General features: G+C 45.4%; 3 protein-coding genes and 1 pseudogene across 10 annotated transcripts; 3 read left to right on the top strand and 1 right to left on the bottom strand.

The window, feature by feature from the left end:
* The first annotated feature begins 18,044 nt into the window (after window positions 1-18,044).
* Window positions 18,045-32,261, top strand: Fus (FUS RNA binding protein). Of its 2 annotated transcripts, XM_048455063.3 has the most exons (15): window positions 18,045-18,072; window positions 19,814-19,838; window positions 19,965-20,119; window positions 22,053-22,194; window positions 22,331-22,518; window positions 22,756-22,969; window positions 24,563-24,597; window positions 26,075-26,107; window positions 27,396-27,499; window positions 28,357-28,486; window positions 30,274-30,375; window positions 30,505-30,628; window positions 31,435-31,535; window positions 31,661-31,805; window positions 32,046-32,261. In XM_048455063.3, exons 1-15 carry the CDS (start codon window positions 18,060-18,062, stop codon window positions 32,083-32,085), a joined length of 1,551 nt encoding a protein of 516 aa, XP_048311020.1. In that variant the 5' UTR covers window positions 18,045-18,059; the 3' UTR covers window positions 32,086-32,261. The 2 variants fall into 2 exon arrangements, with proteins under 2 accessions (XP_048311020.1, XP_087764526.1); XM_087908400.1 differs by lacking the exons at window positions 22,756-22,969; window positions 24,563-24,597.
* Window positions 32,262-42,469: 10,208 nt separating this feature from the next.
* On the bottom strand, window positions 42,470-43,642 carry Pycard (PYD and CARD domain containing). The gene is made up of 3 exons (XM_048455341.3): window positions 43,293-43,642; window positions 43,034-43,090; window positions 42,470-42,811 (listed from the first exon to the last, which is right to left on the bottom strand). Exons 1-3 carry the CDS (start codon window positions 43,564-43,566, stop codon window positions 42,558-42,560), a joined length of 585 nt encoding a protein of 194 aa, XP_048311298.1. The 5' UTR covers window positions 43,567-43,642; the 3' UTR covers window positions 42,470-42,557.
* A 9,130-nt stretch (window positions 43,643-52,772) lies between these two features.
* LOC125413710 (G2/mitotic-specific cyclin-B1 pseudogene) lies at window positions 52,773-55,607 on the top strand (annotated as a pseudogene).
* Window positions 55,608-57,058: 1,451 nt separating this feature from the next.
* Trim72 (tripartite motif containing 72) lies at window positions 57,059-64,819 on the top strand. Of its 7 annotated transcripts, none has more exons than XM_048455065.3 (8): window positions 57,061-57,275; window positions 57,762-58,158; window positions 60,781-60,876; window positions 60,965-61,195; window positions 61,650-61,672; window positions 62,279-62,397; window positions 63,154-63,714; window positions 64,387-64,819. In XM_048455065.3, exons 1-8 carry the CDS (start codon window positions 57,160-57,162, stop codon window positions 64,434-64,436), a joined length of 1,593 nt encoding a protein of 530 aa, XP_048311022.1. In that variant the 5' UTR covers window positions 57,061-57,159; the 3' UTR covers window positions 64,437-64,819. The 7 variants fall into 7 exon arrangements, with proteins under 7 accessions (XP_048311023.1, XP_048311022.1, XP_048311025.1 ...); XM_048455068.3 differs by having other exon boundaries at window positions 57,134-57,338; XM_085693155.2 differs by having other exon boundaries at window positions 57,134-57,338; window positions 57,748-58,158.
* Window positions 64,820-70,106: the final 5,287 nt, after the last annotated feature.

Raw genomic sequence — 70,106 nt, 5'->3', positions numbered from 1 at the left:
TCTATCAGCATATCAAGATTCACGCTGGCCTCCAGGCTCCCTCAGTGCCACAAGTGCCTGTGACCCATTTCAAGGTCCGTGCTGGCATCCTAGCTCCTCCTCCTCCACCCTAAGCTCTGCCCAGCTTCCTCTGCCTAGCTGCTCATCCTCCTTATAACTCTGCTATTCTCGCTATGTTCCCCCCCCCCTCTGAGTTACTCCTTTTCTCTCACTGTGTTTTCTCTGTCCTCTATCCCTTGCTAGTCTCCCCTTTCTGCTGGTCATGTTCAGTCTACTTTTTTCTCTCTCTGCTCTGGATTCTTCTAGATGCCTCTGACTCTGTTCTCTCTCTCTCTCTCTCTCTCTCTCTCTCTCTCTCTCTCTCACACACACACACACACACACACACACACACACACATATCTACAATAAAACCTTCCCCTTGTCAGGGTGTGGTGGCTCACACATTTAAGCCCAGCACTCTGGAGGCAGAGGCAGGTGGATCTCTGTGAATTTGAAGTCAACCTGGTCTATAGGGTGAGTTCCAAGACAGCCAGGAATACACAGAGAAACCCTGTCTCAAAAAAAAAAAAAAAAAGGGGGCTGGAGAGATGGCTCAGTGGTTAAGATCATTGCCTGCTCTCCCAAAGGTCCTGAGTTCAATTCCCAGCAACCACATGGTGGTTCATTACCATCTGTAATGGGGTCTGGTGCCCTCTTCTGGCCTGCAGACATACACACAGACAGAATATTGTATACATAATAAATAAATAAATAAATAAATATTTAAAAAAACAAACAAACAAAAAAACAAAAAAAACAAGCAGGAAAATGGATGGAACTAGAAAACATTATTTTGAGTGAGGTAACCCAGACACAGAAAGACAATTATCACATGTACTCACTCATAGGTGGTTTTTAAACATAAAGCAAAGAAAGCCAGCCTACAAACCACAATCCCAGGAAATTTAGACAACAATGTGGACACTAAGAGAGACTTACATAGATCTAATCTACAAATCTACATGGAAAGTAGAAAGTAGAAAAAAAACAGGATCTCCTGAGTAAATTGGGAGCAAGGGGACCTTGTGGGAGGATTGAAGGAGGGAGGGAAGAGGCAGGGAGGGGAGCAGAGAAAAATGTAGAGCTCAATAAATATCAATAAAAAAAGGAAAAAAAAACCAAGTAGCAACAATAAAACCCAAAAAACCCTTTACCTTTAACCAAACCACGGAGCACTCATGCCATTAGTTTATATAGTAGATAAAATATATCAAAAAATTCATCCATTTCTTTCAGATTTTTCAAGTTTGGTGGAGTATACCTTTTTTGGTTTTGTTCTCTTTCTCAAGGCAGGGTTTCCCTGCATAGCCCTGGAACTCTTTCTGTAGACCAGGCTGGCCCAGAACTCAGAGATGTGACTGCCTCAGTCACAGTGCTAGGATTAAAGGTGTGTGCCACCACCACCCAGCCTGGAGTCCAGATTCTTAAAGTATGTTCTGATGATTCCCTATTTCTTTCTTGTCTGCTGTGATGTTCCCTTTCGTATCTAATTTTATTTAGAGCTGCGCTGTCTTTTAATTGATTTGACTAAAATTTTGTCAATCTTACTGATTTTCTCAAAGAACCAACTCATTTTTTTCATTGATTCTTTGGGTTTTTGTTCTTTCTATTTCACTGATTTCAGATCTGAGTTTGAATATTTCTTGTTAATGTTTTTGCTCATTTGTGTGTTTATTTTGAGACAGGGTTCCTCTGTGTAGTCAGACCAGGCGGACCTTGAGCTCATAGAGATCTGCCTGCCTTTACCTCTCAAGCTGTGGGATTATAGACCTGGGCGACCAGTTCTGGCTCTACTCTTGACTGGCATCCATTCCTTTGGAAATCCTCTTGTGGCAAGAAGAATGACTATTCCTCTTTCCATTTCGCTGGACCAGAACCGTCCATCTCCTAATCTAGTCACTTGTTAGTAATCAGGCAACTGCACTGGCCTGCCCCTGGGGTCCTGACAGAAGATGTCCTCAGTTGCAGCCACTAAGAGCACGTCTGTGCACTTTCACTATGTTCCCTTTAAAAAGGTGGACCTTAGTCACCTCCCGTCTCTCTCTGTGTGTCTCTGCTTCTCTGCCTTCCTCTCTGTCTCTCCCTCTCTCTCTCCCTTCCTCTTTTGACTCTTCAGTCCCCAGAGGCTGGTCTCCTCCCTCCCCTCACCCCTTTTCCCCCATTCCCTTCCCTGTTGCATGGTGTGACTTTGCACCATGTTTTAAAATGATAACAACACCAGGTTGCCAGCTCTACCTTTCATCTTTTACCCCAATACATCCTGGAAGCATCTGTCACCTACAGATCCAAAAGTGACCCTAGCACTTTGGTCTTAAATGAACTGCCTTACTGCAAGTGCATCTCCCTTTAAGTAAATGCATAGGACGGCGTTTGGAGGACAGTTTCTGGTAGATAAAGAATAACTGGGCTGGAGTTTGAGGAGCTGTTAGCTCACTGGGAGAAAGACCCTTTGCCTTTGCAGGGTGCTTCCTGGCAAATAAGATGGGTCTTGTTGCAGCTCTTAGAGTCGATAGGATGCCAGAAGAGGGTGAGGTTGTTGGCAACACTGTGGCCTGAGACAACAAATCTGTATAACTCTGTGGCCCAAGGCAGAAAGGTTTCTAAACTCTTATGGCGAATGGGGGCTGGAAAGATGGCTCAGTGGTTAAGAGCACTGGCTGTTCTTCCAGAGGACCTGGGTTCAATTCCCAGCATCCATATGATGATTCACAACCATCTGCAATGAGATCTGGTGCCCTCTTCTTGCCTGTACTCATACATGCATATTACATATGTAATAAATAAATAAATCCTAGAAAAATAATGTGGTGAATGGGGTATTGTGGGTCCTTAAGTAGCGGATATTTCTCCTGTAGATTGTTTGTGTGAATTCAAGCCACCTAGACTCCTGGTTCACATATGGAAAAAATAAAATAAAATTAGTCACCTTAGGAATCAAGTTTAAAAAGGTTTGCCTCTGGTCTCTGGAGAGATGGCTCAGTAGTTAAGGCTCTTGTTGCTAGTCCAGAGGCTCAGGTTTGGTTCTGAGCACTCATAGTTACCAAAACTCCAGTTCCAGGGAATCTGAGCCGGCCCCCTTTCACCTTTGGCTTCCACAGACACTACATACAAACAGCGCACTTACATACAAGCAGGCAAAATACTCACATATACAAACTAAAGCCAAAACTTAAATATATAGAAGAACGTGGCTGAGTCAAGTAGTTCAGTGATGTGGTGGTCACCTGGCATACATCAGGCCCTGGGCTCAGTCCTTAGCACTGTGGGTTGATGTGGGATTCCTCTCTGTATGTTGTGAATACCATTGGTTAATAAGGACAGAATACAGGTAGGCGGGAAAAACTAAACTGAATGCTGGAAGAAAGAAGACCGAGTCAGGAGAAGTCACGTAGCCCCACCAGAGACAGACACTGAAACTTTATCTGGTAAGCCACAGCCTTGTGACAATACACAGGTTAATGCAGATGAGTTAATTTAAGATATGAGTTAGCCAGAAATACACTTAAGCTATTGGCCAAACAATACTGCAAATAATACAGTTTCTGCGTGATTATTTCGGGAGTCTGGGCGGCCAGGAAACAAACAAGCGGCCTCCTACAACAGTGGGTAGCATATGCATATACGAAGACAGAAAAATGAGAGATTCTTATATGTATTCACGATTCTGTGAGTAACCCCAAAGAAGCTTTTCCAGCTTGACACCTTCCAGGCATGTAGGGTTGGACAGGACTGGATTTGTCGCCCCCCGGTGGTGGTAAAGAGGTATGAATTTGTATTTTAAGCCATAAGGGAATTAGAATGTTTTTCTACAATATTTGTTTTATAACAAGTATTTTCTTTTTTGAGACAGAGCTTCTCTATGTAGTCTTTGCAGTCCTGGTACTTATTCTGTAGACCAGGACTACATCAAACTCAGAGATCTGCCTCCTAAATGCTGAGATTGAAAGACTGTGCCACCATGCTGGGCATAACAAGTATTATATAAAAGTTTATGTGTAATCTGGCAATAGTGGTTCGTGTGTGTAATTTTAGCACTCAAGAGGCAGAGGCAGGATGACTGCCTTAAGAACCAGGCCAGACTCAGCAACATAGGAAGACCTTGCTTTCGAGACAGGGTTTCTCTGTAGCTTTGGAGCCTATCCTGGAACTAGCTCTTGTAGACCAGGCTGGCAGAGTCAGGCGGAGCTCTGTGAGTTCGAGGCCAGCCTGGTCTACAGAGCGAGTTCCAGGACAGCGAGGGCTACCCAGAGAAACCCTGTCTCACATCTGGGGTTACAGAACCTATAACTGAGAAAATGCCCCCATGAGATTGGCCTGTCGAGAGAGCATTTTCTTAGTGATTCATGTGAGAAGCCTCAGCCCACTTTTGGTGGTGAGACCTCTGGGCATATGGTTAGGGATTTTATATGAAAGCAGGCTGAACAAGCCATGGAGCTCTAGTCAGTGAGCAGTGTGCCTCCACAGCCTTCAGCTCTGGCTTCCCTACTCCTGCCTCGGCTTGCGTCGGGAATGCTCTGTAATGTGGAAGTGTAAGCCCAGTGAACTTTTCCCTTCCCACGCTGCATTTGGTCTTGGTGTTGATTCACAGCCTTAGAAAGCAAACTAAAATCTTAGGCAAAGCAGGTTTGATACGTCCTTTTGCTTTTGAAAATATTTAACTAGCTTAGGGCAAAGCCAAAGCAAAGTTCCCTAGACCTTGAAGCTCTCCAGCGTATTTGTGGGGTTTTGTGTGTGTATAGCTAAGGGTTCAGTGTGCCCCTAAATGATCCTTCTGAAAAGCACTACAGCAGTGACCTTATGAGCACACAGACGGGCTGGCAACGCAGCTCACTGAACAAAGCGGCCTGCAGCTAAGTTTGACGACCTGCGTCCCAACGATGGGACCCAAATGGTGGAAAAGAGAACTGACAGCTGCAAGCTGGCTTCTGACTAAGTACACACATGGACACATACATAAACAGATACATACACACACCACCCCCATATGCCACTCACAACACGTATACTATGCACACCACACACCAAACACACCATCAACACCCCACACATACACACTACCCACAGCACATATACCATACACACCACACACCAAACACACCATCAACACCCCACACATACACACTACCCACAGCACATATACCATACACACCACACACCAAACACACCATTGACACAACACACATATACAACACCCACAACACATATGCCATACACACCACACACCAAACACACCATAAACACCCTACACATACACACTACCCACAGCACATATACCATACGTACAACACATAAACCATACACACCATAGACACTACACACACTCACAAACACCATCCACAACACTTATACCATACATACAACACATATCCCATATATACCACACACTGAACATACCATAGACACCATACACACATATACATACACACATTCCACATTCCCCCACCACCACATACTCATAAAACACGTCCCCACACTAAATGAACAAATGTAAAATAACAAGAATTATATGTATGTGTAAAAGGGCTGCACAGGGAAGGGCTGAAGGGCCCTCGGTGATAGGACGCCTGCCTGAAATTCATGCCCAGTATTGAGAAATCATACAGGAAAGCTCTCAGAGAGTGGACGTGGTACGTATGGTTTTATTTCTGGTGTTTTGAGATAGGGTCTTTTTATGTAGCACTGACCAGCCTTGAACTTGCTGTGATCCTCCTGCCTCTGCCTCCCAAGTGTTGGGCTAATGGGCATGCAGTACCATCCCTGGCTAAAAATTATTTGAACCATTTCAATGTCGATATGATTTCTGAACTTTGAAACTTTTGGCAAACTATGGTTTCACAATCTCTCCATAGCTAGATAGATCTTGATATGATTATCAGAATATTTCTACACTATTTGGGAACTGTCCTACAGAGCTTAGTCTATTGTCAACCACAGAAGCAAATATCACTTGATAATTCTGTTGTGACAAAGCTTCACTACTCCCGCCTGTGGACTGAAATAAACCACACCCATACTCTGATTTCAAGGCTGGCTTTCCTTCTTTTCTTCCTTTCTTTTCTCACTTGAGAGACAGGATCTCTCCATGTAGACATGACTGGTCTGAAAATCACAGGCCTCTATCACCTGAGTGCTGACATTAAAGACACGTGCCCACTCACAGCCCCCAAAATAGCTGATTTTTTTTTCTTTGCTGCTGCTGTGTTTTTTTTCCCCCCACAGAGACAGGGCTTCTCTGTGTAGCCTTTGATGTCCTGGAACTAGCTCTTATAGACCAGGCTGGCCTCGAACTCAAGAGATCTGCCTGCCTCTGCCTCCTGAGTGCTGGGATTAAAGGTGTTGTACCATCACCGGCTGTCGCTGAGGTTTTAGTTTTTATTTGTTTATTTTTTTAAAAGATTTATTTATTATGTATCAGTGTTATACCTGCATGTATGCCTGCAGGCCAGAAGAGGGCACCAGACCCATTACAGATGGTTGTGAGCCAACCATGTGGTTGCTGGGAGTTGAACTCAGGACCTCTGGAAAAGCAGCCTGTGCTCTTATTCTCTGAGCCATCTCTCCAACCCTGTGGCTGAGGTTTTAAAGTGACATGTTGACACACTTCTCTCCGCACAGAGAAGAGACATCTTCACCTAAAAGTAAGTAAAGCCAACTTTACCAATAAAAATATCTTCCTGTCTCAATAAGCATCAATATGCAAGAAAGTACCTGAACCGCGGGGAAGGTTCCCCTGTGTATTATGCCGTTTTCACAGTAGTTCTTTCTTTGCTTTTCCTTCTGTCTTCTTCCTTCTTTCCTTGTCCTCACCCCAATTGACACTGAGCCTGATGTAAACCTGGCTGGGGTGTGTCACCATGCCCAGCTTGCCTATCTCTCCCACCTTCCAGGACCGCTTTAAGCATCTTTGGCTGTACTGGAACTCACTATGTTCAGACCAGGCTGACCTCGAACTCACGAAGATCCACCTACTTCTGCCTTCTGAGTGCTGGGAGTAAAGGCGTGTACCACTGCCAGGCTCCTTTACACCAATTTTACATGTGCCTTCTCGCCAAAATTTGGAAACAAATCTGAAGTAAAGTGTGTGCAGTCTCTTCATGTTCAATTCTCTCTGTAGGATCAAACATAAATTTCTTCAGGTTCATTTGCGAATCTGACAAGATGCCCCTGCTCTGCTGCCCTATACCTCTGCTCATCTCTCTTCCCAGTCCCCACAGTCTCTTGCTCTTTCCTAAAGATTTCATTTATTATGTGCGCGGTGTTCTGCTTGCACGTATGCCTGCAAGGCAGAGGAGGGCTCCAGATCTCATTACACATGGTTGTGCCATCTCTCCAGCACCGTTTTCACCTCGGCTGTCCTGGAATGCAGGCCTGGAACCCCTAACTCAGAGATTCACCTGCCTCTTGAGTGCTGGGATCAAGGACACCACCCCTGCTTCTCCTTTAAATCCGTGGTCAGTAATCTGTGATCGCATTTTCAGTTGTGTTTGCCAGGACAAAGAAGACCCGACTGAGCCCAAACCTTCAGGGGCATTTTCTGTTCTGGGCGCTGCCTGAGAAAATTATTATTTTGCTTCTTTTTGTTTTTGTTTTGAGACAGGCTCTCTCTTAGCCCTGGCTTTCCTAGAACTCAGTATGTAGACCAGGCTGGCCTCAAACTCATAGAGACCCTTCTGCTTTTGCCTCCTCAGAGTTGGATTAAAGATGTGCCGCCATGGCAGGCTTAAAGCTACGTATCTTAAATAAAGAATAAGACAATAAAAAACATTTTTTTTTAAAGTTTTATTTATTTATTTTTGAGTATAGTGCTCTGCCTGTGTATACCTGCAGGCCAGAAGAGGGCACCAGATCTCATTACAGATGGCTGTGAGCCACCATGAAGTGGCTGCAGATTGAACTGAGGACCTCTGGAAGAGCAGCCAGTGCTCTTAACTGCTGAGCCATCTCTCCAGTAAAGAACATTTACTTGGGGCTGGAGAGTTGGCTTATTGGTAAGAGCACTTGCTCCTTTTGCTGAGGACTCAGGTTCAATTTTTAGTACCCATGTCGTGGCTCTTAACACTATCCATAATTCTAGTTCCAAGGTAACTCCACTTTCTTCTGACACCCTCTTCTGACCTCTGCCTGCACCAAGAACACATGTGGTGCACATGTATACACGTAGGCAAAACACTCAGTAAAATAAAATAAAATAATTACATAATTAAGTGTAAAAAAATTTTTTTAGGGGCAGGAGAGATGGCTCAGCAGTTAAGAGCACTATCTGTTCTTCCAGAGGACCCAGGTTCAATTCCTAGAACCCACATGGCCGTTAACAACTGTCTGTAATTCCAAGTTCAGACAAACATGCAGGCAAAACATCAATGCATGTAAAATAAAATTAAATTATTAATTTTGTTTGTTTGTTTGTTTTTCAAAACAGGGTTTCTTTGTAGCTTTGGAGTCTGTCTTGGAACTAGCTCTTGTAGATCAGACTGGCCTCAAACTCACAGAGATCCACCTGCCTCTGCCTCCCGAGTGCTGGGATTAAAGGCATGTGCCACCACCGCCGGCTTTAAAATATTCTTTTAAAGAACACTGTTTATACTTATCACATGCCAGGCCTAGCTAAAGATGATTTACGGATGGAAAAACCACTTAATACTCCCAATAGTTCTATGTTGTACTCCTCTCTCTCACAATTTTAGGTTTTAAAAGGGCCTCACAATGTAGCCCAGAGTGGCCAGAGAGCTCACTTTAAAACCTAGAACTCTGCCTTTAATCTCAGCACTCAGGAGGCAGAGGCAGGCAGATCACTGTGAGTTCGAGGCCAGCCTGGTCTACAAGAGCTAATTCCAGGACAGACTCCAAAAACTACAGAGAAACCCTGTGTCGGTAAAAAACAAAACAAAAAAAGCTTAGAGCTCATGGTGCTTCCTACTTCAGCCTCCCGCTGAACCGCATGCCTGGCTTACTTGTGTTTTAAAGATGTAAGATAGCAGGGCTGTCCAATAGTGCAGGGTCCCTGCATGTGGTTGAGTAAAATGCAAGCCCCCTCTGCTTCCTTGGAACTGGGAGGAAGGGATTCGTTAGACATGCTGCTGTCTAGAGGAGGCCTGGGCCTGCCTGCCTCTTGCCTGCTTCTCACCATTGCTCCACACTGTTTCTCGGGCTAGCGAAGACTCCTAAGAGAATATGCCTATCTTTTCTCTGGTGTTCCCTCCCAGGACACAGCTAAAATGGCTTCACAGAGCAGGCTCTCAGTCAAGCTTGGTCCTCTTGGGTCTTACCGTGTTGGGCTGACAAATGTGGTGATATTTTGTTTGTGTTTTGACAAATAAAGTTTCCCTAGGTATCAGAGGGCAGAGCTAGCTAGCCCCTTGTTAACCACAGAGATCTGGAAGTCTGTATATAGATAGACAAGGATGGGAGGATGGAATGGAGACAGGAGCTAGGCTTTTTCACTCTGAGAAGTTGGAGAGGTAAGAGGTGACTATGGCTGGTCCTTTACTTCGCTGATCTTTTAGGGTTTTTTTTGTTTTGTTTTGTTTTTTTCTGAGACAGGGTTTCTCTGTGGTTTTGGAGCCTGTCCTGGAACTAGCTCTTGTAGCTCAGGCTGGCCTCGAACCCACAGAAATTCGCCTGCCTCTGCCTCCCGAGTGCTGGTGCTGGAATTAAAGGTGTGCACCACCACTGCCCGGTTGATCTTTTAGCTTTTTTTTGGTTTTTCGAGACAGGGTTTCTCTGTAGCTTTGGTGCCTGTCCTGGAACTAGCTCTTGTAGACCAGGCTGGCCTCGAACTCACAAAGATCCGCCCGCCTCTGCCTCCCAAGTGCTGGGATTAAAGGCGTGTGCCACCACCGCCCGGCGATCTTTTAGCTTTTACCAAAATATCTGACTCTGGGTTTTTATTATTAAGACTAATTAGGATTGTGCTTCATCTGGCACCAAACATGGGGCACCTTTTGTAATTGGACATGTCGCTCCCACCTGACAGTTCCCAAATAACCAGCCAGAGGCTTAATATTATTCATAAGTGTTTGGTCGATGGCTCAGGCTTATTACTAGATAGATCTTCCATTTAAATTAATCCATTTCTGTCAACCATGTATTGCCACGTGGCCGTGGTGTTACTTCATTTTCTACATGTCTTGCTTCCTTGGCAGTAGGCTGGTGTCTCCCAGACTCCACCTTTTTTCTCCTGTATCTCTGCTTGGATTTCCTATCTGCCTCTATCCTGCCTCGTCATAGACCAAAGCGACCTTATGTATCACTCAATGAGAGCAATAGATATTCACAGCATATAGACTGACAAATGCCTCATTCACTTGATAAACTCCTAGTAGAAACATCATCTCCTCCGATGCAATCTAATCTACTCATTGCAAAATGAATCACTTGACCTCTGTGACACCTCCTTTAACATATACTATTGCCCACATCTCATCTTGAAATTGTTTTTTTAAAAACTATTATTATTATTTGTGTATATGTTTGTGTGTGTGTGTGTAACTCTAGAGAGTCTCAGCACACTTATAGAGATCTGGGGTCAGGCTTGTGCTGCAAATCTGTTTCTTGCCTAGCCATTTCACCAGTTTTACTTAGCACGAGCTATCCTCAAACTTGTCATGAAGCCAAGGCTAGTGTTGAAATCCTTGATCATTGCTTCCACTAACCAACCTACTGAAAACATTCATTGTTGTAGATTGGGTGTGGGTTCATGCAGTCTACGGAAGAAGACACAGGGCACCTGCAGGATGTATCTACCCTTTCCAGCTGTGGGGGGCTCACCCTCTCACTGATTGAAACCCTCCTCCTCCTTAGTCAAGGGCCTTTTTAAAAAATTGTTCTCTAATTTACACCTTTAACAAGCTGATTTTCATATCCCCAAAAAATCTTAACTAAGCTTCCAAAGGGACAATGCCAAATGCGAATTCTTGATTAAGGAATATCACAGTGTGCTGAATTTTTCCCAACCAAGTGTTACATGGGCATTGTATCCTTGGGAAACTCTTAGACATGATTCACATGTTTGTTTGTTTGTTTGTTTTTTGATTTTTGAGACAGGGTTTCTGTGTAGTTTTTTGGTGCCTATCCTGGAACTAGCTCTTGTAAACCAGGCTGGCCTCGAACTCATGGAGACCTGCCTGCTTCTGCTGGGATTAAAGGTGTGTGCCACCACCAGCCGGCATGATTCAGAAGGTGCTGAAGACAAGGCAGTTTGAGGCTAGAGCAGGCTGCAGCTAAGTAGGGATTCTCCCTACAATTTGTAAAAGTCAGTTTGCTTTTTGGATTAGGCAATCAATGCTCAGTGTAATGATAATTTATGCAGGCCAGGTGTGGGGGCAAATTTGCAATCCCAGCACCATAGAGGACCTCCAGGTAGAGGCTTGCCTGGTTACCTAGATAGCTGCTATCTCTAACAAAACAACTCATAGCCCTTCCCCAAATGTGGCAGAGTGCAGTGGCTCAGGACAACAATTCCAGTTATTCAGAAAGCTGAAGTAGAAGAATTAAGTTTAGCAGTTGAACCAGCTTGGGCAACATAGCAAAACTTTGTCTAAAAAAGTTGGAAAAAATTTAGAAAAAAAAATCCCACAAGCAAACCAAAGAGACTTTAAAAATTAGGGCCTCCTCCTGTACACAGATAATAAAAGGGCTGGGAAAGAAATCAGAGAAACAACACCCTTCACAATAGCCACAAATAGCACAAATATCTTGGAGTAACTCTAACCAAACAAGTGAAAGACTCGTATGACAAGAACTTTAAATCTTTGAAGAAAGAAATTGAAGAAGACACAAGAAAGTGGAAAGACCTCCCATGTTCTTGGGAAGGCAGAATTAATATAGTAAAAATGGTAATCCTACCAAAAGCAATCTACAGATTCAACGCAATGCCCATCAAAATACCAGCAAAATTCTTCAAAAGCCTCAAAAAACGGTATTCAACTTCATTTGGAAAAGCAAAAAACCCAGGAGAGCCAAAACAATCCTGGACAATAAAAGAACTTCTGGAGGCATCACAATCCCTGACTTCAAACTTTACTACAGAGCTACAGTACTGAAAACAGCCTGGTATTGGCATAAGAACAGACAAGAGGACCAATGGAACTGAATAGAAGACCCGGATATCAATCTACACATCTTCGAACACATGATCTTTGATAAAGAAGCAAAAAAAGTCAAATGGAAAAAAGAAAGCATATTTAACAAGTGGTGCTGGCATAACTGGATATCAACATGTAGAAAAATGAAAATAGACCCATAACTATCACCACGCACAAAACTCAAATCCAAATGGATCAAAGACCTCAACATGAAGCCAGTCACACTGAACCTTATAGAAGAAAAGGTGGGAAGTACACTTGAATGCATTGGTACAGGGAACCACTTCATAAATATAACCCCAGCAACACAGACACTGAAAGAAACAATTAATAAATGGGACTTCCTGAAACTGAAAAGCTTCTTTAAAGCAAAGGACACGGTCAACAAGACAAAACGACAGCCTACAGAATGGGAAAAGATCTTCACTAACCCCACATCAGACAGAGGTCTGATCTCCAAAATATACAAAGAACTCAAAAAATTGAACACCAAAAGATCATGTAATCCAATAAAAAAAATGGAATACAGACCTAAACAGAGAACTCTCAACAGAGGAATCTAAAATTCTGAAAGACACTCAAGGAAATGTTCAACATCCTTAGTCATCAGAGAAATGCAAATCAAAACAACTCTGAAATTCCATCTTACACCTGTAAGAATGGCCAAGATCAAAAACACTGATGACAGTTTATGCTGGAGAGGTTGTGGAGAAAAGGAAACACTTCTGCATTGCTGGTGGGAGTGCAAGCTGGTACAACCCCTTTGGATGTCAGTGTGGCAATTTCTCAGAAAATTAGCAAACAACCTTCCTCAAGACCCAATAATACCACTTTTGGGTATATATCCAAAGGATGCTCAATCGTGCCACAAGGACATGTGCTCAACCATGTTCATAGCAGCTTTGTTTGTCATAGCCTGGAAACAACCTAAATGTCCCTTGATTGAAGAATGGATTAGAAAAATGTGGTACGTTTACACAATGGAGTACTACACAGCAGAAAAAATGACAGCTTAAATTTTGCAGGAAAATGGATGGAGCTAGAAAACATTATTTTGAGTGAGGTAACCCAGACACAGAAAGACAATTATCACATGTACTCACTCATAGGTGGTTTTTAAACATAAAACAAAGAAAGCCAGCCTACAAACCACAATCCCAGAGAACTTAGACAACAATGTGGACACTAAGAGAGACTTACATAGATCTAATCTACATGGGTAGTAGAAAGTAGAAAAAGACAAGATCTCCTGAGTAAATTGAGAGCATGGGGACCTTGGGAGAGGATTGAAGGGAGAAGGGGAGAGGCAGGGAGGGGAGCAGAGAAAAGTGTAGAGCTCAATAAATATCAATAAAAAATTTTATTAAAAAAAATTAGGGCCTCACTCTGTAGCCTAGCCTGGCTTTGAACTGAAGATCCTCCTGCCTTAGCTTCCCAAGTGCTGGAATTATAGCTGTGGGCTACATACCTGTATCTTTTTGTGTGACAGACTTTTCTTGGGGAGATGAAACACACGTGTCTACTAGCCCCAGATAGGGAGCCCACAACAGAGCAAAGTACAGACACCATCACCAAAGTCCACCTTGGTGAACTAATGAATTTTTTGGGGGTTCACTATAGGAATATGAGTGAGGGGTTACTTACAGGAGTAGAAATGACCCACGGACAGCTGTATTACCCTAGCACAGGTGATAGCTCACCAAAGCTGAAAACCTGGAGCCCAGCCCACAGCCTACAGACGGCTCAGCAGGTTGGAGAATGTTCCTTCCAGGCTGTTCAGTGGGGCTCTGCTTCCTTCCTTGCCTCTTGGCTTGTCTGAGAGGGACTCTTAGTCTTTATTGCTTATTCTTGTGAGGGAGGGGCCTAGTGAATCTGGTCAGTTTTAGGTATTTCCTGAAGCTATGTTGAGTTGTTAATTTTCTATTTTAGGGAGCTTTCCTGTATGGTGAAATATTTTAATCTAGCAAGAAACTGTTACACAATTCTTGGTCTCTCTCATTAGGCATTTGTGTGTGTGTGTGTGTGTGTTGGTTTTTGGTATATGATTTTGTTATGTGCTTCTAGATAGCCTAGAAAGCAAACATTCGGCTTCAGCCTCTCTAGTTCTGGGATTCTGGGTATGTATCACCATGTCTATTTTATTTATTTATTGACAAGGTCTCACGTATTCCAGGCTCACCTGAACTACCTATGTAGGTAAGGATAACCTTGAATTTCTGATTCTCCTGACTCTATCTCCCGAGTGCTAGGATTATAGGCAAAGGTCACCCTAAGAGTTGCACGGTGCTGGGATCAAACCCAGGGCTTTGTGTAGTCTAGGCACTCTACCTCCTGAGCATCATCTCTAGCACCCAAACTTTTCCCTTACTTTAGCTACTTTTCTATTGCTGTAAAGAGACCAGGACAAAGGCAAATTAGAAAAGGAAACATTTGTGACCACCTAGAACCATGGTTGGGCAAGCATCTGGGGAGTAAAAAACACACAGATAAGTGGGTCGCTCTTGGAGCAAGAATGTCAACTTTATTGTGTTCCAGGGCAGCTTATACAGGGATCTCCTTGTTTAGCGGCCATGCCCTAGCTCTCGGGATTTTCTACTGCAAGCCCACCAGAAACCACTTCCTTGTTACCAGGAACTCATGAGGGTTTCATGCTCAGAGCAGCTGCAAGCATAGGAAAGCAAGTTGTTTATTCCGGCAAGCAAGAGGTCATAGAAAATTCAGGGTCTGAGGGTCTACAGCCCCAAACAGCTCCTCCTTTTCTATATAATTATACTGGGCCTGTCTTAGGTTGCAGAAACACAAATTCACATCTTACCTGTCATCAAGAACACTTGCCTCAGCACGCAAGGCCTCTCTGTCTTAGGTTGATTGTGACAGGCTCCTGTCTTACCCATCTCTAGCTCACTGGTTTTCTCATAGCATGTTGACCCATACTGTGCTCGGAGGAAGCCTGCTTACTTGGGCAAGCATCAGTTGCTTAGTAGCGGTATTAAATCGCTGCTGCTGCTGCTGCTGCCAATACCTGTTGTAGAGGCAGAGCAATAAAAACCCTCCAGCTATGAGAGTTCCTAGGGAAAGCCCCAGACCAGTTTTTCAGCAAGCCTAGGCCACAAAGAAGGTCCTTAGAGAATCTATTTAAGTGGGAGGTACACGAGTCTCATTAATCTCAATGGACACAGTAAAATTAAGAAATTGCTGTGATCCATGGTCCCTTGAGATAAGAATTCAACTGACTGACCGTAGCACTAAGGTACTTGACTGGGCCTGGGTATGATACAATTATGATGGAAGGAAGGGGAACAACTAACCATATGCAAATCCCATAAGAAACCTAATTGCTCTTTTTTCCCCCCTCTGAGACAGGGTTTCTCTATAGTTTAGAGCCTGTCTTGGAACTAGTTCTTGTACACCAGGCTGGCCTCGAAATCACAGAGATCTACCTGCCTCTGTCTCCCGAGTGCTGGGATTAAAGGTATGTGCCACCACTGCCCAGCTTCTATCTCCTTTTTTGAGACAGAATCTCACATAACCTAGGATCCTGATCCTCTTGCCTTACCTTAGCTCCATAGAGCTAGGATTCTCAATAGTTAACATGGGTTGTCCAGTTTACTGTTTTTTTCTTTTGTCTTAGACTCTTGACTGGCTGGGATTACAGAGTGCTTACCATCCTTCTTCCAGATTTTTTTCTTTTGCTTTTGTTTTTCAAGACAGGGTTTCTCTGTGTAGCCCTGGTTGTCCTGGAACTTGATCTGTAGATCAGGCTGGTTTTGAATTCACGGAGATCTGTCTGCCTCTGCTGGGATTAAAGGTGTGCCTCCAAACCTGGCTGGTTTCCAGATCTTTTAATGATCATTTAGGTTGTCACTAAAATTTTGAATTTTTAAAAATTTTGGTGGTGCACACCTTTAATGTCAGCACTTTGGAGGCAAATTCAGGGGGAATCCTTGTAAATTCAAGGTCAGCCTGGTAAACAGTGAGTTCCAGTGTAGCCAGGGCCACATAGTGAGATTCTGTCTCAAAACAAAATAGCCAGGCCGTTTTAATCCCAGCTCTTGAGAGGCATAAGGATTTCTGTGAGTTAAGGCCAGCTTAGTCTACAAAGCGAGTTCCAGGACAGCCAGAACTAAACAGTGAAATCTGTCTCGAAAACTAAAAAAATTTAACAAAGCAAAATAAAAAAATTGATATGTAAATACTATTCTGACAGCAGTATTATTTAAACAATTTTTTTTTTTTTTTTGAGACAGGGTTTCTCTGTAGCTTTGGAGTCTGTCCTGGAACTAGCTCTTGTAGTCTAGGCTGGCCTCGAACTCAGAGATCCACCTGCCTCGGCCTCCCGAGTGCTGGGATTAAAGGCGTGCACCACCACCGCCTGGCTTAAACAAAATTTTATGTGTATGAATGTTTTGCTTGCTTTGATGTCTATGCACCAGATGCATCTCCAGTGACCTTGGAGTTCAGATGAGGTCATCAGATTACCTGGAACTGGAGTCAGAGATGGTTGTGAGCCCCCAGGTGGGCACTAAAACTGACCCTGTGTCCTCTGTAGAGCAGCCATCTCTCCAATCTCCTGAATTCCATTAAAATATTTATTTGTGTGGATGTTTGTCTGCATGTATGTGCACCACGTACATACTGGTGCCCATGGAGGCTAGAAGAGGGCATTGAACCCTATGGGACTGGAATTACAGATGGTTGTTAGCTGCCATGTGGGTGCTAGGAATTGAACTTGAGTCCTCTGGGAGAGCAGTCAGTGCTCTTAATCGCTGAGCCATCTTTCCAAATTCCCCTTGAATTTCATATTTGTCCTTGCCCTTACAAAACGTGTCCAGGCTTTTAAATGCTCTAAATTATTTCGAGTAATCAAGAAGCAATTTGTTTCACAGATTTCGACTTTAAAGATCAGAAGGTCTGACTCCGAACTGCCTTACTCACGGAATGTTCTTAGTCTACTGCGCTCATTTGTGAGACCCAACCTTACTCCCCCGCACCTCGGCATAGCTCTGGAACTGGAGATTTACTCAGGGTCATTCACATACTAAGCAACCGCCCTGTCATTCAAACTACATCCTCAGACTTCATTTGTAGCAGGCAGATACACTCATTTTCTTTACAAGAAGAGGGGGAAAGCCAGGCAGACTGTAAGTCTAGAATGCCTTGCTCTACAGCAAATAGGACCATGAACTCGAGGTCAGCTGGGTTGCACCGATAGGCAAATAAAAAAAAAAAAGGTGAAAAATTGCTTCCAGCTTTAAGCTGTAGCCATGTGTTAGTGTTGAAACAGACTAGGGTCACGGGGTTCAGGCTAAAGCCCATCTTCTTTCAGGTCAAACGTCACAATCTACAAATCTTGGTAAGGTCTAAGGAACAGAAAGCAGAGGCACGACTAAGTGAAAACCGAGAGAGTAAGGGACCGAGACAGATCATGCTTTCTGGAGAGAAGGTGGAGGGCCAGAGGGCCAGGGCGGGCGGAAGCACGCTCTCCCTAGTGAAAGTGGGGCCCAGCGAGGGGCCGGCGGGAGGAATCTCGGTTCCCACACCCGCGGACTCCAGGCCTTGACTCCAACTCGGCTCTCCAGCTCAGGGCCCTGGCACCGCCCACAGCGGGAGGCTGGGTCGTACCATTCTGCCTCCGAGGGTCCCGGAGGCCGAAGGCGAATCGATTATCCCGTAGACGACAGCACACACGAGAACACCAGTCTGAGGTCGATCCGTTTTCCTCCTGCCCCCCGGGGTTTTCTGCATCCTCGGGAAGGGCTGGGAACCCGGCCGTGCTCCCCCCTCGCTCCTCCCGACTTGGTACGTGCGCGGGGCGCGTAGGCGGGAGGCGTACTTAAGGCGGCCTCGGGAGGCGGGGCCGCTCAGTCCTCGCGGCGTCCCTTCGCAGTCGCTTGGAACTCGGCTGCTTGGCGGCCTGTGCGCGCGTGCGCGGACATGGCTTCAAACGGTATGTGGGGGCGCGAGGCGGCGATGGCGCGTCCCGGGGAAGCCTCATCCCCTCCCGGCCAGACTTGGGGTTTCTCGGCGGGGCCCGTGGTGGCGGGCGAGGGTTGGCTCCCGCACCTCTGTGGCGGGAAGCGGCGGGAAGAGGAAAGGGGAGGGCGGTGTCGCCATTTTGTTTGGCTCCTCCGGCGCCTTTGACGCGGCGTTTGAGGGCTTTCTCCCTGGACCCGGTCACTCGGGGCGGGGGCCATGGTGAGAGGGATGCGGCCTGGCGACCTGGAGCGAGGGGCGCGGAGGCCCCAGGTCGCTGTAGCCTCGCCCCACCCCCTCCCGGCGTGCCGGGCCTCGCTTTGTCGCAGTGCTGCATCCGGGCACTCGGCGCGCGCACGCGCTCCTTTGGCCCCTCCCCCTTTCTCGGCGCGTTTTCCCCCCCTCGCCCGCCTCGAGTTGGTTGGGGTTATTTTTTTTATTTTTTTAAATTTTTTTGTAGCGAGACCCTCGGCGGAAGCCCGCCGGTTCGGTGGTGGCCTCGCCCTGCTCCCCGGGTCCCTCGGGAAGGGGCGGGGCCGCCCTCTTCCCGCCTCCGTGGCCGCCCGGCGGGAGCAGGAACGCCCGGAACTGGCCCGTGTCCGCGAGGTTGGGAGGAATGGCCAACGGCCTCCAGGATCCGGCCTGTCGCTTTTCCCACTTAGGGATTTAGCCTTCCTGAGGCAGGAAGGAAACCGAAGGAGTCGCTTTCCGAGGCCACACCCTCTCGGCTGTCATTTTTTTTTCTTGTGCGGGGGCAGGCCCAGGGTTTCCTGCATGGAGCCGAGCCGCCGCTTAGCGCGTTTAAAGAGCTCTCTGCTTGTCGGGCGCACGGTAGGCGGGAACGCAGTCGCCGGGAGCCTCGAGGCTACTCGGGGTCAAAGAGCTTTGCCGCCTTGTTTGGCTTTGGGCTAAAACGCCACTTTCCCTTACGGTCTCCAAGGTTGGTCACGGGGTAAATAAGTGTTTTTAAAGGTACTTATTTGGTGTGGTGTGTTGCAGGCCTTGGAGAGGCCCGAGAAGAGAGGATTTTTAAAGTTTAGAGATCGTCTGTGCTGTATTTTTGAGACTTTAAAGATGATGTGGTGGCACATGTCTCAGGTATAGAGAGGTAGAGGCAGGGGGATTCTTTAGTTCGAGGACAGCTTGGTTTACATAGTGAGTTCGGAGATGTCGGCAAAAAAAAAAAACAAAAACGAGAAAATTTTGAATAAGTACAGAACTAGTCCCTTGACAATGTTTCAGATAATAGTAGTTATCCACAGAAATCTTTGTTAGTTTTTTTTCTTGGTATGATGCCTCGGGCTGGTGTTAAATACAGCTCAACATGGCCAGGGCCTGACTAACTCAGGACCAAACAAAAATCGAAGAATTATTGGTGTCTAGTAATTTGCATTCTTTGCTGCTTGTATTAAAACTTGCCTAGTTCCCGGTCGCTTTACTTACAATTGTTGTAGATTTATTTGCTCTGGAATGCCTTTTACTTTTTTTCTTGTTTTCGAGACAAGCTTTTTGTGTAGCCTTTGGCTGTCCTGGAACTAGCCCTGTAGACCAGGCTGGCCTCCAATTCAAAGAGATCCACCCGCCTCTGCCTCCTAACTGCTGGGATTAAGGGTTTGCCCCACCACCGCCCTTCTTAGGTACTTAGTACTTAAGTTGAATTTCAATTGTATTCCAGTCTTAACTGAATTAACATGATTTTTTTCTCACTTTTACAGACTATACCCAGCAAGCAACTCAAAGGTGAGTGTTTCTGGGCTGGCTTTTGTAGATAATAAGGGTGATCAGTATTTTAGTTAATCTGTTTTTGTGTGTTTTTTATTTTTCATTTGAAGATAACTTTACTGATCTGTTTTTTGTCTGTCCTAGCTATGGGGCCTATCCTACCCAGCCTGGGCAGGGCTACTCCCAACAGAGCAATCAACCCTATGGCCAGCAGAGTTACAGTGGCTATGGCCAATCAGCTGACACTTCAGGATATGGCCAGAGCAGCTATGGCTCTTCTTATGGACAGACCCAAAACAGTGAGTCTCATAGTGGAATACATCTTCACACACTGTTTCTGAATGTTAATAACTTCTTAAGCCTGAACAGTACTGAAAATCCCATATTTTCTCTTACTAATCTGTAATTGTTAAAGTTTTTGGTCAGTCTTTTAAGAAAGTGATTTATAATTGCTTCTTTGGATGAATTTCTCCATTATTTTCATTCTGTGGAAGGCATGTTTCCTAAAGAGAGAACCATTTTTAGGACAGAAGAAAATGGTTTACTTGAAAACATTTGGAATTGGCTGATAGATGTGATTCACAAAGAGGTGGGATTTGCCCTTAGGTCCAAAAGGGCAAAAAGTACTCTATAGCAACACATGAAAATTCAGTTAGTAATGGCATAGGGAAACCTGGATTTGGGATAGATAGAATGAAACTGAACCTATATTAAAGAGTAAAGTGCCAGGTGGTGGTAGCACGTAGATAGAATGAAACTGAACCTATATTAAAGAGTAAAGTGCCAGGTGGTGGTAGCGCGTATACCTTTAATCCCAGCATGCAGGAGGCAGAGACAAGTGAGAATCTCTTCAGTTTGAGGCCAGCTTGGCCTACAGAGTTCCAGGACAGCCAGGTTTACACAGAGAAGCCCTGTATCAAAAAATCAAATTTCAAAAAAGGGGGGTGGGGGGGACAGCAACAATTAATTGAACATATCCTCTATAAGTGGAGCCAGTGTTCCAGCACCTACACGATGGCATACATGCAAGCAAAACACCAGTGCACACGAAATAAAAATAAACAAAAGAGTAATAATCAAATTTCTGTTTTGAGACAAAATGTCAAGTTGGCTAGGCTGGCCAGATACTTGCTGTATATTTGAGGATGGCCTTGAACTCCTGCTTTTGAGTGCTGGGATCAAAGGTATGTATACTTGGTTTATGTGGTGCTGAAGACCAAACCCAGAGCATGTGCATGCTAAACAAGTACTCTGTTAGCTGAGCTATATGTCTCTAGGTCACTCCTCCTTTGCTTGAGACAGCTTCTGAGTTCTAGGACTATAGGCGTGAAATGCTGGGCTTGGTGTGTTTCAAGATTGACAGAGATGGTTTTTTAATTTTTTTGTTTTTTAAGGATAGGGTTTCTCTGTAGTCTTGTCTGTCCTAAAACTCACTTTGTAGATCAGGCTCAACCTCAAACTAAATTGCCTCTGCGTCCTAAGGGCCGAGATTAAAAGTGAGTGCCACTACTGCTCCGCTCTACAGAGGTTTTTTATTTGGTTTTTCGAGACAGGGTTTCCCTGTGTAACAGTTTTAGCTGTCCTGGAACTAGCTCTTGTAGACCAGGTTGGCCTCGAACTCACAGGGATTCACCTGCCTTTGCCTTCCTGGGATTAAAGGCGTGCACCACCATGGCCTGGCCCAGAGGTTTTTAAAACAACTGAGTAGTCATGGTGATTACTGTATTTTTATTTCGTGTGAGTACACACATGTTTGTTACATGATGCATGTGTGTGAGCATCAGAGGACAACCTAGTATCAGTTGTTCCCTACCTAGATGATGGGTTGATAAAGACTTTCATAGCAAAGTTCAGTTAATTTTCCTTTAAAAAGTATTTGGAAATAGTTTCATTAAGATACCCAGATTGGCCTTAAACTGTGACCTTCCTGCCCCAGTCTCCAGGCAGCCGACCTTTGTCAGTAAACTTAATAGTAGTCTCTAAGAAGACTTTTTCCCCAGGTAATGGGTGATTATTGGAAAGTATTTGTTTTCTTCAAGTTATTCCTTACCCAGTTCCTTTTTTTTTTTCTTCAGCTGATCTTATGTAGCCCTGGTTGACCTAGAACTGGTTATGTAGACGAGTTTGGCCTTGATCAGTGGAGATATCTGCCTCTGTCTTCCAAATGCTGGGATTAAGATGAGCACAAGTACTACACCTGGCCTTTTGTAACTCATTTTTTCTTTTTAGCAGGCTACGGCACCCAGTCAGCTCCCCAGGGATATGGTTCCACTGGAGGCTATGGCAGCAGCCAAAGTTCCCAATCTTCTTATGGGCAGCAGTCCTCTTACCCTGGCTATGGCCAGCAGCCAGCTCCTAGCAGCACCTCAGGAAGGTAAGGTAGTATGAGAGTGGGAAAGGCCAGAAGCTCTTGGTAAATTGTTGGATCTCTGAGTAAAAGGGAATGGACTAAAAGTAAAGCAAGCTTTTGATCATTTTGTAGCATAATTCTTGTTTTGTTTTTGGCTTAGTTACGGTGGCAGTTCTCAGAGCAGCAGCTATGGGCAGCCCCAGAGTGGAGGCTATGGCCAACAGTCTGGCTATGGTGGACAGCAACAAAGCTATGGACAACAACAAAGCTCCTATAACCCACCTCAGGGTTATGGACAACAGAACCAGTACAACAGCAGCAGCGGAGGTGGTGGAGGGGGTGGTGGAGGTGAGAATGAGTCTTCAGTTTTGTCTCTTTATTCTTTGAATTTGCCCCTTACCTTAAAACAGTGACTTTCTTGTTTACTAAGTTTCTTACTGTCCTTTATAGTGGGACCATTGACCATTTCCATGATACTTTATATTCTCTCACTTTCGCTGGGAATTGCAACAAAAATTTGTGTGTGTTAAGCATATATAACTATTAAACACACGCTCCGTTTTTTATTATTATTATTTTTTATAGGCAACTATGGCCAAGATCAGTCCTCCATGAGTGGTGGCGGCGGTGGTGGTTATGGCAATCAGGACCAGAGTGGTGGCGGCGGTGGTGGCTACGGGGGAGGCCAGCAGGACCGTGGGGGCCGTGGCAGGGGCGGTGGAGGTGGTTACAACCGAAGCAGTGGTGGCTATGAACCCAGAGGCCGTGGAGGTGGCCGAGGAGGCAGAGGCGGCATGGGGTAGGTGTTACATGAGTCAGGGAGTACCTTCAGTGGGGGAGTGTTGCATGGATCTCCTTTGAAGTCAGTTCCTAGTGCATGGTTAGTATTGTTCTCTGGGGTATGTAAAGGCTTCAGTTTGTGGGCAATAGTGTTTCTTTGTATATTCCTATTTTGTATATGTCTTTGTGAGAACTTGGGAGCCCAAACCCTTTTACAGCTCTTGAGTAGAGATTTGAATATTGGTGCATTTATTTTCAAAAAAGAATATACATAGATACATGTGGATTGGAGTCATTGTTATCTCAGGCAAGAAACTGGGGAGTAAAAACATCTCTGCAAGGGAAACTTACTAATCCCAGTCCTGGGAAATATCAGTTGAAACTTGTTCTGTGTATTCCCATGTGTCCTCCAGAGGAATTGGTAATAATGGTAAACTTGACCTCAGCTTCTAGGAATTGGCATTTACTCAACTATATTCTGTAGTTACTTGCATTATGAGCCTGATTTGCACTAATTTGACTATGATTTTGTGTGTGACTTGGTTTATTTATGGGGTCTTCTGACTGAAGTGTACAAACTTCCAGGGCAAAAAAAAAAAACACTTGACAGTGGTGTTCTGCTTTCTTATTCCACTGTCCGTCTTTTCTTGGGTCAGTTAAAATCCGCTTGTCCAACTGAATCTCTGTTCAAGTAAAACCTTAGATTTGATGTTAAAACAGTTTGTCAAATCTCTTGGTGACTTTGAAGGACCCTGTTATCTTCCTTGAAAAGGGGAGAAAATGTCAGTGATGTTCTTTTTTTTTGCAAAAAGTAGGTTTTTTTTTTGAGTTTGTACATGGTAAGTATTCAGAGGTGGGTGGGGGTAATCTCAAAAAATGCAAACGTATGGAAAACTCTAGTTGTGTGTGTGTGTTTAATGCAAAACTTTAAAAAGCAAAACAACTGTTATGTGACTGTTAACTTGCTCTGCATTTTATGTGCCACAGGTATGAAAGGTGACATTGCAAAATACTTCGCTCTTCTCACAGTGTAGAAGGGGTGACCCCGGGGGTGAAGGGTGATCAAAAACAGCTCAGTAGTTAGGCTAGGGCTTAGCTGTGAGTGTCTTGCTCTAAGGGGAAATTGCCTTTGGTTATGACTTTTTATGGAATTGGGTTGAGTCTGCTTGCTGCTTTCAAAGCAAAAACCACATACAAAAAAATGTTCAGGGCTATCCCAGGGGCCTGGTGTGAAATGTCTTTTGGGTAATTCGGGGTAGATCTTTTAAACCAACTGCTGGGTTATCCACCACTTGGAACAAGAGGAAAAAAAATCTACGTCAGAAGAACAACCAAGGAAAAACGAGCTTTTTTATTTTCCAGGGGATATAGATAAACTTTTTAAAGCAAAATCCTTAACCATGTCTGAGAAGTTGCACACGTGTGTGTGATAAGTTCAAAGGTCAGACAAAGGGTGGTCAGGAAGGGGTATATTTTAGTAGCCACTTGAATCTTTTTCCCAAAACACCTACCCATGTTTGGGGAGCGTTGAAACAAAAAAACCAAACCAAAACAAAACACTTTTGTAGCTGTTGGAAGCTTCATGTCCTTTCTTCTAACTTGTCTTCTCCAGCGGAAGTGACCGTGGTGGCTTCAATAAATTTGGTGGTAAGTGAACAGAGTTTCCAAAATTCCCAACTCCCAGCAATGCTTTGTCTGATTGTTCATTTGCAGATGTCTTAGCTTGTTAAGTGTCAAAGGTTTCTAAAGTGTCTGTAACCACCTCCAGGAAGGGGGTGGGGTAGAATGCCTCCTGCTGCCAGATGTGTGCTAACCTGGAGGCAGGCAGGGATAACTTCTCAGCAGCCTTGCAACTAAATTGATTTTACTCAAGTATTTAGGCCTCTTGATGGGTGTTGCCACTTCTAGCACTTAGTGACCACACCATCATGAGCAACTGGAGAATGTTCTGGAACATGTGGTGCCAACTTGACTTTAGGATCCTTTTGATCAGTGTGTCCAAGGAGAGAGAAGAGTGTGTTTGTATGTATGTGTGTATGTGTGTGTATGTACACAACCTCCCAAATGTTTTAATCAGGGAGAGGGACATGAATTATTGCCCTGCCCTGAGGCTGGTAAAGTTGGTATATATGTTTATATTAAATACTAAGTGATGTCAATGCAATTCTACTATGTACAAGCACGTAGAAACTAGATCTGGAAAGGAAGGTGTGGTATGGACTGCTTCAAGAAAGATCTTGAGAGCATGTGTTTGCTCATGGGAAATAACCAGGTTTAAAACAGCACAAACTTGAATTCATGGAAAAATGGCAAATTTGAGAAGTCTCCCAGTAAGCTGGAACTTTTCTGGTTGTTAAACAAAATGGTTTTTTTGATTTGTCTAAACACTTAAAGCCAAAGGCTTGGGTTCATGACTTAGGTGTCATTGTGTACAGGTACGATATTTATATATGATGAATTTAGATAAACGTTGGTTAAAGATGGTGTCTGGGAAAAAAATAGAGGCTGTATTATGAAAACAAGATTTCTGGTCTATTCCCTGGTACATGCTTTTAAACTACAATAGCTACTATGTATGTTTTTATTACTTGTTGCTTTGGGGAAACAGCATGGTTAAGAATGGTTTTCAAGATGAAATTAAAAATTTCTACAAGGGTTGTCTTTGGTGTTAAAAGTTTGGAGAAACTGGATGGATGCACATCACATTGCTGGTGTTGAGCTTCTGTCTCTCTGGTGGGAGAACAGGACCAAGTTATATGTATGAGTTGGTTGGTTAATATAAATGAGTTACTGAGTTTGAACTGCCCCTACCCCCATCTGTGCTGAGGACGTTTCCCAGCTCTAGCTGGGGGAGAGAGCATTTTCTTGGAGTGTGGCATTATCTCTGGGGACTCAAAATAACAGATCTTAAGAAAAGGGCCTGTGTTGTGTCTCCCTGAGACCCGCCTAGAATTTTCTTTACTGGGCAGGCCCCGGGATAGGGTTTGGAGAGAGGCTGGAAGCAGTTACCTGTTACATTTCAAGAATTTGGATTAGATGTGAATTTGTTGCCTTACTTGTCCTTTCCTGTTAGCTAATGGCTCCCTTTCCTTGTTTTTGTTTTCTTTTTTTTCATGTAACTAAGGCCCTCGGGACCAAGGATCGCGCCATGATTCTGGTGAGTTCATGTTTTCATGCAGTGTTCGCCTCTGTGGTCTTTGAAATAAACTGGAAAAAGTGGAAAGAAGGAAAGGGGGTATAGTTATTTATACCTGGTCAGCAGTGGTCTATAAATACCAGGAATACTGGATCCAGAGGTCTAGGGTGAGTCTGGTAATTACTATTTCTAGGAAGTCGCAGTGTTCATTTAAGATTAGTAGTGATATTTTTGTTTTGCTTGTTTTATTTTTTGAGAACCTGCACTGGCACTTGTTCTATCCGCTTGCTTCTGCCTCCTAAGTGTTGGGATTAAAGGCGTGGGCCACCACCGCCTGTCACTAGTGGTAGTGATTTTAAAATAACACACGTAATTAATGCAGGTGTGATGATGCACACCTTTGTTCCTAGCAGGCTGATCTCTTGAATTCAGATCTAGGTTAGTCTGATCTATAGAGCTAGTTCCAGAATAGCCAGGGGCTACACAGGGGACTGTCTTAAACTCAAGAAAAAAGGACACACATCTAAATTGTTGAGCAAACAATATTTAGTGAATAAAAGACCAGATTGCAAGATGTGTGAGGGAAGCAATATCTCTTGATGATATTCTTAATTTGTATAATAGATTTGAAAGTGAATTTTTTTTTTTGAAGGCAGGGTATATATATATCCATGGTTGTTGCCCTGGAACTCACAGTGTAGACCAGGCTGTCCTAGAATTCAGAGGTCTACCTGCCTCTGCCTTCTGAGTGCTGGGATTAGAGGCATGTTCCACTATGCATCTCCTAGTGTGAAATGGGGGTTTTTATGAAGGAGTCTTTAAGTGAAAGTTGGGAAACTGGTTTCTGTATTGTGTTAGGTGTCAAATGTTTCAAGGATAGTTATGAGATATAATTTTTTTAATGGAGGTAGATGAATATTCAAGTATTAAAATAAGGATGGATTTTTTTATTTTAGTGTTTTTTTAACATTCCCAATACTATGTGATTCTTTAAAACAGTACCCCAACCATAGTTATTTTTATTGCAACTTTATAATTGTAATTTTGTTAGTGTTATGAATCATATATCTATTTTCCTATGGCCATAGGAGACTCCTTTGAAAGGGTTGCATGATTCCCCAAATGAGCATGACCCATGGGTTGAGTACCCTTGATTTATATAATATAATTGAATGACTAGTTGGTCAGAATTCTGAGTGTTTGCTTGAAGTCTTTAATAGCACATACTTACGCTGTTGGTATACCTAATGCTAACCTTTGTCTTTCCTGTGCTCTTCAATTTTCCTTTTGTCCCGTTTTGAACAAACAGAACAGGATAATTCAGACAACAACACCATCTTTGTGCAAGGCCTGGGCGAGAATGTTACAATAGAATCTGTGGCTGATTACTTCAAGCAGATTGGAATTATTAAGGTACTTGTGATCCAATAAGTGCTTCTTTACAGGCTCTCAGATTTCACATATTAGTCAAAACGACAATAAGTGCTTCTTTACAGGCTCTCAGATTTCACATATTAGTCAAAACGACAGTCTTGGTGCTGGGAGGTGGCAACAGCACATGCCTTTAATCCCAGCACTATGGAGGCAGAGGCTGATGTATGGATCTCTTGATCCAATGCCAGCCTGGTCTACAGAGTGAGTTGCAGAACAGCCAAGACTCTACAGAGAGATGAAGGAAAAGAAAAATAAAGGTCTTGTTTATTGTTAGTAGTGAAAACAATCTTGTTGACTTATTAAGATTAGGGTGTACACTGTGTAGCGTAGGCTGGCTTTAAACTTGGCATAATCCTTGGGTTTTGTTTTGTTTGTTTCGTTTTGTATACTTAAACTGTTAAATTTCAGTTCAGTGCAGGTTGCACACCTTTATTCCCCATAGAAACAAGTGATCTCTGAGTTCAAGGCCACCCTGCTCTGCATAATGAGTTCCAGGACAGCCAGAATTTTGTAAAGACCATGTCTTAAAAAATAAAATTCAGTTGAACATTGGGATTGCAAGTATGTGCCTCTAATATCTGGCAGAGCCAAAGTCTAATAATGGGTGTCGCCACTTAATTGAACATTTAGGTCTTGCAAGTAATGTGAGTTTTCACTGCCATGATGAAGATTGAGACCTGTACCATTGTTTTTGCTAAGAAAGTACTGTAACCACTGAACCTACCTATAACACTCAACCTGTAGGGATGTACAGGGTGTGTGTAGGTTATGTATAAACACTAAGCCAAACAGGCTTGTATCTTCTAAAAATTGATGATTCCTTTTGTTTTGTTTAGACAAATAAGAAAACTGGACAGCCTATGATTAATTTGTATACAGACAGGGAAACTGGCAAGCTGAAGGGTGAGGCAACAGTCTCATTTGATGACCCACCTTCTGCTAAAGCAGCTATCGATTGGTTTGATGGTATGTATAAGAAACACGGTGGTGGTGGTAGGGGTGGGGCTACGGAGACAGGGTCCATTTGAGGAGTTTAGGTTTTATGGTACCGAGTCTTTAATATTGTGTATGGGAAAACCTCTGCGGTGTTTAGAGAACAACTTGGAGTGATCAAGTTCTTGTAACACATGGGCCATGAGAATGGAACTTGGGTGATCCTGGTTGGCAGCAATCCACTTTACCTGCTGAGCCATCTTATAGGCCTTTGGCATTGATTTATCTGTAATTTCAGTGTAGTCTCCTTTGTTCATGCCCCATTAGTTTATAAATCATTTTAAGAAGGCAGTCTGCTTTTAGTTTTTTTAATTTTTTTCCCTCGTTTATTTTTATTTTACATACATTGGTGTTTTGCCTGCATATATGTCTGAGGGTTTTGGATTCCCTGGAACCAGGAGTTAAAAGGCGGGGTAACTGCCTTTTGGGTGCTGGGGATTGAACCCAGACGGTAGCCAGTGATCTTAACCACTGAGCCATATCTCCAGCCCATTTCTCTTAAATTTTAAAAGATCAGTAGTCTTTCACTTCTCAAAATTTACTGTATATCTGGATAAGGCATGTACATGCTATGGTATAGGCATAGAGAGAGGTCAGTGAGCAAAAAACCATGTGAAGTTAATTCTCACCTTCCACTCTGCTCATGGGATTGAATTTAGGTCACCATGCTTGGTGGCAAGCACTCTCATCCACCAAGCCATCCTCCTCTCTGCTTTTTTTTTTTTTTTTTAAAGACTTATGTATACAGTGTTCTGTCTGCATATATGTCTGCTCACCAGAACAGGGTACCAGAGATGGTTGTGAGCCACCATGCTGGCAATTGGACTCAGGACCTCAGGAAGAGCAGTCAGTGCTCTTAATCTCTGAGCCATCTCTCCAGCCCTCCTACCCCCCCCTTTTTTTTTGGCTAGTTTCTCTGTAACAGTCCTGGAACTCTGTTCACCAGGCTGGCCTTAAACTCCTGAGTGCTGGGATTAAAGGCGTGCACCACCAATACCTGGCTTCTTCCTGATTATTTTTATGGTGTTGGGATCTGAACCAGGCCCTTCCGTATCCACTGATTTCTATATTTCCGCTCCCAAATCTTTTTCTTCTTTTTTTTTTAAGATTTATTATGTGTACAACATTGTGCCTCCATGTATGCATGTGTGCCAGAAGAGGGCACTAGATCTCATTATAGATAAATGAGCCCCACCAGGTGTTTGCTGGAAATTGAATTTAGAACCTCTTGACCAGTGCTTTTAATACTTGACAGTCAGCCTTCTCTCCAACTCTCCAAATCTTTTTTTTCCCCCCAAAGATTTATTTATTATATATAAAATGTTCTGCCTACAGGCCAGAAGAGAGCACCAGGTTTCATTATAGATGGCTGAGAGCTACCATGTGTTTGCTGGGAGTTGAACTCAGGACCTTTTAGAAGAGCAGGCAGTGCTTTTTAAACACTGAACTATCTTTCCAGCCCTCTCCAAATCTTTTTATATCTTTTTTTAATATGCTGACTCTGAAACAATTACTTGTAATGGAGCTAGGTAGGTGAAGCATGTTTTTAATCCCAATACTTGGGAGGCAGAGGCAGGTAAATCTTAGAATTTTTGAGGTCAGCCTGGTCTACATAGTTCCAGGACAACCATAAAACTACATAGTGAGATCCTGTGTCAAACCCCAGAACCCAAACCTTGATGTGTAATAGATTCCAACATAGGGCTTTCAAATTAAAATATATTTTATTTTGGTTAATTTGCCTACCTTTATTTCTTTAGGTAAAGAATTTTCTGGGAATCCTATTAAGGTTTCATTTGCTACCCGCCGAGCTGACTTCAATCGGGGTGGTGGAAATGGTCGTGGAGGCCGAGGGCGAGGAGGTGAGCCATGTTTTTATTCTGGTTTAAAGAGGTCATGAAGCACAATGTGGAAGATGAAGAAAAGAAGTTTGAAAAAAGTAGGCTTAACTGCCTAAAGGAAGTAGATTCATAATTCTATTTGTATTTTAGGACCCATGGGCCGTGGAGGCTATGGAGGAGGTGGCAGTGGTGGTGGTGGCCGGGGAGGATTCCCCAGTGGAGGTGGTGGAGGTGGTGGACAGCAACGAGCTGGGGATTGGAAGTGTCCTAATCCGTGAGTGAATTTGCCTTTTTTTTTAATTTTTAAATATGTGTCTGATCTATGTTAAGAGTTAAGAAGATTTTTTTTAAACTAATAAAATATTGTGGATGGAAGATTGAATTAATAGTTTATTTTAGGGAAAGTTAGAGTATCCTAAGTGAATAACTACAGTTTTGGAAAGTACAGATTTCTATTTGTCTTAGTCATTTTTGTGTTGCTGTGATAAAATGCCATGACCAGAACAGTTTATAAAAGAAAACATTTAATTTAGTACTCACAGTTTAGAGGATTAGAGTGGAGACTAACCATCATGGTAGGGACCATGTAACAGGCAGGCATAGCATGGCATGGATGAGACAAAAACTTCTATGAGGTAAGAGAGCACTAACTGGGCTTTTGAAATTTCAGTACTGTCCCATGCCTACCCATTTTCACCTTTACATCAACTGGGGACCAAGTATTCAAACATGAGCCTCATGGGGCCATTCTCTTTCAAACCGCTACACCTATGCATTCTTAAGTACTGGGTATAAAATGAGACTCAGAACTGAGATTCTAAGTGGGTCGGATATTGTAGGGTAGTATGAATATGCCGAACAGAAAGGTGATTATGATTCATGTTCAGACATAATGAAGTGAGACTAAGGTTTCAAACAATGAATTATTGAAATAAACTTAACCACAGAAAAGGAGGCTGTAGTGGTTTAGGTTTAGTAATACTTTCGTTTGGCTCCTGCTGAGAAACAATCCTTCAGAGTCTTGTGAATTCAGTGTTTTGGACTGTACTCCTCCAAATTAATTCCCCTTTCATTTTTTAGTACATGTGAGAACATGAACTTCTCTTGGAGAAATGAATGCAACCAGTGTAAGGCCCCTAAGCCAGATGGTCCAGGAGGGGGACCAGGAGGCTCTCATATGGGTAAGAAGGGAGCAGAGCTGGTTATATGGAAGTCTAAAAAGAACTCTTTGCTTTTGATTTAGAAGGGTATCGTGGGTAGGAAAGTAGAAGAATGAGGGTGATAATATTGTCATTTTTTTCCCTAGGGGGTAACTATGGAGATGATCGCCGTGGCAGAGGAGGCTATGATCGGGGCGGCTACCGGGGCCGAGGCGGGGACCGTGGGGGATTCCGAGGGGGCCGGGGTGGTGGGGACAGAGGCGGTTTTGGCCCTGGCAAGATGGACTCCAGGTAAGTCTAAATCAAAACAAATAAATTGGTCAGAGGTTGGGAGGAAAAAAAGTTTTGCCTTTTTTGATTTCCTAGGATAAGATTGCGCTCAGCTGGTCACATCATTGGGAAGGGGGAGTAGAAGAATTAAGAACTGAGTCTTATGGTTGTTTTACTTAAGAAAAGTCATTTGTTTGGGTAGCAGGGACAAGTAGGATATTGAATAGTCTGGTAACTCATATCTGATAATTCTTCTTTCAGGGGTGAGCACAGACAGGATCGCAGGGAGAGGCCATATTAGCTTGGCTTCTGAAGTTCTGGAACAGCTCTTCCTGTACCCAGTGTTAACCCTTGTTATTTTGTAAACTTTCAATTCAGAATTGCCCATGGATTTTTTTTTGTGTGTGTGTGTGTGTCAGACTACCATAATTGTAACCATATCTCTGGTTCCCATTAAAAACCATCATTTTAGTTAAATCCTGTTGCTGCCCCCAGTTTACTTTCTGGAGGTGGGGTCTGTGTTAGGAATGTGGGGAAATATTTCCCTCAGATCATCTTACATATCAGGAATTTGAATAACTTGTTTCTATCTAGCATTGAAAAAACAGGAATTCTTGAGTGGTTTCTAGGAAAGAGGTAAATGTTTGGTACCTAGATTTCAGGAAGAGGACCATGCATACAGTACTTTCCTGGCTACAATTCCTCCCTTTAAGGAAAGTTTGAATAACAAAAGGGTGGAGGCAGCTGGGTACGCTGGGTACACCTTTAATCTCAGCACTTGGGAGGGGGAGGCAAGTGCATCTCTTGGGCCAGCCTGGTCTCTATAGAGTGCGTTTCAGGAGAGCCAGGACTGACTGTTTATAGAGAAACTCCAAAAACCAAAGGTGGGGGAGGTGGAGTCAGGAGTTACAACATTGTAATCCGACAACTTGATCCTTATGTTGACCTTGGAACTGTCTTTGCAGCCCTGAAGTTGAAGCTTTTTATTACTAGGTCCCCAGTAGTGATTAGGTATAGTATATAGTATGTGGGTAGATGAAGACAGTTGGTTCTGGTGCCCAGGTCATCATTGATGGCAAAACTGTGTCATTAACAAATTTTTTTTTTTTTAAAACCCAGATATGGTTTTAGGTAGCATAGGCTAGTCTTGAGCTTGCTAGTTTCTGAGGATGTCCTAGAGCTCCAGTATTTATAAAACTGTTGAAGATACCGATGGTAATATCTGGCCCTGAATAGAACTGTGCACACATGAATGTTTGCAAACCATATACAGCTCAGCTTCTGGGTGAGCATAGTGGTTCCTGCATGTGTTCAGAACACTCCAAACAAATTTCTTAGTTGGTGTCTTACTGTAGTACTGCAAAGAGTGGGTAGTGAACATTGTTTTGGGTGTACGCCCAGAAGTGATACTGCCATGACATTTGTATTGCATTTATTGAGCTTTTGGAGACCAGATGTGATGGCCCATGCCTGTCCTTGGTATTTAGCAAAGCAGGAGGACCACAAGTTCCAGGCATACAGAGAATAGACAAGGCAACTATTGGCAGAGGTCAGGTGGGAAATAAATGAATGTAAAGTTCAGAATTCATGAAATCTGGGATAAAAGGAGTTTTTTGTAGACATAGCTCTTTAATATGCAGTGTGCTCAGAACTCTTGATGGTGTTGGTCTTGGGTATTGGTGTGTGCCGGGGAAGAGAAGGAATTTTAGGAACCAATTGAGGGCTATCCAACTTGGTGGGATAAACACAGAAATGTGCTGGTACTGTAGTGGAAAACCAAGCTGGGCATCTTTGAAAAACTTCAGTTCTGCCATATGGTGGCAGTGCATGCCTTTAATCCCAGCAGAGGCAGAAGCAGGTGTATCTCTTGAGTTTGAGGCCAGCCTGGTCTACACAGGACTGCCAGGGCTACACAGAGAAACCCTGTCTCAAAAAACTAAAACATAAAAATCCAAAGTCAAAAAATTCTGAGTTAAATTATATTTTTCCCCCAAGTACATACAATCTACGATGCAGTTAGCTTTTTTTGACTAACTATATATAGTAGATGCTATATATACACACTGTATATATATACTATATATAGACACAGTGTATATATAGTATATATATACACACTGTATATATATACTATATATAGACACACTGTGTGTATATATACTATATATATAGTATACTGTATATACTGTATATATAGTATATATACTGTGTGTATATATATACTATATATACACTGTGTATATATATACTATATATACACACAGTGTATATATATACACACTGTATATATATAGTATATATATACACTATATATGTACTATATATATACATACTATATACTAATACTATATATATACTATATATACTATATATATACTATATATATATATAGCTTTGGCTGGCCTGGAACTTCCTATGTAGATCAGACTGACCTTGAACTCAATGAGACCTGACTTTGCCTTCCAAGGGTGAGCAACACCAAGCTTGGCTTAATTTTCAATTATGTGAGTGGATACCACTTGCTTGCAGGTTTTTGTGAATGCTAGAAGAGGGTGGTAGGCTCCCTAGAACTGGAAACAAAACTCTAAAAGGCAAATATGTTTAATGGATGAACCATCCGTCCCCTCCAGCCTCTTAAACTTTTAAAAAGTGGGTTGACAGGTTGAGTTGGGATGGGTAGGCCATGAGAATAAGCTTTGAACAATAGCAGTTCTTTGCAGTTGGCATCTTGTCCATACTCTCCAAGTGGAGTCTTTTTTCCAGTTAGAGTATTTAGTACTTTGGAATGTCTGGGGTTTCACAAAAGCAGTACAGTGTAGGAGCCTTGCTGTCACCTAAGCTGATAGACTTTTGTCTAGATTTTTCAGAGTTTAAGGTAAGTTTAGTAGACTTTGTCTTAGTTGCTGTGATTAAACATCATGACCAAGGCAACCTAAAAGCATTTCATTGGACTTAGAGTTGACAGGTTAGAGTTCATGGTGGAGTAGAGTGAAGATAGAATGGAGGCAGCCAAGAGCTCACATCCCAAGACTGCCAACAAGAGGCAGAGGGCAGCCTGGGGTGCTGGCGCACACCTTTAATCCCAGCATTTAGGAGGCAGAGGCACGTGAATCTGAGTTTGAGGACAGCCTGATCGACAGTGAATTCCTGGACAGCCAAGACTGTTACTCAGAGAAACCCTGTCTCTTGAAAAAACCAAAAGTCAGCACACTGGGAATGGCACAAGTCTGGAGCCTCAAAGCCTACCTCCAGCGACAGCTTCCTCCAAAAGACAACTAATCCTTCCCAAATAGTTCTCCCAACTGGGAGCCTTTCTCATCAAAACTGCTGATCTCCTAACTATAAAAGGGGAATTCTCATGGTGGAAAAACCGCTAAACTTGGTCAATTGGCATGGTCTAAATAATCCTCACTTTAATGTATAGATTATCAGTTTAATAACCAAGATCCATGATAGGATCAGGGATGTTTTGTCCTTTTTCCTTTCCCCTTTCCTTTCCCTCTTTCCTTTTCCCTTTTTTTGGAGACCGGGTTTCTCCATAGCTTTGGAGCCTGTCCTGTGACTAGCTCTTGTAGATCAGGCTGGCCTCAAACTTGGATCCACCTGCCTCTGCCTCCTGAGTCCTTGGATTAAAGGCAAGAGCCACCACCGCCCAGCGGTTTCTGGTATTTTTAAGTTTTGGAATATTCAAATTGTTTAATGGGATTGGAAATGTGAAATTTCTTGTTTCACATGTACCTTTTGTGTATAATTTCATGAAAAGTAATTTTGTGCATTCACAGTGTTCTTGGGCTTTGTTGGTATTGACTTACTATTTTTGGAATGGACGCTTGCTGTATGTAGCACAGGATGGCCTTGAACTTGTGATTTTGATGGTGTTGACTTACTATTATTTTTGGAATGGACGCTTGCTGTACGTAGCACAGGATGGCCTTGAACTTGTGATCTTGCCTGTTGAGTGCTAAGATTATAGTCATGGGCCCACCATACTATTGCTTTAATTTTTTTTTTTTTTTTTTTTTTTAGTGAGATTGGGAGTTTCCTACATCCCAGGTGCTCTGCTTCAGTTCCTACCTCCATGTTCTACCTTGTTTCTACCTTTATTTCTTGCTTATCATGATGGACTAAGTAGTAGTATGTATAGGCCAAATAAAGCCTCTCCACAAGTTGCCTTTGATCATGCTGTTTATCGCAGATAATAGAAACCTAACTAGGATACATACAGTTAACATACAGAAGAGATGGCCCAGTCGCATATTCTCTGCCTGACTTTAAGATTTATTTTTAATTATGATATACATGTGTGTCTGGGGAGTGTACCCTTTATGTGGCCGGAGGAGGTGGAGGTGGAGTTACAGGTGGTTTTGAGTTGTTTGATGTGGGTACAGGCGACCAAACAAATCTGCAAGATCAGTGTGTGCTCCGAACCTCTGACTCATCTCTTCAGCCCTGACTGACAGCTCCACAATTCCTCTGTTCCCATCCCTGCCTCAGGTTGTATTTCCTACAGCGTCTCACTATATTATGTTGTCTCTGCCAATAAATACAGCTGTCTTTTTTTTTTTTAAAGATTTACTTATTTTATGTGTATAAATGTTTTACCTTTATGGATGTGTATATGTACTGTGTATGTGCCTATGAATGGTTGCGAGCCAACATGTGGGTGTTGGAAACCAAATCTAGATGCTTAACTGCTGAATTATCCACCTCCTCACCCCCCCCCAAAAAAAAGCTTAGCAAGATCAGCACACATTGATCTTCCAGAGATAAATTTGATCCTTTGCACCCAAATCAAACAGCTCAAAGCCATCTCTAACTCCACCTCCATAGTGATCCAAAGCCTCTGGACACATAAACACACATCCCTCCAGACATAAGTATATACATAATGAAGAAGTTAGGCAGAGTATGTGCCTGGGTCATCTTCTCTGTATGTATGTTAATTGTTATTACTTGAACTCTCTGTCCTGAGACACTGTAGACTAGGCCTCTGCCTCCCAATTGCCTGGATTATATAGTCTATATGGGCTACCATGCCCAGCCTGTATACAGATTTTTGTAAATAGCGTAAGCCTAGCTTGGGCTGACTTTTATTCTTGTTCAGAAACTGAAGCTTGAACAGAATAGAGAAGGTTTATCATTTTGAATTGGGGATGGTGCCCACCTCTAGTACCAAGACACGGGAAAATCACTAGTGTGATGCATTGAGTCCTCTAAAATCTTGAGCCTGGGGCTGGAGAGATGGAGTACAGGATTATTCCAGAGTTCCTGAGTTTAAATTTCCAGCAACCACGTGGTGACTCAACCATCAGTGATGAGACTCAACCTCTTCTGGCATGTAGGCAGAACACTACATTGTGTGTGTGTATGTATGCATATATATGCACACACGTGTGTATACATATGTACATATACACATGTGAATTCTCTAGTTGTCCTTGAACTCAGAGATCCACCTGCCCCTGCCTCCTTAGTGCTGGGTTTAAAGGCATGTGCTACCACTGCCTGGCTAAATCTTTTTTTAAAGATTTATTATGTATACAGTATTCCCAGTATTCTGTCTGCATGTATTTCTGCAGTCCAGAAGAGGGCACCAGATCTCATTACAGATGGTTGTGAGCCACCATGCGGTTGCTGGGAATTGAACTCAGGACCTTTGGAAGACCAGGCAGTGCACTTAACCACCGAGCCATCTCTCTAGACCTCTAAATAAAATTTTTAAAAAAGATTATGTCTACAGTGTTCTGCCTGCACATATGCTTGCACACCAGAAGGTAGCAGTTCTCATTACACTTATTATATATGGTTGTGAGTCACCATGTGGTTGCTGGGTATTGAACCCGGCTTCTGGAAGAGCAACCAGTGCTCTTAACCTTTGAGCCATCTCTCTAGCCCCTAAATTAACCTTTAAAGAAACCAAAGCTTTTTTAGCCCTGTACATCTTTAATCTCAGCACTCAGGCCTAGGCAGATCTGTGAGTTGGAGGCCAGCCTGCTCTATCTACATAGAACTCTGCCTCAAAGCCAACCCGGCCCCCCCAAAAAACTAAAAATAGCTTGGGTTGGGCATCATTAAAAGTTTGGCATAGTCAGATGGGTAGCAACGATCTTTAAACCAAAGACTGAAGAGGTAGAGGCAGACGAATGTCTGAGTTTGAGGACAACCTGGTTTAGAGTTCCAGGGCAACACAGAGAAACACTATTGGAGTGGGGTGGGTAAGAGTTTGGCATTAAGTATGATGTTGGGAAATCCTTGTGACTCCTGGTTGGGACTACTAGTGAGCATCGAGTTCTGTCACTTTGTCCATTGCCTCCAAAAGCTGCTTGTTTGTCTTTGCAGGACTGATCAGTGGTTGTAGTTCTTCACGGTGTTCCAAATGTCTCGTTTTGGGATGTGCTCCAAGTCACTGGGGATGTGTGAGGCTAGGTCTTGTTATTTTCAGTTTGCAGATGGATACTGAAGGTGTAGCTTTCTTCATAGTTAGGCCAGGAGTTGGGTTTAAATTTTCATCTTTTAGAATTTTTACCCTTAAACCACCATGCTATGCAAGAAATCTAAGACTTAGAGAACTGAATTCTTCCCTACTCCCAGGAAAAACTATAAAGGGGAAGTGGGGTCTCCAAGATCTGAGTTTGTGTGAGTGTATGTGCATGTGGAGGTTCTTACCAATGTTTGAATTAGGGTCTCTGAACTTGTCTCTGCTTCCCATTTTATCAAAGAGGTTAGTTTGTTTCCAGCTTTGCTATAAGTTCTGTCTGGCATCTGAATTCAGGTCCTTATGTTTGTTCATTAAGTACTTTACCTGTCCCCTCAGCCTCTCCTCAGCTGCTGAAGCTATTAGAACTGCACAGCTTCAGACTGGGTGTGGAGGCACGCACCTTTAATCTGAGCACTTGAAGAGGCAGGGAAATCTCCAAGTTCAAGGCCAGTCTGATCTATCTATTGAATTCCTTTTTTTCTTTTTCTTTTTTTTTTTTTTTAAAGAACAAACTATTGCTTTGGAACTATTTGGATTTTGGTGTAGTAGGGCCTTCCTATGTGTTGCTTTCATTGGCTGAGTAAAGAAAACTGCCTTGGCCTTTTGATAGGGCAAAACTTAGGCGGAGTAGACAGAACAGAATGCTGGGAGGAGGAAAACAGGGTCAGAGAGAGCCGCTCGCCATAAATCTACCAGGTCAGACATGCTAAATCTTTCCTGGTAAGCCACGAGCTTGTGGTGACATACAGATTATTAAAAATGGTTTAAATCAAGATGTGAGAGTTAGTCAATAAATAAGAGGCTAAAACTAATGGCCAGACGGTATCTCAATAAATACAGTTTCTATGTAATTATTTCGGGGTATAAGTTAGCCAGGCAGTCGGTTGGCGGGAATTGGCCCGCTGCTCCTTTTACAACAGGATTTATTTTAAAAAATTTGAGACAGACTCAGCATGTAATTCTGTTTTTGAACTCAGATATTTGCCTGCTTATGTCTTCCAAGTTCATCTTTTTAAACATAAATCTTTATTGGTTCTTTTGTTATTTCACATCATGTATCTAATCCTGTTTGCTTCCCAATATGTCCTAATCTGCCCTTACCCATGCAGCATGTCCCCAAAAGACACCTCCCCAAATTAATTAAAAACAAATCACCTCACTTTCTAACACCTCTTCATCTTAGTGTCATGGGAAGCTGCAGTGTATCATACTTTTGTTTGCCCTTTTGTCCAATCAGCTTACCTCTGGCACACCATCACTGGACCCTCACCAAAACTCTTGGGTATATATCCTGCTGTTCCCCTCTGGAGTCCTGGAGATCCTGTGGTTATCTTCTGCAGTATCAGTTCCCTCACACACTCCAGCGGGTCATAGATGGGGCAGATGTAAGGGTGGGTTGACCCAAGGCCCAGGATGTGGGTCTAGGTGGTAGCTGAGTTGGTTGGTTCAGACCACTGGGATTGCCCCCCTTAGGCGAAGGACAGAGTCAGCTTTCCTAGGCTCATGTCATCTAGGTCAGCCGGTGGTGAGAGGTGGGGCCATCTTTCCAGAGTGGGGAGTGGGGTTCCTGTTTTAGTGTCCAGTGAGGGGGCGGGGCAGGCTCAGCACAGCCCTCAGATTTTAACATGCATGGTTCCTATGACCCCCATGGTAACAACAGGCCATGGACATCATCACAGACGCAGCTGCTATATCATCTCCCTGATGTCACTATGGTCCCCGTGGCAGCATAGGCCAGATCAGTATGGCCCCAGTGGCAGCAAGGTCCATGGACACCAACATGGTCACAGGTGGCTGTCCACACCTGGTCATCTGCATATCCCCTGGTATGCACAGAAGCTAGGGATATCAACCCAGACCCTGGTTGCTACTGGGTCATGGACATGGCCCATGGCAGCAACCCAGGCCTGAGAGACACCATGACCCTGTATAACAGCGTGAGCCACCCAGATTGGCATGGCCCTAATGCAACACAACCCTCAGACACCAACATGGCCACAGGTTGCATCCTAGACCTGGGCATCCATGTGACGTTTGGTACCATGGACTATATCAACACGACCTAGCTGTGGGAGGACTATGAACCCAGACTCTCCAGTAGCAGTCTGGGCTCAGATGTCACCATGACCCCAGTTAACTGCAGGTGTGGCTCTCAGACACTAACATGGCCTCAGGTGGTGGCCCTCTTCTGTCCTGCAGAAATACATGCAGGCAAAATACTGTGTATAAAATAAAATAAACCTTTTTTTAAAAAAATAGTTTATTGTTATGAATGTCTATGTTTTCCAAGTCTATGCACCATGTGCATGCAATACCTGAGAAGGCCAGAAGAGGGCATCACATTCCCTGGAACAGGTATTAAAGACTGAGCCTTCATGCGGACACTCTAAACTGAACCTGGGTCCTCTGGAAGAGCAGCCACTACTCTTGACTGCTGAATCGTCTCTCCAACTCCAAGGCTTATCCTTTTAAAAATGTATTGTGTGTGTATGTGAGCATGTATGTCTGTACTTAGGTTGGTATCTGTTCTTTCTGGTGCTGTGCTGCACACTAGCTAGCTGGCCTATGAGCTTCAGGGCCATTCTATCTCTGCCCCCTATCTTTTTTTTTTTTTAATAAGCTCATGTTTTATTTTTTTTATTATGTATACAATATTCTGTCTGTGTGTATGCCTGCAGACCAGAAGAGGGCACCAGACCCCATTCCAGATGGTTGTGAGCCACCATGTGGTTGCTGGGAATTGAACTCAGGACCTTTGGAAGAGCAGGCAATGCTCTTAACCACTGAGCCATCTCTCCAGTCCCCCATCTTGTACTCTCATATCTCTGTCTCCACGGTGCTGGGATTAACAAGTGTTCTCATCCCGGGGGTGGGGCAACAAGCCCAGGGTTCAGGCATGGTAGATAAGCTCTGTACAGAAGAGTTTAGAGTTTCATCCCTTGCTCTGTAGCTACTCTTGCAAAAGTGCTGTTAGTGGTCCTGTCTGATGGAACCACTAGGGTCCTGTGGAGTTTTATTTTCTCAGTTGGGTTCTTAATATCCCTATATGCCTGGCTGACCTGGAACACTGTAGACAGGGCTGGTTTGGGTAGCGCTGGGATCGAAGGCATGTGTCAGCACGCCTAACAAGTTTATGTGAAAATTAAAAAAAACCATAGGAGTTGGAAGGAAAAGTTTTTGTCTTTTAATGACAGGCCCAGTTTATTAGAAGGCCTTCGTGAAGATACACTATGGCAATAGTTTCCTTTGCCATAGACATTGGGAAGTGTCTTCTGAGCCATGGGTGTCCCTTTGAGCATGCTGGGACAAGTAGATTTCATGGCTTTCCAGAGTTGCATTCCAAGTGTGTATGTAGTACCTGGTGAGCACATGTGGATGTGGGGTATATGTGGAAGCGTGTGTGAGGGGATGGGCTCGGGTGGGATTTACATGTGGGGTGTATGTGGAAGTGTGTGTGAGGGGATGGGCTCGGGTGGGATTTACATGTGGGGTGTATGTGGAAGTGTGTGTGAGGAGATGGACTCGGGTGGGATTTACATGTGGGGTGTATGTGGAAGTGTGTGTGAGGAGATGGACTCGGGTGGGATTTAGGGCCAGGCTGCAAGTCCAGGTATGACAAGTAGGACAGTCTGCTCCTCTGATCAGTTTTGGTGACTCAAGGCTTTGGAAGTAGACTAGAAGTAGGGAGGACCAATAAGAGGCCTGTTGGAGCTAAGAGGCTAAACCCAGTCTGACAGGGGAGTAAAGCTGACAGAGGGAGTGAAGCTGGTAGGTGGTTGGCGTTTTGGGGCTCCTTGGTAACCTGCTGGCACCTCTGCCTCTTCTGTGAAGATAGTATAACTATGGGAAAGGTAGCGCATTTAAAAAATCTTATATGGACTGGTTGTTTCTAGAGGTCTCTGGCGCAGCTGCCCCTCCCAGTTCTAAGCCCTGTTGTACATTACCCCCACTTTAACCTGATCTGGATAGATGTGTTGTGTTCCCTTGGGAAAATATGGGAAGAGCTCCCAAATGGGGAACCAGGAATCATTTGAGAAGTCTTACACACCAGAACAGTGAAACCAGGACTCTGGAATTTTGGGACTAGAGATTGAGCCCAGGGGTTTGTGCATGGTAGGTCTGCCACCGAACCCACTCTTTAGCCCATTTGACCTTTAGAACCGTAGCTTAGCTAGGCAGGAACATCCAAGGGAGCAGAGAAAACACAGTACAAGCTGTTTTTTTTTTTTTTTTAAAAATTTGTGTATACAAAGTTAGGAGCTAGATGGGTAGGGACTGTAGCTGGAGAAAATACCTCAGTTCTTCTCCAGGTCCGACACCAAGTAGGGCTGTGTTTCCCTCAGGGCGCCGAGGAGCAAGTTCTTGCAGGTCAGGTCCCAGGATGGAGCGAAGCTGAAGAGCTTCCGCATCTTGTTTGGACTGGTGGTCTCTGCTCGAACTGCCTGGTACTGTTCCTCACTCAGCACTTTGCCATACAGGATGTCGAGGATACCGTCGACGTCTGTGACCCTGGCAATGAGGGCTTGCCTGTGCTGGTCAATGAAGTGTGCTGGGGACAGAAGTCAGAACAATGTTGAGCACTGCTTCAAATTTTAGTAAATGTAGTTTTAGGGGTGGTGGTGGGGATCAAGGAAGGTCACCCACCAAGACTACATAGGTGAACTATTCTCCCGCCCCAGAATGCGTGGGTAGTAGGTAGGGTTAGTTTTGGCTCTGGCCTTTGCACAATAGATAGGCTGTGCAAGGGTGTGGTAGGGTGGGGAGGCCTCACCTGTTCGGGCTCCCTTTCGAAGAGGGGCACTGGTTGCAGCTGCCACAGCTCCGGACGCTGTAAAGAAATGTCAGGTGGTTCTTTTCAGTTATCAACAGTCTGTCTGGAGTTGGCTCCCCCTCCACCCAGGGTGCTAAGTTCAAGGCTACAAAAGGAAGATTTCTTAGCTTTTGTAGAAGGAGAAGAAAACTAAGAGCCAGAGGCAGGCCTTCTGGCGGGGTGCAGGAAGTTGAAGCTGGACTGGCGCAGCCGCACTCACCTTTCTCAAAGACTGTTTGCAGTTTCTCAGCCAGCTCCTGCATGCCCATGTCTCTAAGCACAGTCATTGTGAGCTCCGTGCCGTAAGACTCCAGGTAGAAGCTGACAAGCTTGTCCGTGAGGTCTATGGCGTCCATCGGCAGCAAGATCCCCCGTGGGATGCGTCCATAGCCCTCGCGCAGCGGCACCGACAGCAGCTTCATCTTGAACTTTTTGAACTCGTCCGCTGTCAAGTTTTCAAGAGCGTCCAGGATGGCATCCCGCGCCTGCCCCATGGCTCTCGGGTTCCCAGCCGCGGTGCCCTGCTACCCGTGCCGTGGCCGGCTGAGATCAGGAAGTCAGCCGCCTAGGCATCCGGATGGGCGGGCCGAGACTCCCCCACCCTCTTCCAGTTGCTGCTCCCTCTCTTTCCCCAGCATGCAAGTTTTGGTTCCCGCGCTAAGACTTTGAGACTCCTCTCTTGGCTAGGTAGTAGAGGGAGATGGTGGAGGTGTGTTTGAGGTGGGGGAATGCGGTTGGGGCCTGGAGCTAAATTGCTGTTCTCTGGCTTTTTTGGGAGATGTTCAGGAGTTCTTGCTTGTACATCAGCTGGCGCTGAACAGCAACCTGTTCGTTTATTTTGAATTTACTACTGGAGTATATAGATGCTTAGAATCTTGGAAATCTAGAAACTCCAAATCTCATTTTCCCAGATCTTAGGATCCTATCACATACCATAGTTTGTTAGAATTGTAACAGCTCGAACACTAAGCCCCCTACTGCCACAGAAAAAAGGAAGCGTAAAAGACAGTGACTATATCTTGGCCTTAGTTTCAGGCATACTTACTAAACATTTTCTTCATCTACCAGGCTTAAGAGTCCCTCCCCATCTACCCATCCAGACGATACTACAAGCTACTGCTAGTTAACATAGTTACTTATTTGTAGCTCTTGTGATTTTTGGGGGGAGATTGCTACAATGCTGGCGACTGTGCCAAGGGCAGACTACATAGACATTACTTAAGGATGTGTCTATTTATTTTAGGTAAGGTCTAGGTGTGTAACCTAAGCTAGTTTTGAACTCTTGGTCCTTTTGCTCAGTCTCATGATAACTGGAATCCCACAGAATACCATTAGGTAACCCTGGCTGGCCTAGAACTCAGAGATTCACTTGTCTCTGTCTCTCGGGTGCTGGGATCAAGGTGTGCACCACCAGGACGGGCAAAATTCTACCTCTTAGCACTGTTAAGTTGTGGATTAAGTTTTTAGGGCGACAGAGTGTCTCCATCCTGAGGCATGGTGTTCCAGTAGCAACCGTCGTGGGACAACTAGTGTCCCTGACTCATATAGATTGTTATGGCTCCTCATTAATCCCTATTCTTCCAAAAAATTTCAGCTCATTACCACCAAAAGGACACATCTTCCTAACCTCCACAAAGGATCTTGCCCCTCTCTACTCTTGTGATTCACCAGGCTCCTCAGAAGCAAGTCCAGGCTTCTTGGCTTGGCCTTTGAGAGCCTGTGTTAGCTTCTTCTGTGGTTCTTCTGTCTCGCTGGCTTTCGGATTGTGGTACAGCACATATTCTGCTTGGGTTCTCTTCTCTTCTGTTCTGCTTGCTGAGCTTGTCCTTTGACAGGAGAAGTCACCTTCTTGGACTGGAGAGATGATGGCTTGGTGGTTAAGATCATTGGCTACTCTTCCAGAGGACCCAGGTTCAGTCCCCAGCACCCACAGGGCAGCTTACAACTGTCTGTAACTCCAGTTCCAGGGGATCCTCACTCAGGCATACATGCAGGCACAGCACCAACGTACATAGATAAATAAACTGTCTTTAGAAAGTCACCTTTTCTAAGTAATGTCAACTCTCTTTAGGCTGCGATCCTCCATACCTGCCACTTCTATGCATCTCTTTGAGGGAAGGGCAGCCCCATGTACACCAGGGAAGAAGCACCCAGGTGGGATGCTCAAGAGCACTTAGCTTAGGGCCGATGGCTCATAGTCTAGCTCCTGTCTTCTTTTTAAAGCCATGGTTGAACCTAGGGCATCATGCATTTGTTTGTTTAATTTCTGTTCTCATCCCGCCCTTCCCTGCTATTTTTATTTCCTGGGCAAAATGAATTTTCTTTGGTTTCTTCCCTGGATCCCTCCATGTCTCTATCATTGTTTTTTTTTTATAATATGTCTGTTTACCTTTTCTTTTTTATGTCTATCTGTCTATCTATCTGTCTGTCTGTCTGTCTGTCTGTCTGTCTGTCTATCTACCTATCTCTTTGAGACAGGGTTTCTCTGTGTAACAGTCCTGGTTGTCCTGGAACTCTCTCTGTAGACCAGAATGGCCTTGAACTCACAGAGATCCACCAGCCTCTGTCTCCTGAGTGCCAGGATTAAATGTGCACACCACCTCTGACTGTCTTAAATTTTATTTATTGTTGTGCATAGGTGTATATGGTTGTGCTTGTGATTTGGTATGTGTAAAGGTCAAAGAATAGCATTTGAGAGCTGGTGCTCCCCTGTCACCATGGACTCCAGAAACTGAACTCAAGTTCCTGGCTTGTGTGGTAAACTACATTATTTATTTTGATTTTATAAGATAGGGTCTCAAAAATTTGCTTTGTAATTGAAGATGACCTTGAGCTCTTGATCCTTCTGCCCTGACCTCAAATGCTGGGACTCCTGCTGTGTGTCCTCATACTCTTCCGTATGTCTTCTGGCCACAAATATTGAGCCTTTGTTTGGATGGGGTGGCCTTTGCTTTTAACTGAAACTTGGGGGCTACAGAAAATGCCATGAGGGGGAATTGTATGTGTGTGTGTGTGTGTGTGTGTGTGTGTGTGTGTGTGTGTGTGATGCCTCTGAGGAACAATAGGGTCCTCATACTCACTTCTGGTGGCGAGTATGAGAGGGATCAAGTTGACAATATCTGACTAGTTGCACGCAGTTCAGACACAGAAATCCCTGACTGGGATGCTCACCCGACACAGGTCTCAGGAAGTGTTAGCACTTTGATAGGATGCCACAGGAAAGCCAGAGACATGGACTGGAGAAATGTTACCCTTGCTGTCACAGAACTGGAAGTATCACCCTGATGGAAGTTTATCTTCCTTTGTTTCTTTGAGACAGGGTTTCTCTGTGTAGCTTTGGAGTCTGTCCTAGAACTAGCTTTGTAGACCAGGCTGACCTTGAACTCACAGAGATCCACCTGTGGGATTAAAGATGCACACCACCACCGCCCGACTTATTTGGCCTCTTTAATCATGATATCCCCAGGACCATGGCCACATTCCACTGTTGTGACTGAAGATGCTGAAGCTCATTGACATGGGCGATTTTCCCAGGGTGCTCAGAGTGAGTGATATCAGGGTTAGGACGGGCGTGCATCGGCAGCAGCCTGCTGGGAGTTGTGCTTCTCTTGGCACATATTCAGTCACAAGGAAGGAATGAGCACTGTTCATGCATTTGTTGGCTTGTTTCTGAGATAGCATCTTGAATTAATTAACTCATTAATTACTTAGAGATACTGCCTCACTATGTAGTTCTGGTTGTTTTAGAATTCATTATGTAGACTAAATTGGCTCTTTTTTGTTTGTTTTTGAGATAGCATCTTCTATCTATCTATCTATCTATCTATCTATCTATCTATCTATCTATCTATCTATCTATCTATCTGAGACAATGTCTCCCTATTTAGCTCTGGATGTACTGGAACTCATTATGTAGACTAAACTGTCTTCATGTTCAGAGATCTGAATGCCTCCCGAGTGATGGGATTAAAGGTGTATGTATAAGTCTTTAATCCCAGCACTTTGGAGGCAGAAGCAAGTGAATCTCTCTGAGTTTGAGGCCAGCCTGGTCTACAGGGAGAGTTCCAGGATAGACAGGGCTACACAGAGAAATCCTGTTTCGCCTACAGAATGGGAAAAGATCTTCACTAACCCCACATCAGACAGATCTCCAAAATATACAAAGAACTCAAGAAATTGGACACCAAAAGATCACATAATCCAATAAAAAAAAATGGAGTACAAACCTAAACCGAGAACTCTCAACAGAGGAATCTAAAATGGCTGAAAGACACTTAAGGAAATGTTCAACATTCTTTTTTTTTTTTTTTTTAGTAAATTTTATTAAATTATAAAAGTTTCCATTTCCACCCCCCCTCCCAGCACCCTCCCACTCCCCCTCCTCCCCCTCCTCCTCCCTCTTCGTCCCCCAGGGCGGTCAGGGTTTCCTGCCCTGTGGGAAGTTCCAGTTCCTTCCCCCTCCCTCCAGGTCCAGGAAGGTGAGTGTCCAAACAGACTGGATCCCCAAAATCCATTATATGTAGAGGAAACAGGTCCCAGTGTCATAGTCAATAGCTTTTCAGAAAGACTTCGGGTCAGCCACAGTCAGAGAATCCGGCCAAATTCGGAGAGTCTGGTTAGATCACGTCCTCTTTCAGTCCCAGTCCAACTGGCCTTGGTAAACTCTCATCAGATCCGTTCCCTTGTATCAGTGGGTGATGGCATCCCTCGCAGTACTGACTTCGTTTTTCATGTTCTTCCTCCTTCTGCTCCTCATTTGGACCTCGGGGGGCTCAGTCCCGTGCTGCAATGTGGGTTTCCGACTGTATCGCCATCCTTCGTCAGATAGAAATGCAAATCAAAACAACTCTGAGATTCCATCTTACATCTATAAGAATGGCCAAGATCAAAAACACTGATGACAACTTCTGGTGGAGAGGTTGTGGGGAAAAGGGAACACTTCTACATTGCTGGTGGGAATGCAATCTGGTATAGCCCCTTTGGATGTCAGTGTGGCGATTTCTTAGAAAATTAGGAAACTACCTTCCTCATGACCCAATAATACCACTTTTGGGTGTATCTCCAAAAGATGCTTAATCGTGCCACAAGAACATGCGCTCAGCTATGTTCATAGCAGCATTGTTTGTCATAGCCAGAACTTGGAAACAACCTAAATGCCCCTTGACCGAAGAATGGATAAGGAAAATGTGGTACATTTACACAATGGAGTACTATACAGCAGAAAAAAATAATGACAGCTTGAATTTTGCAGGAAAATGGATGGAGCTAGAAAACATTATTTTGAGTGAGGTAACCCAGACACAGAAAGACAATTATCACATGTACTTACTTATAGGTGTTTTTTAAACATAAAGCAAAGAAAGCCAGTCTACAAACCACAATCCCAGAGAACTTAGACAACAATGCAGACACTAAGAGAGACTTACATAGATCTAATCTACATGGAAAGTAGAAAAAGACAAGATCTCTTGAGTAAATTGGGAGTATGGGGACCTTGGGGGAGGATTGAAGGGGAGAGGGGAGAGAGGAGAGGCAGGGAGGGGAGCAGAGAAAAATGTAGAGCTCAATAAATATCAATAAAAGAAAGAAACCCTGTTTCGAAAAACCAAAACAACCAAAACAAAAAATCCTCAACCCCTCCCCCACAAAAAACCAACCAACAAACCAACCAGCAACACCAAACCCCCAAAAGGTGTGTCCCACCACTCCCAGAGCTTTTCTCACTTTCTAGACCAGAGTGGCCTCAAACTCGAGGCTATCTTCCTACCTCAGCTTCCTGAGTGCTGGGGTTACAGGTGTGAGCCATTGCACACCTGTGGATGTATCACTAGCTGTTGGGAGACTTTCCAAACTTTCCCAGGGTACCGATCGGGACCTCTTCTCTAAGCCCCGGGGACTTGGTTTAGTCTTAGAAGCAGCAACACTGGTTCCCTAGGCCTCCCCCCTTAGACATGGCTTCTTGCTCTGTCTTGTACGGTAACCTTCTTAAGGCAATCAACGTCTCTTTCATGGGACAAAAGACAGACCCAGTCCGCTTCTGTCCCCTTTTGGCCCTGGATTCACACTCCCATAGATGAATCAAATCTAGACTCTTTAGCCTCAACTTGACAGTGATAGAAATTCTAGACGAGATAAAAATTTTGGATGTTAGTTTTTGAACCTAAACGAAACTGCTTGTGGTTTGGATGACCAACTCCAAATATACATTTGCCCTCCACCCTTCCTGTTACAAACGTCAGGTCAAATCCAATCCCTCCAAAATATCAGTGAGGTAGTTGGAGACTTAGAGATAATGAGAACGGGAGAACCAAACCTTTCCTGAACTTTTCTTGCCTGGTAAAGAACACCAGCTTCAAACAGGGGCAGGGTTACAACCTGCCTGAAACACCAGCATTCAAAGACTCTGAAAGAAGGCAAAGAACCTCCAAAGAGGAAACTGAGAATTTAAAATAGAAACCCTTGACTGAGTGAGATAGCTGTTGAGCGAGGAACGAGTACAGTTAGCTCAACCCTGAGCAAAACTGGTTGAATCTGATAGTCCAAATGAGAACGAGTTCATTTCTGTCTTCATTCATTTTTGGAATAGTAATTGAGCAGGATAGAGTGGCATACGCTTTAAGACAGAGACAAGCATGGAACAAAATTTATATTCTAACAGAAAATAAACCAACAAGTCAGATGCATTACATGTTAAATGGTGGTAATTGTTACGTAGAAAAAGGAATCAGAGAGGGGAGGTTTGGGAAGACGCGGTACTGCCAGCTGTGGCTCATCTGTAGTCGTAGTTATTGGCAGGGGGCTGAGCAGGATGAGGAGTTCAAAATCAGCCTCAGAACAGACATATCAGTCCTGGTCGTAATCCATGGAGACAGAGGGTCATAAGTCCCAGGTTAGCCTTAGCTGCCGTCTGTAACTTCTGTACCCGGGGACTGGATGACTTCTGACCTCTGTGGGTACCAGGCAGGCACATGGTACACATACACATATATAGGCAAAACACTCACGCAGAGAATGTAAATCTAAAAAAGTTTAAAATTCGTTAAACATAACAGATATTTCTGATGGATTGGAAATACATGACTTGTGGAAAACTAGGTTTCTTCATTTATCAGATAAATGATTAGATATGGACACATAGAGAGATTTCTTCCTTTGGCTTGAATATTTTTATAGTTTTCTTTTCTTTTCTTTTCTTTTTTTTTCTTTTTTTAGATAGGGTTTCTCTGTAGCTTCGGAGCCTGTCCTGGAACTATCTCTTGTAGACCAGGCTGGTCTCTGCCTCCTGAGTGCTGGGATTAAAGGCGTGCGCCATCACCACCTGGCTACCAACCAGTTCTTTACATAGGCTGTGAGAGAGGTCGTGGGGCTTCACAAGACCGAATCCTGAATACCTTGCTGTGGATGACAGAACCTCACACGGTAATGCGGCTGTACCTAGAACTCGGGGGGCACATGAGCGATGGAGACCCCATTTGGGGAATGTTCACGATGCCTGTAGTCCCTAGTGTGTCCCGAATGGCAAGTTTTTTGTGCACAAACGGCACAGTTTATACAGCAGCTAGGGAGCGTGGTGGGTGTACTACCTTACTTTCTTATAAGCTTCTATTTTTTTTTCTCTGCCTCTGTGTGTTTGTGCAAATGCATGCAGGTGCCCAGTGAGGCCAGAAGAGGGCACCAGATTCTGCTGAAGCTGGAGCTGTAGCCCCTGGATGTGGGTGCTAGGAACTGAATTTGGGTCCTTTTGAAGGGCAGACGCTCTAGCTGTTGAGCCATCTCTCCAGCCCCACGTTGTGGCCTTTTTTGGCAAGACTGTTGCTCTTTCTTTCTTGTGTGTGTGTCATGCAGGAACTGAGGATACACATTCATTTTTAGGTTTATTTATTCTAGTTATGTATATGCCTGCCTTCAGAGGGCAGAAAAGTGTGTTGGATCCGCTGAAATTGAAGTTATGGGTGCTTGGGAGCCACCATGTGTGTGCTGAGAACCAAACTTGGCTCCACTGTGAGAGCAGTAAGTGCTCTTGACCTCTGAGCCATCTCTCCAGCAGAGGGCCATTGTGTGCCGTATGAATGAGAAGTTTCCTGTGTAGCCATAAGAGGAACATACTTGCTTCAAGTCTTGGCATGGTAGAGCATACATGTGATCCTAGTACGTAGGTGGTGGAGGCAGGAAGATCTGGTATATGGGGAGTTTGAGGCCAGCTTGGGCTAAATACTACAAAAACAACAACAAGAAACTAAGACTGAAAATTAAAAACAAAATATAAGACCTCAATCTTGTGTTTCTTCATTTCTTCATTTGCTTCCTGATACACAGGGTTTGGCTGCAGCCCTGATGCCCTGGAGTGCATAGCCCTCCTGCCTCTCCCTCTTGAGTGTGGGATTACAGATGACCACCAGAGCTGGATTTTTTGCTGTAATTTTTGTTGTTGTTGTTTTTTGAGACAGAGTTTCTCTGTGTAGCCCTGGCTATCCTGGAACTCAGGACAGTGCCTCCTGCGTGCTGGGATTAAAGGCGTGTGCCGCGGCTGCTCGACTCTCTTTAATCTATATAATACATGTATATTTAATATATATTATCTTTAATCTATATAATACATGTATATTTAATATATATTATCTTGGATATATCTTGATGTTGTGGAATATTATTTTAACTGTGTAAAGTGTGTTACATTTGTTTCTGCTGCCTTTGTGAATGATGCAAAGATGTGTTACAATTGTTTGATTGAATAAAAGTTAATCTGGGGTCAGGAGGCTGAGTCAGCAACTAGCTGACAGGAAGTGGTAGGGAGGAACTAAGTATGGTGAGGGTTCTTTAGTGGGGGCTGAGCAGGACAGCCCCTTTTTCGGGAGATGCAAGCAAGGACAGAAGGTTAGCTACTTGCTAATCAGCCTCTTTGAGCTAGCAGGATTTCTCCTCAACCTTTGAACCCTGAGTTCTATAGAGGTTTAGAAATTTAGATCGAGTTTCCTTTAGTGGTTGTGATAGAGCTGCTGCAGAGTTGCAGTTGCCGGTTGGGACAGCAGTCACTTAAAGTGCAGCCACTGTATTGAATGCAAAATAACATTTTGGTGCACCATAACGTAGTTAGTTTCTTTTCACTCTTTAGGGGCTCACCACCCAGCTCCCAAGTAAGTACACAGAGATTTATTTTTACTTTTATGATTGCCCAGCCTTAACTTGACTTGATTCTTTTTTTTTAATATTTATCTATTTATTATGTATACAATATTCTGTCTGTGTATATGCCTGCAGGCCAGAAGAGGGCACCAGACCTCATTACAGATGGTTGTGAGCCACCATGTGGTTGCCGGGAATTGAACTCAGGACCTTTGGAAGAGCAGGCAATGCTCTTAGTCACTGAGCCATCTCTCCAGCCCTTGACTTGATTCTTGACAACTTTTCTTAAATTATCCTGTTTCTCTCTAGCGCTCTGTTTTTTTTCCAGACAGGGTTTCTTTGTGTAACAGTCCTAGCTGTCCTGAAACTAGCTCTTGTAGACCAGGTTGACCTTGAATTCACAGAGACCCATCTGCCTCTGTGCTACTAGACTGCTGGGATTAAAGGTGTGTGCCACCAATGCCCAACTAAATTATCCTATTTCTCTTTAACTGCATTTTTTGTCTATGGTCTTTTTTATCTTTCTTTATTCTACATATCTTTCTTTTTTTAAGATTTTATTTAATTTTATGTGCATTGATGTTTTGTCTGCATTCATGTCAGCATAGGGGTGTTGGGCTTCCTGGAACTAGAGTTACAGACAGTTGTAAGCTGCCATGTGGGTGCTGGGGATTGAACCTGGGTCCTCTGGAAGAGAGGCCATAGCTGTTAACCACTGAGTCATCTCTTCAGACCTCTACATATCTTTCTTTTCTTCTTACTCTGTGGCTGGCATTCTTCTCTCCTCCTTTTCTTGCTCCTTGCATTTTTCTTCTTTCGAGCCTAGATTTCTCCTCCTATTTATTCTCTTGGCCCGGTAGCCCCACCTAGTTCTCTCTCCTGCCTAGCTATTGGTTGTTCATCTCTTTATTAGATCAATCAGGTGTTTTTTAAAATTATTTATTTATTATGTATATATTATACTGTCTGTGTATGCCTGCAGGCCAGAAGAGGGCACCAGACCCCATTCCAGATGGTTGTACACTACCATGTGGTTGCTGGGAATTGAACTCAGGACCTTTGGAAGAGCAGGCAATGCTCTTAACCTCTGAGCCATCTCTCCAGCCCCCAATTAGGTGCTTTAGAGAGGCAAAGTAACACAGCTTTACAGTGTTAAACCAATGCAACAATATAAAAGAATATAACACGGCTTGCTGCGGAGGAACAGCTATCGGTGTCAGCTTTCGGCCAGCCGAAAGCTGGGGTCTTTGCTGCTGGTCGCCGAGCCTCTTCTTCAGGAGGAGCCATGGCGCTCAGGGTCACTAGGAACACGAAACTTAACATGGAAAATAAGGCCAAGGTCAGCAAGGCAGGTGCCAAACGTGTGTCTGTGGCAATTGCTGCAGCCTCCAAGCCCGGGCTGAGACCAAGAACCGCTCTCGGAGATATTGGTAACAAAGTCAGTGAACAGGCACAGGCAAGAGTGCCTCTGAAAAAGGAACTAAAAACTTCAGTTACTGGGAAAGTTTCAGTTAAAAATCCCACCCAAACTTCTGGAGAAGCTGCCTGTGAGTGAGCCAGAGGTGGAAATTGCTGAGCCTGAGCCTGAACCTGTTATGGAGGAAAAGCTTTCTCCTGAACCTATTTTGGTTGATAGTCCCTCTCCAAGCCCAATGGAAACATCTGGATGTGCCCCTGCAGAAGAGTATTTGTGTCAGGCTTTCTCTGATGTAATTCTTGCCGTGAGTGATGTGGATGCAGATGATGGAGCTGACCCAAACCTCTGTAGTGAATATGTGAAAGACATATATGCTTGCTTATCTCAGACAATGGGCAGAAGAACAGTCAGTTAGACCAAAATACCTACTGGGCCGTGAAGTCACAGGGAACATGAGAGCCATCCTAATTGACTGACTGATACAGGTTCAGATGAAATTTAGGCTGCTACAGGAGACCATGTACATGACTGTTTCCATTATTGACTGGTTCATGCAGGATACTTGTGTGTCCAAGAAGATGCCGCAGCTGGTTGGTGTGACGACTATGTTTATTGCAAGCAAATATGAAAAAATGCACCCTTCAGAAATAGGTGACTTTGCTTTTGGGACTAAAAATACTTACACCAAGCACCAAATCAGACAGATGGAAATGAAGATTCTAAGAGTTCTAAACTTCAGTTTGGGTCACCCTCTGTCTCTGCACTTCCTTCGTAGAGCATCTAAAATGGGAGAGGTTGATGTGAAACAGCATACTTTGGCCAAATACCTCATGGAGCTCACGATGCTGTACCACAAGATGGTGCACTTTCCTCCTCAAATTGAAGCGGGAGCTTTTTGCTTAGCACTGAAAATTCTTGACAAAGGTGAATGGGCACCAACGCTGCAGAACTACCTGTCCTACCCTGAAGAATCCCTTTGGCCTGTTATGCAGCACCTGGCTAAGAATATAGTCACAGTGAACCGCGGCCTTACAAAGCCCACGACCATCAAGAATACGTATGCAACCTCCAAGCATGCTAAGATCAGCACTCTGTGGCAAAGGCATAACTCGAGTAGACCACCACTACATCTGCAAATGCGATTGGCACCATGTGCCGCCTGTACATAGTTTACATTATCTGCTTGTTCTTCAGTAAAGGTGGTTTTACTTTCATAGCTCACCCCATTTGAATGGTTTGCTCTGACTCTAGGATAACAAAAGTTGTCTGAAACATTTAGGAATATTTTTAAAACTGGTTTTAGTTTAACAGGGGATCCAAGTAATGTATATAATTGTAGCCTATGCTTATATACTTCCTTTACTTTATGTGTCCTGATTGTGTCTTTAGTCACACTGCAAAGTCCTCTGCCTATCTCTGGTTTCAACTGTGTATCTACCAGCTTGTCCTTAGTTCCATGTTCTTCAGGTGGTTGCTGCCCTTCACCACTGTCTCTTGAGCTATGGACTTTCATAGCTGAAACCCAGTCTTTTTTTTTTTTTGTGTGTGTAATTATTTACTTGTTCTTAATTGACCTGGAAAATAGAATGTTTAAAACTAAAGGTATCTTTTAAAAGAACTTGCCTCTCAGTCTCAATGTCCTGTATAAATGTAATCATGCATATGTTGTCAAGGAGATATTTTTATACGGGTTCATTTTTTCCCCAACAATATGCCATTCACTGCCTATATTGCATTCATAGTGTGCATTTCGTACTGTATGTATTGTATTCAGTTGTCCCTTCAAAGACATTCGGACTGAATTCTCTCACTGCCTCTGTTATACACAGTGCTGCTAAAATGCTGTTTTGTGCTTTGCTTTCCTAGGGGGGTATGCTTCAAATTCTGACAAAGCCGGACGAGACTCTGAGTATTGGTGGCACTAAACCAAGGTGCCACTTCCTCTGTCTTCTGTCTTGTGACTCTAACTGGCAAAAATCCTGTCTCATTTGCTGTTTTAATTTATACCTCCAATATAAAGTTGAATAAAATTTTATTAATGGAAAGCTAAAAAAAGAATATAGCACATCTTTGCATCATTAAATATTCCACAGCATAAATGAATGCGACACATCCTAGACTAATATTCCACAGCATTTGATCCTCTTGCCTCAGCCTCTCAGGCATAAGTCACCCCACACCAATCTCTCTCTGTTTTTTAAGATTTATTTATTATGTGTGCAGTGTCCTGCATGTACGCCTGAATGCCAGAAGAGGGCACCAGATCTCACTATAGATGGTTGTGAGTCACCATGTGGTTTCTGGGAATTGAGATCCCTGGAAGAGCAGCCAGGGCTCTTAACTTCTAGGCCATCTCTCCAGCTCCCGCCCCCAACCCCTTGCTCTAATTATTTTTTAAAAATGGCTTAAAGTTTATTTTATTTTATGTGTATGGTGTTTTGCCTGCATGTATGATTAGGTGCTACTTGTGTGCATGGCGCCCACAGAGGTCAGAGGAGGGTGTTGGGTTGCCAGGAACTGGAGTTACAGATGGTGATGAACCACCACGTAGGTACTGGGAACAGAGCCCAGGTTCTCCGGAGGAGCAGATAGTGCCTTTTAGCCAATGTGCCGTCTCTCTAGCCCGGCTCTTTAAAGACAGTAAGGGAATATTGTCTGTCTGTCTTGCCACTATAGGGCATCGCAATGACACTCAGGAATTTAAAAACCCAGGAGTTTGAAAAGGCGTCACTGAAAGGTTGACATCGAGAGGAGATCTGAGGGCAGAAGGACGGGAGCCATGCAGTGTCTGGGGTTGAAGAGACATTCTAGGGAGAGGGGTGGCAAGAACAAGTCCTTGAGGAACAGGGGGAAAGGGCCAAGACCCACAGGTCAGAGCAATGAACAGGGTCAGACAGGATGTAAATTGTGGGCCATAAGGAAGACCTTGATTTTTATCCTGATTGAAATCTATACTAACATTTGAAATACTAGCATGAAGAAAGCCTGGGTGCTCTCGGCGCAAGCTCCAGCTCGGAGCTGCAGACTCTGGGCTCAGTTCATTCATTTTCCAAACCTTTGGGGAGGGGGTACTTCGTGCCAGGGGCCTATGCTAGAAAACAGGGAGAAAATACCCTCATTCAGCTATGGAAGAAGAAAGTCTTTCAGGGTTTGGGGAGGTCCTGCCTTCCCACAGGTGCAGGTGGCATTGTCAGTGTGGCTCCGTAAGTGGTCAGCTTGGGAAATGAATCGGTTAACTAACTGCAGACAAGGAGGAAGGAAGCCAGAGACTGTGGAAGTGAGAGTCGGAAGAAGGGGCAGCCCTTGGCGGCTGTCTTCTCTGTGTGCAAAAGGTCCTGTTTCCGCACTGATTCTAAGCTCTGCCCTGGCCTGAGGGGAGGACAGGGATGAGCCAGGACAGGTGGCCTGGACATGAGCTGTCTGCCTGTTGACGACTCACGCTTCTCTTTTAGAACGGTTTCCAGAAGCGGTGGGAGGGGATGGGCAGGGCAGCTAAATATAGCTCTTGGGCCACTGAACTATTGGGAGGGTCTGCCCTCTGCCCAGAATGTGCTTGTCACCTGTTGAGTCCACTGACTGCCATCTGGCCGAGTCCCTGTCCTTGCACCGAGCCTGCTGCTTGCTTCTTGCTGGTCTCTGGACGCAGCTCTGTTCACCCTGCTGGTAGGCCTTTCCCTGACTCTTCTGCCTCGGTTCTTTTCTGGCCCAAGTTCTCCCACCAGATCTGTGAGTCCTGTGGGCCTGGAGATACCGGGAAGGGGAGGGCTGGGTAGGCTAGAGAGGTCAGTGAGCCGACAGTTGGGGAGGGGATTCTGGATAATTCCAGAAGAGTTGGGGCCCAGACATGGATCAGAGGCATTCAGCCTGGGCTAAATCAGGAGCAAGATGTGGATGAGACTGGAACCAGGTCGTGTTTAGAAACTGGGGTTGACAAAGGCCCAGTTGGGTCATATTTGTTTTTATCTGGGCTGATTGGCAATATACACACTCACTTTGGAACAACGCTAAATCCCTTTTACCCGTGGGCCATAACCAGTATGGACTATAAGATAGTAATAGGCTGGGACTCTGGCTGAGAACCCACAGACCTAGTGTGGGACTGAGCTGGAATTCTGTTTTTGGGTCTCTCAGACAGACTCCTCTTCCCAGGCTCATCATGTCTGCTGCACCAGGTCTTCTGCACCAGGAACTGTCCTGCCCACTGTGCCTGACGCTGTTTGATGCGCCAGTGACTGCTGAGTGTGGTCACAGTTTCTGCCGTGCCTGCCTGGTCCGCGTGGCAGGCGAGCCTGCCGCTGATGGCACAGTGCCCTGTCCCTGCTGTCAGGCACCCACGCGGCCGCAGGCTCTCAGCACTAACCTGCAGTTAGCGCGTCTCGTGGAGGGTCTGGCGCAAGTGCCCCAAGGCCACTGCGAGGAGCACCTGGATCCACTGAGCATCTACTGCGAGCAGGACCGCACACTTGTGTGTGGTGTGTGTGCCTCTCTGGGTTCTCACCGTGGTCACCGTCTTCTGCCTGCCGCGGAAGCCCACGCACGCCTCAAGGTGTGGGACCCAGCAGGGGTCAGGCTGGGGCGCAATGGCTGAATAGAACGGGGTCTGACTAAGGGGGAGCGCCACTGCGTGCACTACTATCTTCAGAGCAACCCGGGTTGCTAAAGAGGGTGGGCAGGTTAGGTGACCAGGGGAGGTGGCCAAAAGGCCGCAGGAGTCTTCTTGCTGAGCAAAACTCACGGAACCCGCTGGGAGCAGCATGCACAATAGGTTTTGCCTGGCTGAAGTCCTCCAGCAAGGCTAGAAAAGCCGGAAGGGGATCTGACCAAACCATGGTGTGCCTGGCAGATTGTTACCACCTACCACCCACACGTTTTTTTGATGAACTGGATGAACCTGCTAGATTGGCATGTTTGCAGGATGGGCTATCGGGTAAGGCTAGCTGATGGGGAGTTCAAGGCAAAGCCAGGAGTTCCAGATTCTGGCTGTCCAGTTGTCTACTGTGCAGGTCAGAGGTTCACTCATCCCTCAAGCTGCGAAACTAGTGTGAGTCTGAAGCTCGAGAGGGATGTGGGAAGGGCAAGGCACATTTGGCCAAGGCTCACGGTGGGTGGGTACCCCAGACTCCAGTCTGGGCTGTTATTCTGGTTGGAGCTAGAATAACGCAGTGGTGTTCTCCCAAGTTGCACTAGGAAAAATAAATATACAATTATAGTCAAACGGACATGCCAGCTATACGTGCTTCTACAAGTCATGGGTATCACAGATTACATGCATGCAGATACTAGCAGGTATGTGCCCAGTTGGCCCAGAAAGGTCTGTTATTAAGCATTTATTAGCCTGTGGAAAAGTGAACAGGTGCAGAGGTGGGGGTGGGGTGGGGGAGGAAGTAGGGTCCTGAGCCGTCCTTCTTCAGGCCAGTGGAGCTGCTGCTATTGTCTGCCGCTGAGCTGCCGCTGCTGCTGCGTGCTGCCGCATAGGCCTTATGCCTGGTCTTCACTGGCCTTTGATAGCGATCCCCAAACTTCTCAGGGCCTCGCCTCACAGCCCTCCTTCCTGCTCCTGCCTCGTTCAGTTCAGCTAGGAGTCCACCCAGCCCAGTTTTCTCTTTGCTGACCCTAGAACTCTAAACCTAGCTCACTTTTATCTGAAGAGAGGCTAGAACCTGTGGAATAGATGTGTGAGGCTTCTGGGAACTTGTAAGGAGCAGATGTGGAGCCCCAGTTTCAGTGACCAGCATCAGGGTAGCCCTAAGCTTTAAGCGGTCTGAAGACGGAGATCCTAGAAGAGAGCTGGAAGGCGGAGGGGGCAGGAAGGCTCTGGGACTTGTCCACTTCTGCACACCCATGTCCTGTAGCATGGCAGCTATGAGTTTGGCACCGTGGTCCTTGAAAAAGAAAGTAACCGGCCTGTTGGTGAGGTTGGTGGTATCTAGCGGCCAACTCCCCTCACCTCCCATGATATGTTGAAAGCCCTTAAGAACGCCACTGCTTCAAGCTTGAACTTCTTGAATCAGTCGGCTGTCAGACTCTCCAGCACCTTTTGGACAGGGCTTGTTTACCATGGCTGTGAACCTCTAACTGCAGGCGCCCAGAGCAATCAGGTTAGCCTCAAGAGAGGACATCTGAGGTGGAGGCTGATCTGGCAGCTAGCCAGGGGTCCTTGGTTCAGACCAGTGACTTCCCCAACGAACGCCACCTGTGTCTTCAGGTTCCCCAGGGGAGGTGTCACTTGGTAGAAGTGGGGTGTGACTGTTCCCGCTCTGCAGAGGAGGAAACTGAGGGGAGTAAGGCTGGTGAGAAGCAGAGGGGACTGTGGTAGCACCCTTTAGAAGCTCTTCCGAGCCTGCGGTTCAGGGATCCCTAACCAGCCCACAGTGGGATTTAGCTGACTCATAGCGGGTATGCACATTACATTTTCTGTTCTCAGAGCCCATAGGTATGTAAAGGGGCTGAGTAGAGCTCAGGCCCCTGGGACAGGATTTTTAAATAAGGGGCGAAATCCAGGATGGGAAGATGGCATTCTTCTTCCTCCTTCTCCTCCTTCCTCTTCTTCCTCCTCCTTCCTCTTCTTCCTCCTCTACCCTTCCTTCCTTCCTTCCTTCCTTCCTTCCTTCCTTCCTTCCTTCCTTCTCCTTCCTTCCTTCCTCTTTCCTCCACTTCCTCCTCCTTCTTCTTCCTTCCTCCTCTTCCTCCTTCTTCCTCCTCTTCCCCCTCCCCATTTCCTTCCTCTTCCTTCTTTACTTCTCTGAGACAGGGTACTATTACATAGGTCAGACTGACCTCAAATTTGTGATCCTCCTGCCTCAGTCTCCCCAGTGCTGGGGTTACAGACATGCCCGATCATCCTCTACTTCATTTCTGTTTTCATGAATCCTTTACTCATCTCTGGAAGCCTGCTGTGTTGCACGTGCTACACTTTCCAGTCTGGTGATGGTCCTGTCTGTGATCCTTGCAAGGACCTATACTGAGGTTAACTGGGGAAAGTAAGGCCAGTGGGGAGTTAGGCGACAGAGGATGAAGTATGGCCAGGCCCGGAGGCCTGCAAACAGACTGGGGACTAAGCAGAAGGCTGGAGAAGGAGCTGTCATTGAGGGGAGAAGTACAGATGGTGAGATAAGGGGGCTGTGTTTCGGGTTGGCATCCCTAGCATCGCTTTTATCCTGTCCCGTAGACTCAGCTTCCCCAACAGAAGCTGCAGCTGCAGGAGGCATGCATGCGAAAGGAGAAAAGCGTGGCCGTGCTGGAGCACCAGTTGGTGGAGGTGGAGGTGAGGGGGCTAAGGGTGGCAGAGCCTGTAGGATCTGTTGGTCCAGGCTGAGGATCGCCAGGCAAGAATCTTCTCAACCTTATTCCAGGAGACCGTGCGTCATTTCCGGGGAGCTGTTGGGGAGCAGCTGGGGAAGATGCGGGTGTTCCTGGCTGCCCTAGAAAGCTCTTTGGACCGTGAAGCGGAAAGGGTGCGGGGTGAGGCTGGAGTGGCCTTGCGCCGGGAGCTGTCAAGCCTGAATTCCTACCTGGAGCAACTGCGGCAGATGGAGAAGGTTCTGGAGGAGGTGGCTGACAAGCCACAGACAGAGTTCCTCATGGTGAGCACTGAAGGACCGTCCCTCCCTGCCTCCTGGCCCCTGCTCAGTTTCCAGAGACCTCATCCTGTTGTCATATAGGGACCCCAGAGCCCACAGCAGTGAAGGAATAAGCTAGGACTTCATATCAGAGTTGGGTCTCTGAATGTTGTTCAGAGTAGATAGAGCATAGGTGTCTACGTGGAACCATTCATGCCTTAAAAGGTACAGGTTTGTGAGTCTGTTAGGACCATCTTCTAACAGGTGAATGTATGGCTCTGGGATAAGGAAGGGCACCTTTTTCTGTTCACATAAAAGTTAATATCCATGAGTGGCTTTGAGTCCTGGATTTTTTATGTTTTTCTGACCCCACATCCTTGGTCGTCTCTTTCACCATTAGAACTCCCAGAGTCCCCCCTCCCTGCTTTCCAGAGCCCCCTCCCTGCTTTATCTCCATTCTTGTTTTCTCTTTCTCCAGAAATACTGCTTGGTGACCAGCAGGTGAGAGCCTGTCTCTTTCTTTGACTGAATTTGCTTGCCCTAGTCTTCCAGGGACACCCTCTGCTTGCAAAGTGCTTTTCACCTCATTTCTGTGCACTGTGTTGAACACAGAAATGAAACGGCCTTGGTCCTTACGCCCGGGGACCTCATATACTGGTGCCATGGTGCCGCAGATGTGGACAGGTCACAGGTATCATTTCAAGACTGCTGGTAGGGACAGGGGGAGTCAAAGGAGACTCCCCAGAAGGACGGACAGTGGAGTTGGATCCTGGAGGAATGGGCCGGGGTTGGGGAAGTAACATGCAAGTGCAGGCTGGCTTAAACTCACAATGTAGGCAGGCGGGAACTAACGAGCTTAACGTCTCAGATGCTAGGAGGAACAGCATGGATCACAATGTAGCAACGTATTCCCGCTGTGCAGCTGCCATCTTCATCCATTTCCACAGTTTCCATATTCCCAAGTAGACGTTTTAGTGGAAGAGTTTAAGGCAGGGGTGTGATGTGGGGCGATCCTGAAAGTCCCCTCCAACAACCTGTGTCCTCTTGTCCCCGGAGTAATTCCTTCTGTCTGCACCCCGACCATCACCTCTGCACCCCCTTACCCAGGCTGCAGAAGATCCTGTCCGAGTCCCCACCACCTGCAAGGTTGGATATCCAGCTGCCTATCATCTCAGATGACTTCAAATTCCAGGTGTGGAAGAAGATGTTCCGGGCTCTGATGCCAGGTACGGAGAGTGGCGGCTCTGGGTTTGGATAGCTGTGGGGTTGACGGGAGGCACAGGGCACAGGGGCTGACCTCCCAGCCCCGCCTCAGGAAGCCATGGAAGAAGCTACACTGTGCCTCTTAGATTCTTCTGTGCAGTTCCCTAAGCCGTGAGGACCTAGAGTTTACAATGGGTAAAAGACTCAGAAAGCACCCAGTTGACCCCAGGAGCGCTGCTATGGCGGGGCCTGAGCTATTGACTGATCCTTGGCCAGTTCTTGTCCTTCTCTGACCATAGAGATGATGGTTCTTGCTGGCTGGGGGGGTTGAGGTTTTGTAGCGTCCTTGTAACCCTGGGGACAATACTGCACCTGACACTGCCTCTGGGAACCTGTGACTGGGAGCCAAGAGCTCAGCCTCCTCTTCTAGGAGCTAACATTTCTGGATGCCGACAGGATGGACAGCCTTTATTGTCTCTGGGCCAAGTGGGGATGGGAATGAATAGAACTTTGGTTTATTCAAGAATAAACTTTTAAGACCCAGAGACTACATCAAGCCAGACAGAACTGGGCTTCCTGGCTCCTGTTCTGGACCTTGGGCGTTTTGGGGGGCCTCAGAAAACACCACTCATTTGGAATTCCCCAGTCCTGCCCACCATGTGCCTTACTGTGCAGTTGCGCAAATGTATGGATGTGGGGAGGGTGAGAGGACTCTAAGGTCCCTAAGTTGGGAGCAGGAAGGCGCCACAGAGCCAGCCTGATCACTGTCTGTTTGGCAGATCTGGAGGAACTGACTTTTGACCCCAGCTCTGCGCACCCGAGCCTGGTCGTGTCCCCTTCCGGCCGCCGCGTGGAGTGCTCGGAGCAGAAGGCACCGCCAGCGGGAGAAGACACGCGCCAGTTCGACAAGGCGGTGGCGGTGGTGGCTCAGCAGCTGCTGTCCCAGGGCGAGCACTACTGGGAGGTGGAGGTGGGCGACAAGCCGCGCTGGGCCCTGGGCGTGATGGCGGCTGACGCTCCCCGCCGTGGCCGGCTGCACGCGGTGCCCTCCCAGGGCCTGTGGCTGCTCGGCCTGCGCGATGGCAAAGTCCTGGAGGCGCACGTGGAGGCCAAGGAGCCGCGGGCACTGCGCACTCCCGAGCGGCGGCCGGCGCGCATCGGCCTCTACCTGAGCTTCGCCGATGGCGTGCTGGCTTTCTATGATGCGAGTGACGCCGACGCGCTTGCACCCCTCTTTTCCTTCCACGAGCGCCTGCCCGGGCCGGTGTACCCTTTCTTTGACGTGTGCTGGCACGACAAGGGCAAGAACTGTCAGCCGCTGCTGCTCGTGGGGCCTGACGGTGAGCAGGCCTGAGCTCCGCCCCGTGCGGGAGGAGGTCGGGTCCCGAAGGCAGTGGGAGGCTTAGGTCACCTTTGTCAGGCCTGGAGTGGGTTGGGCGGGTTTCTGGAGCTGAAGACTACGCTGAGGGATGGCTAGGGAGGGGGAGTTTGTCTCACAGAGCTCAGAGAAGTACACGGGTTGGGATGGGCATGGGACCGATGGTAAGGGATGGAGGGATAGGGTCAGAGCAATCTGTGAGGCAATCTGAGTTTGGCCAAGAGTTCCAGGAGGAAGCTGAGGTTTAGGGAGCCTGGGGAGAGGGTGGGACTTAGTGGAGAATCTTGGGAAGTCTGTGGAACAGTAGTCCCTTCAGCCCCACAACCCGCTCCTGAAGGCCCCCTGCTCCTCACGGCTTCACATTCCCCTTACCCGGCAGGTTTTCAGTTAGTGCTGACATCAACTGCCTTTTCTTTTTTCTTTCTTCTCCTCTTTCTTTCTTTCTTTCTTTCTTTCTTTCTTTCTTTCTTTCTTTCTTTCTTTCTTTCTTTCTTTCTCTCTCTCTCTTTCTTTCTTCTCTCTCTTTCTTCTCTTTCTCTCTCTCTCTCTCTTCTCTCTCTCTCTCTCTCTCTCTCTCTCTCTCTCTCTCTCTCTTTCTTTCTTTCTTTCTTTTTGTTTTTCTGTTTTGAGACAGCTTTCTCTGGCTCTTCTGGACTGTCTTTTCAAAGTCCCCAACAATCCTGACAGACTGCTGGTGTCTGTACTCCCAGCACTCAGGAGGCTGAGGCAGGAGGATGGAAAGTTGAAAGCTAGCAGGACTCTGTCACAGACAAACACATGTGCACAGAGCAGTGGCTTGAAAAAATTCTGCTGTGTTTCTGAGGTAGCAGATCTGGGGGAGGTCAAAGCAGGCTTCGGGACATGGGAGAGGTGGTCGGTGGTTAAGAACACTCGCTGCTCATGTAGAACATTGAGGTTCAGTTCCCAGCACTGATACTGTGGCTCACACACTCCAGTCACATGAATCTAATGGCCTCTTCTGTCCTCTGTGGGCACTTGTGGTACACAGACATATGTTCAGGCAAAACACTCATACATGTAAAATAAAAAAAAAAAGATTGCCTCTATGTCTCTATTTCTATTTTTGTCTCTGTTTCTCTTTGGAGACAAAGTCTTGCTGTGTAGCCCAGGCTGACCTAGAATGCACTGTGAGGCCCATGTTAGTTTCAGATTCTTGATTAGCTCCCTCAGCTTCTGGAGTGTTGGGGTTTCAGGTGTATGTCGCCATGCCCAGCAAAGATGGTTCTAACAAATTTCTAAGTAGTCCTGTAGCGGCTGGTCACCTGGGATCACACCGAGAGCACACCCTGACTAGTTAGTGGTAAGCGTAGACAGAGGCATTGTGTCTAAACACGTTTCCTGGTTCAAGTAGCACTTAACCCTGACCAAGAGATGTGGGAGGGAAGAAAGGGAACAACGCTTAGGTATCCCCCACCCTCACTCCTGTGCCTCTAGAGTATGTTCCTGTTTGGATAGTGAGGAAATCCCCCATGCTTCTCACCAAGAGAAAGAGCTTAACACTGTTGGGCCCTGTTGCTGGTATTAAACAGAGGCCTTCTCTGGGGCACCCGGAACTGGCTCCTTCCTGTTCTCCTGTTGGTTCATACTTTCTTGGATTTTATTTTTCTTGAGACCGTGTTTTTCTTTGTAGTCCTGGCTGTCTGGCCTCAGACTCAGAGATTTGCCTGCTTCTGCTGGGATTAAAGGTGTGTGCTACCACACCCAACTACTTTCTTGGCTATAAAAAAAAATATGCTTGTGTGTGTGTGTGTGTGTGTGTGTATGTGTGTGTGTGTGAGAGAGAGAGAGAGAGAGAGAGAGAGAGAGAGAGAGAGAGCACGCGCACATGTTCATGCAAGAGTGAGCAAGCAAGCATTTGTGGAAGACAGAGGTTGATGTTGTCTGTCTTCTCCACTTTATGCCTTGAGGCAGGGTCTCTTGTTGATCTCTCTCAGAGCCTGAGGTTGTCAATTTGGCTAGTCTAGCTGGCTAGGGATCCCTGTCTCTCCTCCAGACAGCTGAAATACCGTAGACTACCATGCTGCCCTGGCATTTCTGTGGCTTCTGAAGATCTGAACGTGGTGTTCACGTTTGCATAGCGAACACTTTAACCTCGGAGCCTCTCAGCCTCTACTTTTACCACACAGCCTGCTCGTTTGCACACATCTGCTTTGAGGTGGAACAAAGAGCAGCTGAATTACCAACTGTGTTGCACTCCTTAGCAGGCTGCAAGGCTTTGCAGGATGCTACCCTAGGATGGCCCCGTTTATGCCACCTGCTTCCATAAAAACTGTCTGCACAGAATGCCAGGCTGCAGCGCCATCTTGGGTGGCGATACTGAGCCCCCCAGACTGTAAGTTCTCCCCGCCCTGGAGGAGCAAACTAGACTGGGAGCTCTGTCCTGTACACTGTCTCCCTAGGACTCCAGCACAAGGTCCAGGAAACCTGCATAGACAGTGTTTGCCTTTTCTTGATTTCTACCTGAAATCGGGCAAAAGAGCTGTGGGTTGGTTTGCAGCAGCCTCTCTCCCACTTTCCTTCCATGTGTGGAACAGCATGGGGCCTTTACCAGAAGCTGAGTGAGGCTGGCACCATGCTCTTGGGTCTCCAGAACTGTGAGCTATGGAAGCCTATTACTTCATATGCTGCCAAGATTCAGGTTGCAGCAGAGATGGTCTAACATGAGTTCATCCCTGTGGGGAAGATGGGAACCCAGAGGACGTGGCTGCTGCGACTTTTCCTGTGCCTTCTGATGTCTTTTCATAGCACAATGATAAAGCCACACGGCATGTTTACACTGGAAAACAAGAGCACCTGCTGGGGGCTTGTTATGTGTTGGTACTTTTGCTTTTATTTTTATTTAATGTATTTTATGTACATGGGTGTTTTGTCTGCATGTATATCAGCACACCACAAGAGGGCATTGAATTCCATCAGACTACAGTTATAGACAGTTGTGAACCACCATGTGGATGCTGGGACTTGAATGCAGGATCTCTGGAAGAGCAGCCAGTGCTCTTAACCATTGAGTCATCTCTCTAGTCCAGTGCTTTTATATTTAAGACTTAATTTATCTTCACAGCACTAGGCTTCACAACAACCTAAGCTCTACCGGGCTCTGTGGCATCTCATACTGGAGGTCTAGAATCCTCTAGGTGTGAGCGAAATGATGTTAACTTAAAACATATTTTACTTTGAGGTGGTGATATATGCCTTTTTAATCCCAACACTTGGAGGCAGATCTCTGTGAGTTCGAGGTCAGCCTGGTCTACAGAGTGAGAGTTTCAGGACAGTCAGGTCTACACAGGAAACCCTGTCTCCAAAAACAACAACAACAACAACAACAAAAAACCCCCAAACAAACAAAAACCCAAAGTTTTTTTTTAAACTTTTAACTCTGTGTGTGTGTGTGTGTGTGTTTGCACACACGAGTGCAGTGTCTTTGAAGGTCAGAGGAAGGCGTTGGGTCCCATGGAGCACGAGTTACAGATGGTTATGGGAGCCGGTCGGTGGCGATTCACACTCCGGTCTTTGACAGGAGCAGTACGTGCTGAGCTGCTGTCCGGCCTCTGAAATGAGCTGGAAGGACCCAGGTTCACAGGAGTGTGTTTACACTGGGGAATTTTGTGTTGGTGTGGCTAGAACATCTGACAGAAGGATCTTACGGGAGGAAGACTTTGTTTCATCGCATTTCCCTCTTCCTTCTTCCTGCCGACCCCTTACCCTTCTGCCCCTTTTCTCCCCTTTCTACCTTTATGCTACACATATTATATTATTCTGGGACTTCTTTAAAAGTTTTCTTCTTCTCAGGTTTGGTTTTCTAGTTTTATGACCTTCACACGCACACACACACACACACACACGCAAGTGTATATATGTGTGTGTGTATGTGTATATATATGTATGTATATGTGTGTATATGTATATATATGCATATGTATGTATATGTATACATATATATATATAAAGTTAGGATCCACATAGAGAGAATATAACATATTTTTTTGTTTTTATGTTATTTTCATTTTATGTTAAAATCATGTCACTAGTGGGGCAAGCATTCAAAGCACAAGCCTGGGGCTGGCAACTCGGATTTGAGCAAAGCCCCTGGCTTGATCCTCAACACCACATAGGTATGGCGGTGCATACCTGTAATCCTAGTGCTTAGAAAGTATGGGATGGAGACTGGAGGACCAGAAATTCAGGGTCATTCTCCGGTAGAGGGAGTTTGAGACCAGCCTGAGCTACAGGGGACCCTGTCCGAACAACGAGACCAGTGACAAGATGATTGGGGCTGGAGATGTAGAACCAGCAGTAGAGTGCTTGCCGAGGATGCGTGTGGCCCTGGAGGGAATTCCCAACACAATATAAACTAGGCGGCACATACCTGTTATCTCAGCCCATGAGAGGTGGAGGTAAGAGGATCCGAAGTTGAAGGTTATCCTCAGTTAATACTGAGCTTGAGGCCAGCGTGGGCTAGAGAGCCTGTCACAATCACTATGAGCCCGTGGGGGACTTTTCAGAGCCAAACTACGCTTGCAGCCTTGGCATGGTGGATGGAAAGAGCCAACTTCCACAGAACCTATATACGTAGCCCTTCTGTGACACATGCACGTTCCCCTGTTATAAATAAACAATAAAAAGAGATCAAACCCAGGGCTCTTGAGTGTTAGACAAGTGTTCTCTCACCGCACTGTGCCCTTTCCCGGAGCCCCCTCCTGGCTTGCTGTGCTGACTTCTTAAGTTAACTTAGAGGGCTGCGAGCTCTCATGTTTTATGGTTGGGATGTGTGTGTTGAATACTTACTTGGTTCCCAGCTAGGGGCACTATTTTGGGAAGTCCTGGAAACTTTAAGAAGAGGATGAGGAAGTAGGGTAGCTGGAGGTTCACTAGGGGCATGCCTTTGAAAGCTATAACTGGTCCCCAGCCTTTCTGTAAGCTCTACTTCCTGTCCACCATGAAGTAAAGAACCTTATCTGCCACATGTTCCTTCTGCCACATTGCTCTGCCCAAGCACAGAAGGCCAAGCCACCACGGGCCAAACACTCGGACACGGTGAGCCAAATGAACCCTTCTTCCTGACCCTCACTAAATCTAGCTGTACTGGTTAGTTTCTTATTATTTTATTTTTCTCTCAACTTGACTTAAGCTAGGGTCACTTGGAAAGAGAGACCCACAATGAGAAAGTGTCTTCTTCATGTTGGTCTGTAGACTGTGAGGGCATCTCTGGATTTACTGACTAATGTGGGAGTGCTCAGCCCCCTGAAGGTGTCCCACCTCTGGGCCGGTGGTCCTGGGTGGGATAAGGAAGGAAGGAAGCAAGCCGTGGAGAGCAAGCCTGTAAGTCGCGTTCCTCCACGGCCTCTGCTTTGGTTCCTTCCTCTGGGTACCTGCCTTGGGTTTGTGCCACGGCTCCCCATTGTGATAGACTGTGATCAGAATGCATAAGTCAAATAAAGCTTTTCTTCCCCAACTTGCTTTTGGTCACTGTGTCTATCACAGAAATAAAACCTAACTAGATGCTGATTAACACCCAGAAAAGAGGTGTTGGGCTTATCAAAGCTGGTCCAGATATACCTTCTCTGACTGACTCCCTCACTCAAGACTTATCTTTATTATTTTTAACCATGTGCATGCGTGTGTGTCTGTGTGGGGGTTTGTGCATGCGTGTGGCCAGAGACTTTGGATTTCCCTGGAGCTAAAATTACAGGTGCCTTTGAGCTACTTGATATGGGTGCTGGGAACTAAACTCAGGTCCTCTGCAAGATGAGTGTGTGCTCTGAACCACTGAACGATCTCTCCAGCCCTGACTTATTGTGATGCTTGTGCACAGTTCCCACCCCTGACCATGCTGTCCTTCCTGTGCCTCACTGATTGGTCTGTTTGCCATCCTGGGCAGAGATGTATCCCCCACCTCAATCCTCTGCTTTCTCCAGTGTGCACTTGGTCTCATCTGAAGGACACACTCTTGTCTCTTTTCTTGTCTGGACACCTCAGCTGTTCCTAACCATCTCTATCCTACCCTTCAGTATCCTCCAGTTTGGAAGTTGATACAAGTTGTCCAATTTATGAAGAGCTCTAAATCCTGGCAAGGAGCAACAGGCCCTTCTGAGGCTTCATTTAGACTCTCTAACTTCTGCAATTTAGAAAAGAAATCTCTGATCTCCATTTGGGGTGTTGTGGGATATTCACCAGAGAAGACTGCTCAGACAGACATGGGTTCAAGCCAAGAGAAAGTCTTTATTGGCAGGCTGGTGATTACACCGGGTGTTCGGGATCCCAGGGTGGCCCCGAACCTTCCTCAGGGTGAACGTTTAAGCACAAAAACATTCCTGGGTTGACACACTTCAGTTA

The sequence above is a fragment of the Myodes glareolus genome, chromosome 7 (assembly GCF_982192425.1).
Source record: "Myodes glareolus chromosome 7, mMyoGla1.1, whole genome shotgun sequence".
NCBI classification, from domain to species: Eukaryota; Metazoa; Chordata; class Mammalia; order Rodentia; family Cricetidae; genus Myodes; species Myodes glareolus.
The sequence above is the reverse complement of the archived record's forward strand: the minus strand, read 5'-3'. Positions and strand labels throughout refer to the sequence as shown.

Excerpts from the sequence above, each read along its gene's own strand:
- Fus (XM_048455063.3), top strand. Across the intron at positions 26,108-27,395 it reads AGGATCGCGCCATGATTCTG|AACAGGATAATTCAGACAAC; the intron begins GTGAGTTCATGT and ends TTGAACAAACAG. Across the intron at positions 31,806-32,045 it reads CCTGGCAAGATGGACTCCAG|GGGTGAGCACAGACAGGATC; the intron begins GTAAGTCTAAAT and ends TTCTTCTTTCAG.
- Pycard (XM_048455341.3), bottom strand. The coding sequence starts at position 43,566 with ATGGGGCAGGCGCGGGATGCCATCCTGGACGCTCTTGAAAACTTGACA. Across the intron at positions 43,091-43,292 it reads GCAAACAGTCTTTGAGAAAG|CGTCCGGAGCTGTGGCAGCT; the intron begins GTGAGTGCGGCT and ends ATTTCTTTACAG. Across the intron at positions 42,812-43,033 it reads TCGAAAGGGAGCCCGAACAG|CACACTTCATTGACCAGCAC; the intron begins GTGAGGCCTCCC and ends TTCTGTCCCCAG.
- Trim72 (XM_048455065.3), top strand. The coding sequence starts at position 57,160 with ATGTGCTTGTCACCTGTTGAGTCCACTGACTGCCATCTGGCCGAGTCC. Across the intron at positions 61,196-61,649 it reads CACAGACAGAGTTCCTCATG|AAATACTGCTTGGTGACCAG; the intron begins GTGAGCACTGAA and ends CTCTTTCTCCAG. Across the intron at positions 63,715-64,386 it reads GCTGCTCGTGGGGCCTGACG|CTTTCTCTGGCTCTTCTGGA; the intron begins GTGAGCAGGCCT and ends GTTTTGAGACAG.